The 58,485-nt window shown below is 40.1% G+C and overlaps 3 protein-coding genes across 3 annotated transcripts; 1 reads left to right on the plus strand and 2 right to left on the minus strand.

Annotated features, from left to right (window-relative positions):
* The first annotated feature begins 6,482 nt into the window (after positions 1-6,482).
* On the plus strand, positions 6,483-19,169 carry cops7a (COP9 constitutive photomorphogenic homolog subunit 7A). The gene is made up of 8 exons (XM_083894873.1): positions 6,483-6,553; positions 11,737-11,859; positions 13,714-13,789; positions 14,397-14,485; positions 15,258-15,460; positions 15,574-15,679; positions 17,066-17,235; positions 18,646-19,169. The coding sequence occupies exons 2-8, from the start codon at positions 11,737-11,739 to the stop codon at positions 18,683-18,685; spliced, it is 807 nt and encodes a 268-aa protein (XP_083750999.1). The 5' UTR covers positions 6,483-6,553; the 3' UTR covers positions 18,686-19,169.
* A 4,447-nt stretch (positions 19,170-23,616) lies between these two features.
* Positions 23,617-39,845, minus strand: pianp (PILR alpha associated neural protein; the record flags this gene model as incomplete). The annotated part of the gene is made up of 5 exons (XM_083894289.1): positions 23,617-23,638; positions 29,757-29,903; positions 38,756-38,834; positions 39,201-39,619; positions 39,835-39,845. 5 exons carry the CDS (start codon positions 39,843-39,845, stop codon positions 23,617-23,619), a joined length of 678 nt encoding a protein of 225 aa, XP_083750415.1.
* A 1,421-nt stretch (positions 39,846-41,266) lies between these two features.
* Positions 41,267-55,186, minus strand: LOC310932979 (uncharacterized protein). The gene is made up of 13 exons (XM_083896398.1): positions 55,004-55,186; positions 52,106-52,224; positions 51,411-51,640; positions 50,943-51,066; positions 50,573-50,694; positions 48,202-48,288; positions 47,949-48,038; positions 46,587-46,675; positions 45,764-45,986; positions 44,123-44,245; positions 43,772-43,937; positions 43,588-43,676; positions 41,267-41,479 (listed from the first exon to the last, which is right to left on the minus strand). The coding sequence occupies exons 1-13, from the start codon at positions 55,091-55,093 to the stop codon at positions 41,379-41,381; spliced, it is 1,653 nt and encodes a 550-aa protein (XP_083752524.1). The 5' UTR covers positions 55,094-55,186; the 3' UTR covers positions 41,267-41,378.
* Between the last annotated feature and the right edge of the window lie 3,299 nt (positions 55,187-58,485).

Consider the following 58,485-nt stretch of genomic DNA (forward strand, 5'->3'; position numbering starts at 1 on the left):
TTATTAAAAAATATTTTATCTGCCTAGCATAGATCAGAGGCAGATGAAATCCACCGCAGTAGCCAAGGCAAAGTAGCCAGCTAAAAGGCAGACAAGCAGGAAGAGACATTTTCCCCATCCATTAAAGGGACACTGTGTAGTATTTATGGGTTTATATAACCCAAAATCCACTTTTTTATACATATTATGTGCTCCTGCATTGTCTAGTCGCTGTATAATAGTTTGTGTTTCATTTTCGTAGTGTTTCAAAAAGTCATGTAAAATAACATGGTCGCGGGCCGCGGTTGCATAACCACTGTTAGCAGAGAGATTTTTTTCTGCCTAGCGTAGATCAGAGGCAGATGAAATCCACCGCGGTAGCCAAGGCAACGCAGCTAAAAGGGTTGCTGATGTTTTTTCATCCATTAAGTTTCCTGAGAGCCGTGGGAACCAAAACAATACTTCATCAGTGGGCATGTGAAAGTAGGTTGTACAAGAGCGAAAAGAGGGAAGGATAAGGTGAAGAAAGGAAGAACATGCAGCGTTTTTGAAGAGACAACGTGTTTGGTGGTGATCTGGGCATCCCCCTACATTCCAGCTCATAGAATCTCAGTGCAAACCACCATGTTGCCACTGTCATATTATATATCATATACATATCATTGAGCAGCACTCACTGTTAATGAAGTAGCGCTGTTGAACTTTGCTTCTGCTTAACTCATTGGCTGCCAGCCAGATCATTGACTCCAATGCAGTTGTTCCTGGTAAACAGTGAACTCACAGCAGACAATAATCTGCTGAAAGACTCCTGTGATCTTAGTGTTTTGTGTCATTGTGTCTCTCAGCTCGCTGCTTACAGACCTCAGGAGACAGTCATGGCAGCTGATGTTTTTTCACCAGTCTTCTTCACTCAGTGGAAGAGCCTGCAGGGGCTAATTCTCTAAAACATCACATCTGCATGGCGTTCAGGGCTTGATCATGATGCCAGCAGTAGTGTCATTCATCCACTGCTCCCAAAACAGCTGCTGAGGTTGTGCTCCAGAGTTATTCTCTTTAGGCACAAAGGCCGACCTCATAACTAATAAAATCTTTCTCTAGCAGAACGAGCTGGATGTTTTATTGCCAACCTGGAGAATAAGAATGTGTCTGATGGATTCAGGCTTTCAATAGTTTTACATATGAAGCCGGGTTGCTCCAGTCTTGTCTTGGCTCTGTGCTGCTGCACTGCCATTATCCTGCTGGCTTGCTCTTGCTTGGCTGATACTAACACCTCATGCTCCATCACTGCTATTTTGCTTGTTGTGACAAGATGTGTAGAGCACTTAATATGGTTTAATGGTACATTTCAAGTCATTCCGAGATACTTTTCAGGTCAAAGTGCAAATGGATAATTTCCTGATTTTCAAAAAATCATTAAAATTATTCCTTAAGAGCTTCGCAAATATTTTCAACAGATCCTTGTTCAGGGCGATGCCGACTATTATGATGGTGAATTTCAAGTCATTCCGAGATACTTTTTGTTTTTCAGCCTAAAGTCAGCTCACTGTCAAAGTGCATCAGGGCAAATGGATCATTTCCTGAATTTCAAAAAGTCATTTAAATTATTCCTTAAGAGCTTCGCAAATATTGTCAACAGATCCGTGTTCGGGGCGATGACGGCTATTATGATGGTAAATTTCAAGTCATTCCGAGATACTTTTTGTTTTTGAGACTAAAGTCAGCTCATACTCAACAACTCTACAAAACGACTGCTTTCTTGCAGGAATGGCAACCCAAATGCAGGTTTGGGGCATTATTACACTGTTTTAATTGAGAATTGATTAAAAAATTGTTGTAATATAAATGAAGAATAATAAATTACCTGGTCAGAGGACAGCTTTCTGTGCCCACCAGCACCTCGTGACTTAGCTGCAACACAACAAATTCGATGTCCTCTGCTGTCCGTCACTTCCCCTTTTGTGGTCCCATGCACTGGAACCGTGAATTATTTGTTCAGGCTGCTGAAGGAGAGCTTCAGCTTGTTATTCTTTCTTTAAAGGGCAATGAATGATGATGTGCATATGACTCTGCTGACCCTCTTCTCAAAACCTCAGGACCTCATAGAGCAGAAGAAGCCTGTGAATCCAATGGGTGAGGAGGATATCATGTGTTGTACACTTGAGCACTGCAGATAGCCAGGTTTCAAGCTTTTGGTTGATGGATGTTGCGTCTTACAGGCTACAGTCAAACCTTTGGTGTCATGTTTTTTTTTTTTTTTTTTTACTTTTCTCTCAGTGATGGATGGTATCTGGACAATGATCAGGCTCATGAGGATCCGTCTACTCTCCGGCACAAACGTTGTTATCGTGGATGAAACTTTATGTATTTCCCGTTTTTTAATAACTCTGTTACTGACTGTATATATATATATGTTATTGTGTGCATGTATGAGTGACACTGTAGCACACACAAAGTGAGTAAACATTTGACTTTCAGTAACAGTAAATGTTTATGATGCTTCATTGTGGTCAAATGATTCTGCTCTGCAGACTCTGCTGTTACTCAACTCCACAGCAGAGTATTAAAGTAGTGAGCTGACAGCTACCATGCTGTGGACTGTTTTGTGTCTAATCAGGCTCCAGGGGACCGTGTGTTTGTAGAGTCAGACTGCTTTCTTGATACTTGTTGGCTTTTTTGGCCTGCGTCTGCGGCAACACCGTCTCACAACCACAGGGTCTGAGTGCGTAAGTGCCCGTCTGCCTCTCTGTCTTACTCTATCCCTGTGTCTGGATGATTATTCTCTTTTTACTCCAAGCTCAGTGTGCTTTTGGACACCTATAATTGGCAATAAAAAAGATAAAGCACTCTCTCCAGTCCAGTGAGGGTCACGTAATAGAAAAAGCACAAAAGTCCATAATTGTGAAATATATTTCCTGCCGGGCCAACAGTCTTTGGCAGCTCTGCCTCTGTGTGTTTGTGTGTGTGTGTGTGTATAAGGATGACTCTCATTTAAAACAACCACCTCCGGGAATGTGCATATACCTGATCTATCACCACACACACTTGACAAAGAAAATATAGATTTTTTTGTGAGCAGTGAACATTTTATACAACTTACAGTAAGTTATGATTAACTGTCCAATGTGTTTATGCCCTATTTATACATATATATGTATTACTATACAGGGGGCTCAGTGGTAGAGCGAGTCGTCTTTCAACTCGAAGGTTGTGGGTTGGATTCCCGGCTCCAGTGTCCTTGCACACAGGCACACTTGTATGAAAGTGGGTGTGAATGGGTGTGAATGGCAAAAGTGCAGTGTAAACCAGCTTTGAGTGGTCATCAAGACTAGAAAAGCGCTATATTAATACAAACCATTTACTATACAACCCATAAAATACACATATATAAGTTTGCAGTACTAACATAACAGAAAGCTTCTACAGGTTAAAGTGCCAAATAGTTATTGTGACCTCTCTACTTGAACAACAACAACAAGGACACTGTCACTTTTTAACCCTAGAACACTATTGCCGGAGCAAATGAATTTATGTGATTTTCATGAAAAGTTTTCATCTTCATTTTTTTTTTTTTTAGAAATGGTTTATTCCCAAATTCTTAGTTTTCCAGTAATTTTGGAGCATTTTTATCTGGTCCCCTCATGATGTTTTTCTTTCATTTTGTTAGACATGACACAGTTTAAAATAAAATAACACTACTCAAATGTGTCATGTATTGTCATGTTTTGATATATTTTGATGACAAGTACTTTTTATTGGGTGTATTTATTATCTTGGGTAAAAAAATCACCGGCGTTAGTGATGGTGTTTTGAATTTGAGCGAGGGTTAATAGAAGCCAAAACACAAAACCATTATCTGTATTTTTTTATCACCTCTTTTACAAAAAAAAAAATCTGTAATAAGTGGAGCATTTTAATATTGTAGGAGACAAAGGGGATACATATTGGAAACTGTGAAAATGTGGACAAAGAAAAGTTTCAGAAAATTAAGTTAGAAGATTGAGTTTTTGAGCTGAAGAAGATTGAGTTTTATTTTTTAGAGGAGAAAAAGTGGATCACTAAAACGTACAGAGGGGGACAGAGAGATGTCAGTGGTGAATGAGGAAATGCAGCAATTTGAACCATGTGCATTGTTCTTTTCACTTTTCTGCTCTGGTCCAGACTGAAATATTGCATCTCCCACTGAGGACATTGCTATAGCATTTTTCAAAGAGGCATTTATGGTCCCCACAGTATGATTCCTACTCATATTGGTGACATCATGGTTTTTTTTTCACTTTAGCACAACAATGAGGTTGGTTAATGTGCAAATTAACCAGATTTTGTACAGACATTCATGTTCCCCCTCGAGATCAACACCTACAATTATGGCGACTGCTGAACTGATTAAATCATGTGCAATCATCAGTTCAAGAATTTAACGTATGCTGAAACAATATTTTCTTTATGAACAAATCTGTTCCCTGGTGACACTCACTGATATTATACTGTAGTATAGTAGAAACAGCATGGTCAGGTTGTGAACTGAGCTGGTGAACTACAGTACACCACCCAAAAACACAGGTCAATCGTGTACTTGACCTTCTGCCTTCGGGTCATCGAGTTTCCCCTCATCCTTTTGTCTTGCTTTGTCTTTCTCATTAACAGTCCAGAGAGTAGAAGCAGCTGTGCAGAACTCAAACATTGCCTCACCCCATACTGCACATACAGTAAAGTGTGTGTGCGTGTAAATATTTTTGCTCAAGCTTATGTAAACGTCTATAACACACGTGTCAAACTCAAGGCCCGGGGGCCAGATGTGGTCCGCCACGTCATTTATTGTGGCCCGCGAGTGATTAATTGGTCTTAGAAATCTGTGTTAAAATAGGTCTATGCTGCTTTAAGGCGTGCGTTGACCATAAACTACATTTCCCACAATGCATAGCGATTGCGTTACCCGACAGCATCACCACTAGATCGCAGTGTATCATTGTATATGCATCGTGCGACGAGTGAAATTGAATAAGTAATAAATACAGAAAGTTATTTAGCAACATGTTATGGGATAGTTACTTTTATTTTACATTATATTTGGTTACATTTAGTTACATTTATTCTGTATGACAGTTACATCTGACCCTTTGAGGGTAACCATGATGCTGATGTAGGGCCCCCCCCCCCCCGTCTATAACATGATATAGATTTATTTCACACATCATGGGATTATTTGGCTTAAAGTTGAAGTATGTAACTTTTCAGTATTAAAAAGGAAAAAAAAGTCTACTACAGGGGTGTCAAACTCATTTTCACTGAGGGCCACATCAGCATCATGGTTACCCTCAAAGGGTCAGATGTAACTGTCATACAGAATAAATGTAGCTAAATGTAACCAAATATAATGTAAAATAAAGTAACATTGCTAAATAACCTTTCGCATTACTTATTCAAGTTACAAATATGATGCATTATAGATGTAACCCGGTCCGCAATGGTGATGCTGTCACTTTGCGGGTAACGCAATCGCCGTGCATTGTGGGAAATGTAGTTTATGGTCAAAGCACGCCTTAAAGCAGCATAGACCTATTTTGACACAGATTTTTAAGACCAATTAATCACTCGCGGGCCACATAAAATGACGTGGCGGGTCCACATCTGGCCCCCGGGCCTTGAGTTTGACACGTGTGGTCTACTACATTGAAACCATTGTCAGATGAGTTCACACGGTGGTGATTAAGCCTATCAGACTCACACAACGCTCTGATGGAGGGAAGGCAGGAGCATAACATGACAAGGCTGCAAACTTCTGGTGAAGGAGTCATCCCTGGTTCTATTAAACACGAGTGAGGGAGTGAGAAAGTGAATAGAATGTTAAAAGAGAACAGAATATGGACATACTGTAGAGTTGTCCTTTCAAAAAGCTCTGTAGACTCACCCGAGGTGTTGTGTATAATGTGTGCAGCAGTGTTTTTGCCTTGACCAGGACTCTCTGGAATAAGAGATCTCAATGGGACCTTCTACATAAACTACATAGACTACATAAAGGATAAATAAAAGCATGAGTAGTAACATCAGCAAGTCAAACATTAATGTTAATGAATTATTAATAAATGGTTCTAAAATTAAACACGTTAAATCAGTTTAGATATTTTTAACAAGTCTCGATTATTGTAGAAAAGCGACATAGTGTGGACCACATTAATTAAAGAGTTAAACGCGTTTGTCTGATAGACAGGAAATCCAAAATGTTAGAAAGTGAAAGAGATAACACTGGAAAAAGCTTTGGTGGGTTATGATGAATTCAGGAATGTAAGAAAGCCGACGAGGAAAAGATTAAAGTCAAAAGTCGTTTCTTTAATCGTATAATGAACCCTCACGTACAACTCATATCATCATCTTTGGAGCTGTCCACGTGTAGTATAGCAGTTCACCGCCAGATGCCGCTGTACTCTCCGAGCCGAGCGCAGGCGTGTTGATTGACAGTTACAATTGTCCCGCCCCTCTTTCTTTTACTGTCCAATCAGAGTTTGCGCCGCTTTGTTGTCGTACGTGATACTGACAATCGAGAGAGTGGCTATCTGCTAGAAACCAACAAAACAAGGTAAATTTGAACGCACAGCCGTATTTTAACACGTTTGTGATAACATCTATGTGCGCGTCGTTTTTCCAGCGTATTTACGCAGTGTGTTGATATGATTAAAACCACCAAGAAGGCCTTAAATGAACTGAGGCCTAGCGTCGGTGCTAACGTGAAGCCGTGCGGTTAGATAGCCGTTAGCAACAGAGCTAGCATGACACATAGAGCTCTGTTATAGATCGGCCAACACTTCAATGAAAGGTGTGAGTATAACTGCACCCTCTCATCTGAAAGTATATATGTTATGTGTACTTTTAATAATAAATCTGCCATTTGGAGCAGTTCTCTGTGTAATAGGTATTAAGCTTTGAAATTAGCCTGGATATAATAGCGCACCGGCAGGGGCTAATTTTTAGCTTCACTTTACCTTATTACACGATCTTCACCTTACTGAATCACTATTATGAATTGGGAAACATTCAAAAAGTGTCAATCTTATGGTGTCATTTCCTACCCACATTTGTTGTGTCACTATCACACTATCTAACTGTATGTCGCTATGCTTTGTGTTGAGAACAAATGATACTAATCATTTTATTTTAATACTTGTTCAAATACACAATATGTATACTTTGCTCATTTTGTGCATTGAGTTTGCTCAAGTCGTATTAAATGTATTCTCCACTAGATTTTTCAGTCGAGATTGTACATAATGTTGTCAATTCCCCACTGTGGGTATCTCAGATCCAACAATATCAATAGTGGCTTCACTTTGTGAATCTTGTGCTGCATCTGCATCTGCTATAATGAAATGGATTTTGGTGAATTAATTGTTCATTTTAAACAGTTGTTCTTGATTTACATTTTTAATTATCCATACATTGGAATCATTGTCTTGAGTGATCCCTGCTCTTCTATATGCTTCCTGTCATCTTGAATTTGATTAATTTGAGTTTAGCACCGTATATTGGACTCACTTTACTTTGTGCTACTGCAGTGCTCTCACCACTGCTTGCCTTATGTTATTAAAAGCCTTCAAGATTCAGTTTTCCAACTCTGTTCCTCTAAGTGACTTTTAATTTATTTCCATATTGTTTGACAGATTCATTATACACTCGCACCACATCTTGCACATGTTAGCCTCTCTGTCATTGAAGACCAGTTTTGTCATTCTCCTCTGATCTCTGATAATTCAAAGTCATTTCACAAATGTTTTGATCTTCAGCAAGTCTTTGTGAGCATATCTTCATGCCCAAATGCATTAAGTTGCTGACATTTGCTGACTAGATGTTTGTATTAATAGTACTTGACCAGGTGTACCTTTTTAAAAAGTGGGCATAAAGTCAGCAGCACCGAGATCCTCCCAGTGGCATTGGCAGGTAGTGGCACCTCACTGGCATTTCCTGGCACCCGTTCGGTGTTCAGAAACGCCTCCCTTGACTCACTGCCAATAAGGGCGGGGCCACATTTGTTGTTACGACTGTCACTTCCGCCATGTATCATGATAAATACAAAATAAAAGTATAAGGGTAAAATCAACTACTTGTTTACTTACTACTTACTTAGTGTACAATGTTTTGTACTTCTTAATATTATCTAAATATACATTCATATCTGTTCCATAGTGTAAATGTGAATGTAAGATAGTGTACATAATTGTACTATTCTTATATTTAATATTTCCCTGCGTTTGTGTTATTCTATCCTTCGTTACCTTAAGCAGCGACAGAATGACAATGGACACTGACAGTGATGGAAATATAACTAATATGAAATACAATTATGAAAATATTTTATCATAACAGTTGCTATGCAGTGCCAAAGCCTGCCACAGAATGCCACAACGTGCCACAGAATACCAGAGCCTCCCAATGCCACTGGGAGGATCTCGCTGTCTCTCCATAAAGTGCTATATCATATGCGTATACATCATTCTTAACTTATTTTCCGAAAGTCTAGCTTTCACAACGTTGGTTACATACAGTTATTTATGTGCATACCTGTGGAAACACTGCATAACATTAAAAGTGTTCAGCATGCTGTACTTCATTTTAGTTTAAATCTAAAATCTTAGAAGTGGTGTGCAGAGATTTTCACAGCCAATTTAAGTCCCCTTTGGTTGAAAAGGATTATGTAAAAATGGACGACTTACTTCTTAATGGAGCTGTGTGTGTCTATTGAAGTGAGTGCTGCTGTTATGTTAAAGTATAATATACAATAGTGGAAGCTCACAGCTGCCAACTCCAATTTTAAATAGTGTTCCTCCTTGTAGCTTTGTACCTTTTAAAAGTTATATCATCTCCAACTGTCCATTGTTATTAGGTTCTTTGTGACTAGTACAAGTATGTAACATTAAAGTAATGATAATTGCAAAACCAAAATGCTAAATGATTTAATCGTGTTTGTGGTTGCTTTTATTCCCGGACAGAGAACAGAAGATGCAGTATGTTGATTTACCTCAATCAATCACACTGATGTGTTAGACAGCGATCACTACTGTCATCAAAACACTAAATTGAGGGTGTTCCTTTCAGAAGAATGATGTCCATCCCTTCAGAGGGCTTACTCAGACTTGTAGAATCAATGTCAAGATGCATTAAAGCTGCTCTGGCAGCACGTGGTGACCTAACACCTTACTAAGACACTTTGTAATTGGTTTGTGGTCATTACTGCCTGACAAAACAATTTATCACAGTGACTGACTCGGCATCCTTGCCCTTTGAGAACTGAATTAGTATTAGCAATTTTCACTTTTCAGTATGTCTTAAATTGATGTTTCTTTTGCGTCTCAGTGGTCACTGAGGTGCTTTGGACCTGCATATTATTGAGTCGTACCTAATTTAATTAAGTGTAACCTAACCTAATATTTTTTCCACCCCTCTCCAATGATATAGCCATTTGCCAGTGTCTCTATCTAATTCAGTTGATGGACACAGATGGACCCAGTCTCACTATTCAGAGCATTATTTGACTTGAAATACCTGAAAATTAATGAGGCACTGTCTCTGAATCATAGTGTAGGTTAATTTGTTTGGCTGAAATATATGTTTGCTCAGCTGTTCAGCTTGCCAGGAACTATACCTGTATGGCAGTCCAGCCTTGATGATTTTCTAGTGGAACACAGTATGGAAGATGTGTATGTGTGCATCTAAATTCCCTTGTTTTCAATTGGAAGGATATATAAGCGTAGACTGAGATGGGTAAGGGCCAGGCTGCCCTTTTATTGAGCAGTGGGTGTCCAGACTCTGTGTCGCAATAATTTTTGGAAATGGCCTGAGGTAATGAAACTGTTCTGATGTTTCTGCATTAATTTTTTATCATGCATCGGTAAATCTAAACTTCTTTTGTCTCCCAGAACGTTCCCACTGGGATACAATACTTAAAATATCAGCCAATATCAATAAGTCCACAGGACATCGCCTCACATTGTGAACATTTTCATTGGTGCTTTTTTAAATTCACTGAACGCTGTCACCCAGCTTTTTTACTTTAAAGTTTGTGAGTGGCAGAGCAGAATTGTGGACATGTGAAACACTGTCGGAGGTTTGACATCAGAGGATGGTCTGGAATTAACTTTGTGTGTAGTCAATATATCAACTCAAGGCACATAAAGATTCCTGCCGCCTCTTACTTTGGTAATTATTCAGGTTATTCTGCCCTCAGCCCAAAGTGCATTTGCTTCTTATTTTTATTAAGTTTTTTTTTTTTTTGCTTTTTATTTATGAGCATATTCACAATTTACAAGGGCATTAAACAGTCTTCTTCTTACGGCTTCTTTCTTTAAGGGTCAGCACAGCGGATCATCTGCCTCCATCTTGTCCTATCCCTTGTGTCCTAATACACAGTGAATATGAACAATATAAAAGCACACTGATCTATCTTTAGGTTTTTAATTTGTAATATTACACATAGCATATACTATAATTATGGATGTTTTGATCCATTCATTCATAATGGAGTATAAAATGTAAATAATTAACAATAAGGTCAGCAACAGGCCAGGTTTTCTGGAGCAAGTGTTTTGATAAGGTTTTTTGTCTTGCTGCCAACATAATTTGTTTGTCTGTCAGGACTGGGTTATGTCCAAAGTAAAGGGATGTGAACTATTAGGGCTTTGCTATATCATATTCACTATCATATAGTATTGTATTTTTATGTGATAAGAAAACGGCATATCGCAATACAAACAACATTAACAACTTGATGAAGCATTCTTTTCTACATTAATTCATATACTCGTGATCTAAAGCTACTATCAGCGCACAGCAGCTGTCCTTTATTGGGCGTTCTCTCTTCCTCCTTCCTTTCCTCACCCTCACATGTGGGCATGATTAATAATCATACAAACACAAGAGAGAAGCAGAGGCAGGTGAGGTGAAACCCGTCTGTGAGAAAAGGTTAACTTCAGTGTGCTACCAGAAATAAATGCTTCTCACAACTAAAGATGGACAGATGTTCACCTCTAAGTCAAAACCGTGCCAAAATATCAAGCATTTTTAAACACATTAGGTAACAAAGCAGCTGCATCTCTGAACAAGCACAGCAAGAGATGGGCTTTGACCTGTGTGGGCTGTGTCAGCGGGAATACTCCTCCTGACTCCACCACACAGATATTATAGATGAGGTTTGGTGAAAAAGAAAAGAAAAAAATGTAAACCTACAATAACTTAATACACCCTGTAGTACTCTGATTACAGTTTATACTCAAAGCAAGGATACATCATGTGCCCAGGATGATGAAGAACTAGAATAGCGATGGAGTGTTTGTTACCAATAAGCAGAAAGTGTTTTTGAATAATGCACATAAGCTGCTCCATATGCATTTCTCGTGTTGCCTGCATTTTTGAAACCCAGCTATTCTTCCGCTTTTTAAGTGGCTTTCTAGGTAAATGGAAACTTAAGTGCTTTGGTTAAGTGTACTTGGCTGTTAGGCGTTACATGAGGACTGAGTGTTTTTTAGTCCCGATGCACTTTGGACCGTCCACAAGTGACTGGGCTGTGTTTCAAAGGGCATGGAATTATCTGAAGATGCTGTGGATATCTTTGTCCATTAATAGGTTTTTGTCATTATTATTTATGAAAAACTGACATGTTGTACAGAGCCACGGCAGTTACTGATTTGTTATGTTTTTTTTATGAAACTGTGCTGCTCGTACATGTATTTTAATCTGCTAACTGTGTCTATTACCTTTGTCCACTGGCATCAGATGGAGGTGGAGCAGCTCTTGTCTCTGTCAGGCCCAGCACTGGCCCAGGCTGTCAGCTCTCTGCTGGAGACCCCAGGACTCTACGTCTTCTCTGACATCCTGGAGCTGCCTAATGTTCGAGAGGTAAACACACACTCACACATCTCACACTTCATCTTCCTCACTCTCTCTTTGTCTTCCAAGATCTTTTCACACTTCACCTTCAAGTATGTCTTAATCTTTCAAGTGTTAATGTATCCAAAGCTAAAAATATCAGGTATACCTGGGATTTTTAAACCCAGATGAAGCTGCTAGAATGTGATTAACACCATTCCCAGTGTTGTCCTGTATTGTTTTCTTTTCTGCGTCATCCATGTGTGAATTGTGATGTCAGTGTTGTTCAGGGAACTAAAGAAAAAGTTGTCATGCTTGCATTGCCACTAGAGCTGCAATAATGTGATTTTCTTTCATAATGGATTAATCTGTTGATTATTTTTCTCCATTAATCATTTGGTACAGATAATATTAAAATGTTGATGAATCTTTTGCAAAGCTCAAAATGATGATGTACTCGTAGGTTCTTTTTAATTAATGAATTTAATATTAGATTAATAATTACTTAATCCATTAATAGTTTCAGCCTTTTTTTCTGTCAAATGGGTATTTGTACAAAGTACAAAACACATGAATAATGGACTGTTAGCTACTTAATGCGACCACATTGTTTAAATAACATCAACTGTATATTCTAGCATTATAGAGTGGTAATTAAGATCTCCTCATGCAGAAAGTGTTTACATTCATCTCCAGTCCAGTTATACATGTCCAGAATGTAGTGCTGTTATAAGCTTTAAGTAGGTCTGTTATTTTTATTTGTTAAGGACATTAAAGTTCACAGCCTTTTAAGATCACATTTACATTTTTTTCCCTCACAGGATGAATAAATATTGTAATATGCAAAGTGTGTTTTAGGATATTATTTCAGAGAATATGATTCTAGACATTTATCATTGCATACACAGGAATCAGATGAACTGCTGCTCATTTATTTATTTAGTTTCATTAATTACCTTGTTAAAAATGTGAAGCTACATTACATCATAAAGTCTTTTTGTATGATATCAACTTCAGCTGATGGCACTATGTCAGCGATACTGAAACACTCTTTTTCTTGAAGTTGTTAAAGAGTAAATGGTTCAGTTTAGTGCAGAAACAATTACTCCCACATCACAATTCATCTGCAACTATTTTGATAATCAGTTTCAAGCCTTTTTTCTTTATTTCTGATCGGTTGATCATGATTGGACAGTACATGACACATGCAGTGATAAACATCTTGCAGTTGCCCTTAGTTAAAATAGAATAAACATTTTGTGATTTGCATGTTTTTGCGTTAATTGTTGCAGACTGTACCTTCAGACTGTTCTTGTTCTTTAGTCCTTGATAGTCATGATGATACAAGGTTGTATCATTGTTTGGGTTTTGCTTTTAGAATTTTAGCTGCAGCTAATGATCAATTTTCCCAAACCTCAAAATTACTTTTTCAAATATCTAATGTTTTTCCCTTGAACCAAAACTTTCTTTTTACTGTCATATACACACACACACATAAGCATACAGCCCAGAAACCAGGGAATAGTCAAATTTGAGAGTGAACGTGACACTCAAACTGATTAAACTGATTATCTAAAAAAAAGTTTGACAAATTTAGTAGTTGATTTCTAGTCAATTAATGTGTGAGAGCCCTGCTGTGGATATATTCTGCAGCCAGCTGTGTGAATTTCCTCCTGAAATTTATTCAAAAATGTCTAAATTTATGTAGTCGGGTCTTCATGTGGTCTCTCTTTTTCTCACAGCAAGACTCTCTTCAGATCTACTCAGTGTGCACAGATAAAATGCAGGTGCACAGGTTTTTTTGGGGTTTTTTTTCCGGTGTGGTCTCATTACTTCTCAGTTCTGTTCCCTCATTTTCTCCTTCCCATCATCTGTCCTCTACAGCTGGAGAACGGCCCTCATGCACCGGTGTACCAGCTCCTGAACCTCTTTGCCTATGGAACCTACTGCGACTACAAAGGTACTGCAGTGGCAGCACAGTGTAAATAAGTAATATGGCAGCCGGTGACTCTTTTATTACGAGCTATATATCTTTGCTGCAAGGCAGGCACCTTGACACCAAGGCTTTAAACACCGTCACCTGACACACTGCAGTCAGGTTATGCACAGAAAGGTTAGGGCAAATTCTTTTAAACAGATGGACATTAAACTAATCTTTTCTGACTTTGCTCTCTGTGTAGTGCATTAAGACGCTTCAACAAGAAGTGGAACTATAATTATATCTAGTTCCATGCTGAATATCGACCAATAGCCTGGAAAAATAATGTAGCCTACTTTATTGTACCCTTCTTTTTGAGTCCTGCCATCAGACAGCATATTTACTTTCACAGTGAGTGTAGAGAAGCTGTCAGAGCTGCAGTCTGGGGGGTGTGAGTCCTGTCACCACGGGAGCAAGGCAGCAGGAGTCTCTGGGGAGCAACTTCCTTTCAGCTTAGTTCTCTGACTGCTCAAACAGCCCCACACTCACCTGCATGTCTGTGTATAAAGCATTAAGTAGTTGCTCCTTTATGTGAAACTGTTGACCCTGAGCTCTTTGTTTTATTTGACTGTCATGTCTGTGTCTGTAGAGAGAGCAGCCTCTCTTCCAGAGTTGACCCCCGCACAGAGAAATAAACTCCGTCATCTGTCCATCATCAGCTTGGCTTCCAACCTCAAGGTTCGTTCGTTTCTCTTTTAGTTTGTACAGAAAAGTGCAGGTGAACTCGAATGTGTTTGTCTCCAAAATAGAAAATATCTTAATTTCTGCTACGTTGAAATTGCTGTAGGCATCATACAGCAAGATATTAATGATTGATTCAGAAGTCTGTTTTTACACTCAACATCTCTGTTTTATTTAGACGCCTAATCAATTAAAAACTAAGTTTTTGTGACTTTGGCTGTAATTATCAGTAGTTATTTCAGCTAAATTAGAAGTACGACTTCAGAGGAGCCTTAGGGTTCTAGAGAGGAAATTACCGATGCAACCACTCATGACATTTTAGATATCTCACTCCGTTCCATCTGCATGATAAAGTATTAAATGTTCTTCTCTCATTTGCGCCCTCCGACCATGCTGCACCTCCTCTTATGATGCCCTTTCCTTTCTCTGCCCATAATAAATAATTGATTCATTATTCTGGCCCATACTGTCCCTTTTTCCCCTTAACTTAATGTCACCCTCCATTAACATGACTCCTTTCATTCTTGCCCCTTGTTTTCCTCTGTGATAAGCCACTACTTTCCCTGCACATAGGCTTGAACTCTCTAATTGTCCAGTGAAGGATTGTCAAATTCCAACTCTCCTGTCACCTTCATTTTGTCGTGACATTTAGACAAATGAGCAGTGTCACACTCTGTCATTTCCCATGAAACTGTTAATTTCTTTGTCCATTTACCTTGGTTCAGAAGATAATAATATGAGGATTAAAGTGTATTCTTTTCCCCCTCAGTGCCTGCCGTACTCGCTCCTCCTGCAGCAGCTGGAGCTGAAGAATGTGCGGGAGCTGGAGGACCTGCTGATCGAGGCCGTCTATTGCGACATCATCCAGGGTAAACTGGACCAGAGGAACCAGCAGGTGGAGGTCGACTGCAGCGTGGGTCGTGACCTCGGCCCCAACGAGCTCCCAAACATAGTCAACACTTTGCAAGAGTGGTCAGTAATGGGCCTGTTGTGGGTCTGTGCGCACGCTTTGAGATTTACGTCTCAATTATCCCTTTTCCTAACTCACAGTCCCTTCGTGCCCGTCTTGTTTTTCTCTCCCTCAGGTGCACAGGCTGTGAGGCAGTGTTGTGTGGCATCGAGGAGCAGGTCTCACGAGCCAATCAGTACAGAGAGAGCCAGCTGAAGGTCAAAGTCCAAGTGGAAACAGAGGTCAGTCCCCCATCCTTTCAGCTCTTCCACCCCACTCCCTCTCTCTCTCTCTCATCTCCAGATAATCCAGTCATTATAGGTCTGTGGGTTATCTGCTTGGAGCTACTGTTGGTATTTTAGTTGCCTCCTGAATTTATGTTTCCTTTTCTGCATCTTGTTTAAGACTGAACCCATACAACAGCAGCAGCAGTATGGGTTCAGTCTTAAATGATGCTCACATCCCTAAATTCACTGTTTATTTTCTCAAAGGTTTGGCCCCCAAAGCAACTTTGAAAACAGTTTTCTACCTTTTTAATGATTTCTCCTGTTTATACAGGATTTAAATAAATATATAAATGAAGTTGTGTTGTCCAGGTCACAGTCGCCTCACTACAACACTCCTTGTTTCATTGTCCTTCGACAGCAGCTCAGAAAGTCATGAAGGGGTTTTTTTTCTGAACTTTGATGTTTTAAGTCTCTGTATCCATACGAGACACTCACTGTATTTGAATAAGTCAGAGTGCTGGAGCCTCACATTAGCATTAAACACATTTTACACACCTGGTTTTTACATTTTTGGCCGGTACGGTTGCAGCATTATTGCATTACTGTGTTAGGCTGGTGTTGTGCGTTATGTGTGCATGAATCCGCTAGGGTCTGCATGGCATAGAATAGAATAGAATGCCTTTATTGTCATTGCATTAGATGCAACTAAATTGGAGCGCTGCTCCAGTAAAGTGCTTAAGCCATACATTCATAGATAAAAACAACTGCGGTAAAAAACATAAACATGTCACTCACTCAATTAAATACACATGATATAAATAAATAGTGGCAATGGTAAGAAGATAAATAACCTATAATAAAATAATAAAAGTGCAGTGCCTTTGATTAGCGTGTTTTCTCATTATTTTTATGACTGTTTATGACAGTCACTGCTTCTGGAAAACCTCACTAGAGAGCCAAGAGCCGCTGCACACACGCGCGCCGCCATCTTAAACGATGTCATCTACCCTTTTTCGTGGGGTGGTCCGTATGCGCCAACCGTGCATGCTTCCTGTAGCACAACAAAAGATAACAAAGAAGACAGTAACCACGGAGACTTGCTTGACGTTATACGAGGAAGTCCACTGGTACACCACAGATGTACAACTCCCCGGTGAAAGAATACAAGGACGTACAAAAGAAGAAGGTGAACACCTGGTGAGCCGTGAAAGTGGAATGTGACATCGAGTATACGTGTATGGAATGCTAGGCTGACGCGGACTCTTCCTTTAGTACGACCAAAACTGTGGCATGTATGCGCGGATGGAAATGTAACCTGGCTCTGGACAAATGCAGATTGTGGTGAGTATGACTTTCCCTTCAACTTGTTTAATCTTTACATTTTAATCTCTTTGTATTTAGGTTTCAAATCTGCAGAAAACATTAAAGGCCAGCGCCGCCTCTCCTTCATCAGGCCCCGCCCCCGCTGGAGCCGCCTCCAATCAGGATGCAGACCAGCCTGCTGAGCCTCGAGACCCCGCCTCCTCTCAGGAACCTCGACAGCCCGGCAAGAAGAGTTCAAAGGTGAAAGGGTGAGTGCTGTGATGCTACCTTTTGTATTTGTTGTGGTTATGTGAGAGTGTGAAAGCTACACTCTCGTGAATCAGCCAGAGTTTATCTGCTTGACTGATCATAACGATGTTAGAGCCACCAAGCGTTTGCGTAGAAATTGCGTTCAGACACAACGTTTCACAAATTAAAGACATTAAATATGTTTGGCCATCTAGAACAATATTGTCTGGAATGATGTTTTATTCAGACTTGTTTTTGCAAGCGAGAATCCTATTTCTTCCCACCAGACGTGAAAATAAAACAAATGGCTGAATGTGAAGGTTCTTTGTGTTTGAGTTTTTCATCGCCGCCGCTTCATTTATTCTGCGAGGCACTTTGTAACTGTGCTTTTTGAAAGGTGCTTTATAAATACAAATTTACCTTGTTATAACTGCAGCGCTGTAAAGACTCAAACACTTCAAACACTAAATTAAAGCCATTATTTCAGTGTTCTTGTAGAGTGTGAAGTTAATTTAACAGAGAGCCTGTGTTTCCATTTTTTTCCATAAACATAAAAAAACAGCTGCCAGTGTAAGTGGTTTGTCTGTGTGTGTGTGTGTGTGTGTGTGTGTGTGTGTGTGTGTGTGTGTGTGTGTGTGTGTCGTCGTGTGTGTCTCTGCATGAGGTGTCTTTATTATCAGATGCACATCAGTGTTTTGCAGCACCACTCTAACTCTGCTATCAGTCTCTCTCTCTCTCTCTCTGTGTGTCTCTCTGTGTTCTGCTTCCATCCGGCCCAATTACTGTTGGCTAATTTCACATCTGTCCTGGATTGTAAAATGTCACTGATATACAAATGCCCCGTGTGTTCTCCTCCTGAAAGAGACATTTCCTCCCTCCAGCGATCACACGAGATGCTTTTGCTCGTCTGCTGTTTATGTTTTGCCGCTGAACAGAAAGCAGTGATTATTCTCTGGCTGCCTGTCACATTTTGATGAAACGCAGAGGCCACTGTTATTTCCATCACTCAGCTCTGCACTTCATTCGAATAGAGATTCACTTAATGTTTCTGAAATCCAAATTAATGATAGCTTAACCTCAATCCTCAAATTAAAAATGAGTTCTGACACCATTTCTTTACAAAGCCATTTAAAGGATGGGGCTGATAGCACAGCGGTTATTATTAGATATTTGTTCTTTTTAATTTGAAGAAATCTCAAATCCTCTGAGAATCGTTTTTAATGCAGAAAAAGTCATTAGATGTTGTAGTACAAAGATGTTTGTTACCCGAGTGCTGCAGTAATGTGCTGGTTCAGTAGAGCAAGTGGGAAGTCAAAATGAACCATAACATTTCAAACATTTTGATAAAAAACACACAACTTCTGTTGTATTTATTTTACTAATGTATTCACTCGTTCATATGTGTATTGTTTTGCTTGTTTCCCTCTCAGGCTGCGTGGCAGTGGGAAGATCTGGTCCAAGTCCAACTGAAGACGAGGGAGAGACGGCGGCACTGATGGACACTCACTGAAGGACTGTTGATATGTGGACATGTTTTTGGACAAATGGCTTCATCTAATGTGACCAACGTTCACAGGAAGATCCAGGAGGCTTCATGGGGACTTTTCTTGTCGCCTGAACTCACCTTCATGGATTCAGAATCTCAGTGACTGGTGAATATGACGGGTGTGACATTCACTTTTTCAGTTGTTCATAGCCTGACAGGCGGACTATATATATATATATATATACGCACACACACACACACACACACATTCAGCAGTTAGAACACATGAAGGCAGAACAGGCTGTCAAAGTCACCACTGTGTGTGTACGTGTGTCTCGTTATTGGTTTGAAAATGTTCTTTTAGATTCATTCTATGTTGCTTTGTATTTTCTTCTCTCTGCTGAGACGTGTATAAAATCAGAATATAACTTGTTGGGAAATAAAACAAAGTCCTGTACTGATCGGGACTGTCTCATTAATATCACTGTGACGACTTCTTTTGTTTTATTCAACCGACTTCAAACTGCATCTCTGGAGGGTGCATTGCTAAATGTTAAAGCGCAGAAAGGGGGCTACCCATTAGGAGGTCAAGCCATTAATTAGGGCACGTCCCCAAAGAGACTAATTTATTATAGAGCTGAGGCTTCCCCTGTGCACAACCAGCATGGCTACACACACATTCATATTTTATATGCACACGTTCTGCCCTGAGCCTCTGTTTCAATGTCAATATTGCCTGCCACCCTTCAACATGCAGTCAAAATCGTACCTGCTCTGTCCCTCTCTCACTCTTATTCTCTTTCCTCTTGGGCTGGATATCGAACCCCAGTACCGAGGTGGTATCGACCGAATTTTCGGGCTGAATATCGAACTTCAAACAAACTTCGGGCTGGGTATCAAACTGCAGTACTTTTGTGGTATCACACCAAACTGACACTGTATCACCTGGTAATGAAAATGTGCTGTCTTTCGATGTCTAATTTCAGTACCTGAGGAATTAATCTCATCTGCCACTAAGCGTGCAGCATGCTGTATGACTTGGATCAGACGGTGCTTATAATTGTCAGATCATTCCTAAAAGGCAAAAGGAGGAAAACGGGGCCTAATATGTGAATGTGTGTTGTGGCAATTAATGTCAAGAGTATGAAGAGTATGTGTGGGAAAGAGAAAATTTTATTTTTCCAGGACAGTGTGTCTGTGATGTTTTGAGAGGCTGGTACTTGTTTAACCTCTTCTTCCCTGACCCTCTTTGTGGAGTCCCCTGCTCAAAAATGACATGCCCAAACTAAATTAATGTAGTTACAAGCTCTATGTGGATTAAGTTGGTATCAAAATAAAGATACCACTTGTGAGATTCCACCAGAGATGTGAGTTTCCCTGTAGATGCCACTGTGTCAGAGTAAATGTACATGAAACACAGCATAACTGAAGGATTGTTTTCTCTCGCCTAAAGAAATATTGCTTTTTAAAGCAAATATCACCTTTAAAATATGCAGTAGGAGCTTAAAAACACATGTAGGTCATGTAACAACATGTGGACATGAGTTGTGCAAAGTCTGATGATGCTGAAGTGAAGCAGAGTGAAATTACAGAGGTTTTAGTAAAGAGATGTCTAGGCGTTCTTTTGTTTGGCACAGTTTGGCACCATCTGTGCCATTTGAGATTTCTTAGGTACCAAATTATTAAAACCCATTTAATTTTATTTACATGTCACGATTGATCTAAAAAGAACTTGCTTTGAAAAAACAGAATGAAAACTCCATCTGTGTTTTAACTGTTTCATGAACATAAGAATGGTTTATGTTCGCTTTTAGCTGAGTTTCTGACCTTTCTGTGAGTATATGCAGAATAAGGGCTTAATGAGATGATGTTTGGCTTTTGGATTTCATTTCGAATGCACATGTCCAATTGTTCAATGTTTTCAGTACTTATTGAATAACGTGCTGATTAACTGCAAAAATCACAACTATCTGATGTAGTGGTTCAATTGTTATTGAATATTTAATTGATCAAGTTATTGAGACATTGAGACTTTTTCTTGAGGTATTGCCACCACTGTTGTCAGATAAAATATGACCATTGCATCCTTCTACTTAAATGTCCTCCTTTCATGGTAGAATATCACTGTAGCATGAACCTTTCAGAGGGAACTTTTTGCGAGTAGTCGAGAAGATCTAACTTGACACGGCAAATTTTTATAAAACCTGTTGATGATGGGGCACAAAATAAGTCCGAGAACAGAACGTTGCTTCATGTTTGACTGTGAGAACACACAACCAAGCCAACAAGTAAAGATGTTTACTATAATGTAAAATGTAATGGATTTCATAAAATTGGTATTTTAAAAAGAATCTGTAAAAGTCCAGATATCCATACCATATAGAACGTTTTGAATCGATGCCCAGCCCTAGTTTTCTTCAGATGTTCTGCATCAAGGCATCAATAAAGTGACTCAGTGAGAGGGAAATAGTGGGAGAAATAATTCCCCCCTTTTTAAAGTCCACATCTTTCTCCATTTCCCCGGCTCCTCCGACGTCTTTCCCCACCTCTATAAACGGGGTGTTAATTTCAGTCAGTGTGATTGAGCTTCATTGGTTCACAGTTTTTTTCTCTCTTTTTTTTTTATTTGCCAGACTGGAGCTGTGAGTTCTAACAGCTGTACACTTTTTCACAGAGAACGTGTAATTGGGGGAAGAGAAAGGTGGCAGGTGAGCGGCCGCCGCCGCGTGAGAGTAAATGAGCGACGATGTTGGCGTGTGTTCGTTCACACCCGGTCCTCTTGTGTTGGTGTTTGTTGTTTGTCCTCCGTAGTTACAGATTGCCGCACCGTCTGTCGGTGTGGGCCTCATAACTAGGCGGTCATTAAAACTTCCAAGTGGAACGAAGCCAATCAATTAGTTTGATTGATCAGTAAAATGCCCAGATGAGATGGAAACGGTGGCGGCTGCTGCAGCAGCAGACTGCCCGGAGAATCTCAGCACACCCGAGTGGCATTTCTCCTTCTCGCCTGCGCTGATTTTATTGACATTTGTTTGAAAAACTACACAGGAAATTCTTGCTTAGCATGCTGTTAATCTTTGTGCAGCGAAAGAATCCATATGAGGTTAAGAGATAAGGGGAAAAGGCTTCAGACCCTTTTTTTAGCTGCTGCTCCTCACATGATTGGCACATGCAGTACTTTTTAATGCCAAACCCATGGTTCAAAATCAATGCAGGCGCTTGGACTGAATGTTTAATTCATGCAGAGAAAGATTAGGATATAGAGGTAGCTATTAAAATGCACAATGTAAGCCTTATCCTCTCATAAGTCCCCGCAGATCGCACGGCTCCCCCTGGGGGGGGGATTCATTCAGCACGCACAGAAATAAACAGATACACAAAATGACAAAGCTCAAACACCAGTATTGAGTCTTTATTGACCTTCCATGGTACAGACCACATTTCTACAGGAATGCTACTAAAAAAATCACAAGACTTGGATATCTGGAGCACTGCACGAGTCACACATGATGCCACCAGTACTATGTCTGTAGTGGAAATGTGTGTAAGTGGAGGTTTCATGTCTCAACGCTGCTTTAGAAAAGTCGCCAAACACATACTGACATTTGGCTTTGAAAAGGTCCTATAAGACGTCTCTGACTGATAAAATAGACATTTATAAATAATAGATTTGACGTAGCTCTCACAAATGTTCATACAGTATACATGCAGATTCATTGGAGACACAAACGATGCTCCTTTATGTACTACTTTCCTTTGGTGCAACCCAAGACAGCTGATTTACTGCGACTCCGTGGTGATGTGAAGGGAAATGATGATAGTCTTGTTCTTCTGCACATTTTTGATACTTGGCTGTCAAGTGAAAAGAAAGTCATTGTTGTGGTTACATCAGTCCTTTTCATCACTTGTAGCGATCTCCATTTCCATGAAGACATAAATCCGTCTTTGTTGTTCGCCATCCGAAAAAACCTTTTGGGAATCGTTGATTCTCAACAGGGATGCCTCTTCTCTATCTCATCCGTTCCAACTTTGAATATTTTATCTCTCTCCGCCTGTGGAAGTGCTTTTTTACGCTTAACAACACACCTCTACATGGTCCAGCGGGAACAAAGGGTGCTCGCAGAGGCTCGACAAAGAGGTGAACGGCAGCCAGATAATTAAGAGAACAAATCAGGAGGAAAAAAAAACGGAGACAAAACACTCTTTTATACATCGCAGAGAGAAAAAAAGCCACAATATTTGCATTTCAGGCACCCAAAGCAGGGAATAAACAGCAGTTTTCAGAGCGTGACATGTTAAGCACATTGCCGATTGGCTACATCTGTGCCAAACAGCTTTGTGAAATACCCCGTTCTGTGTTTGGAGATGCTGAGACGGGCTTTTAGAAAAAAAACTGCTCTGATTCTGTGCTGAATTTGGGTGTTGTTTCATGGAGATCTGCTGGAACAGTCTGTTGGATGGTAGTTAAAGTTGACCAGCGTTACTTGTGCTGCTGAAACACTATAGGGACTGTTGTGGAAGCACAGGTACGGCGTTTAAGGGCTAATGAGATGCTGCGTGGCAGTTTAACTTTGTGAATTAGTCACGGCAGGTCCAAGCACAGAGCAGTGGGGTAGCTTAGGAGAGCTCGAGGCCAAGGAGAGGATGAAAAACATGGAGCCGCTGATTGTGATGCAGAGACACAATAAAGAAATTTACACCCAAATAAGGAAGCAAGGAAATGAGTTTGGTGGGGTTTTTTCAGACCTCAGGGAAGCCAAGGAGATTTGTGACGACTGGATACCTGGGATCCCTGAATTCACTTCACAGTTTGAAAGAAAATAAAACATCAGTGCAGGCAACGCCCCCTCTGGTCATGTCGACGCTCCGCCACAGGCCACCGAAGAAACGTTTACCATATGGAAAAACAGTCACCTCAGAGGTTCACAACTGGGATCCTGACACAGCAAGAGACACAGACGGAGAGGAGTGAGAGAGTGAGTGAGAGTGAGAGAAAAAAGAGGGAGAAAGGGAGGGCTGAGGGGATTTTGGGAGCCCAGATGATGGAGGAAAGAAGGGGAAGAAGTGGAGCAGAGAGGCCTGGAGCTGGAAATGTGGTGCACACGCAAATGGAAAGCTGCATCACGAGGGGGGAACTGAGAGAGTTGCAAGGGGAAGAGGTGGAAGAGGAAGAGGAGGAAAGTGGTGGAGGAAGAGATAATGGGTGGAGGGGTGGACACTAGAGAACAGCTCTATAATTAGGGCTGGGTATCAGTTGACTTCGACCAATTCCTGTTCCAATTCCAGTTCTGCATCTCTAGTCTTATCAAAAACAATTTTCAATTTCAGTATGTTTTTTTTTTAAAAGAAAAAGAAAAGGCATCAATAAAGGATATATACGATATTTAAAGTGCATGTTGGTGCAAACACAACGCAGCTCACTTAACGCTCCAGTGAGGAACCTCTATCGCCCCCTGTGGACTTCTGAGTAATTACCTAAACACTGGTCTCTTTCTGAATAATTAACCAAAACATTTCAGTCTCTATGACGCAGCTTTTCAACCCTATTCTTCACACACACACACAGTGTGTATGTGTAACATGGAGCTGGTGCAGGGACACAGTCACGCAGTTGTTTTTCGTGTAGCTTACATTTTCAGTATCAAAGTGAACATCTAGGTTTATTTTTAGTTTCTTCTGAAATGTGTCATGGCTGCTTCTTGATGTTTTCAGCTGCTTTATGAAGCTGTAACACTTTACTCGCTCTGTGTGCTTCTTCTGCTCAGTGGTGACGTAAAAGGTTTGAGGAACGACGACAGACTCAAACACCAAAAACTGACAAACGCACAGAGAATAACGTGGAGCTGAGTGGCTAAATCATCCGAATACGCGTTTGAACAGAGCATTTGTTTGTCTTTAAATGTTTTCTTCTCGCTCTTCTATTTAAGAATCCAAAAAATCAGTGTATCAGTATTATTGTGCCTGCTTTTGCCTCCTTGCGTACAAACCTGGCAACCAAGCGACACTACCACTACGTGAAATTTAAAGTCGTTCAGTCTGTTTTATTTTTATAGACATTTAAAGGTGCATTATGTAATAAATCATAAAATCCTCCTAATATGTCACAGAGACTCAGGAATAATGTTCATATAACAAACTGAACTCACCAACAACAACAGTACAGACAAAATATTTGCATTACAAAAAAATATATTTTGCAGACTGCAAATCATGTTTATGTTTTGAAATCATGTTTTGGCATGTGGCGCCACCTACCGCCTACCGACGTCAGAAAACGCAACCTAAAAGACCCTTTTTGGCCACATTCTTACATATGGCGCCTTTAATTCACTGCAAATCCCGCAAAGGAAGGCAAGACACGAAGTCAGCTGGTTGCTATTTTAAGCCAACGCTGGTTAGATCTTGGTGGATCACACACTGGTTATGATTAGTTTGCTGTTTTTTTAGCCTAATATCTGAAATGCATTTCCATGGTCTAACAGTTGTATGGGACCATGAAGCAGTCATGTGTAATACAGTGTTTCTGTTACAGATAATAAAACTCAAGCAGTTCAAAATGACTTTTTAGCACTTTTAAACATGAAATATCAGGTAAGCCTTGAGACTTGAGACTTGCCTGTGACTTGCATACGTATGTGGGACTTACTCCCATCTCTGATAGTTTCTAACCAACACAGTTGTCATTCTCACGCCCTGTGCCCACGCTGAGTATGCAGCAATTGTGTTGGTCCTGTTAGAGTGGTCCTGTTGCACATATATGTTAGTTATGGAGGTCTACTTACATACATTAACTTGTTTTTATGGTCAAAAACCTCCTAGTTGCTGTAAACAAGCCGATGGAAATCTCTCATTACTGACGCTCTCCTCAGCCGCGATATTTCAGACATAAATCTCACACCCAGAAGACAGACTGTGTTGTGATTGGCCAGCCAGCGTAGAGCCTTCCCAACTGTCTTGTGATTGGCCAATACCCTGAAGTGACATAATCAGCACACCAGCTCTCAGAAGCACAGCTCCCCCCTCTGGAGCGGTGGATGCACTGCTCCTCATTATCAAAACATTGTTTTAACAGTGTTTAAAAATAGCTTCTTCACGACTCCCCGCCTCAGTCCCTTTGACGACCTTTGACCCAGAGTCAGACCCAGAGTCAGAAGACACTGTCGCTCGTGAAACACCTCCACAACGGACGTTATTCTTCTTCTGTGGTTCAATGTACGCAACCGGATGTGCCCGGACTAGTGTCCGGAGCAGGAGGATCTGCTGTTCAGGAGAAATGCTGTTTACGTAACCGGACCGGGTTTTTTCAGAGATCTCGTTGAGCCCGAGATTACAATAAAACACAGTGTTCTCAGCAGTGGCTGAACTGTTTGTTCTGAACCTTCAGGGCTTCTTAAACAAGGTAATGACACAGATACACACTAAAAAACAGCGTCAATTGGCCTTAAATGAGTTGAGGTCGGGGCACATAGTTGCTATCTTTAGGCAGCAAAAAGCCTGCCCTCATCAGTTATACGCAGGTTGAATATCGATGCAATTCACTCCTTAACCTGTGCACTCTGATGGAGTTGTTGGCAGAGGGTCCACCAGCCTAAGTCCATGTACCTGTCCCTCAGAGAGAGAGGGAGTTGCTGCTGCAACCATCGACCATGTACTCGCACCTTCACCTCACACACAAGCTGATCCATCTCCTCAGCAGAGAATCACTCACTTATCTCATTTCAAATAGCAATGTGCCAGGCAGCAGGTGCACCTGGCTTGGAAAGGGAATGACAATGATTCGGTTTATTGATGTCAGGCTCAAACCCCAACTATGAATAATTCAGACATTAAATACAACTCCTCTGTAACGTGCACCTTACTTTGCATGCCGATGTTGCACAGTGCGACTAGCTGAGGAGGAGGTGGACACGCCCTGAGGCACGTGCATCACAACACATGTATGTGCTACAGATCGTTTGAATCAGGCCCTTCATCTTGTTACATGTCAAGTCTGTCCTTTGAAGGAGCCTTGGGGTAGTTTGAGGGTTGTTTGTTGTTGTTGTTGTTAGTTGCAGCCATAAAAGTGTTCATCCATGTTCACAGTTATTCACAGAGCAGATGGGATGTGTACGCACTCCATCGTTCACAAGAAAGTGAACTGTTCTTTGAGCAGGAGTCACCTTGACTTGTTGTTGTAACCATTAAGCAGAATCCAAATTCAACACTTTCTTGGTTCTACCTCAGCGATTGCTCAAATGTGGGCTGTAAAAAAGTCATTAAATACTAATAAATATGTATATAATTGTTTTGTAATTAAGTTTTATATTGCTGTGAAACATGTATGCTAGGTTCTCAGAAATACTTGATCGATGGATGCGCAATATAACTATTAGCTGATATTGGCTGATGTGAATTTTGGTGAATGATGTGACATGAGTATGCATAATATGTTGAGTCTAAATGAAGAAGGAGAAACCTTTTAGGACTCCTCACATTGTCCTAAATCAGGAGTGTCAAACTCATTTTCACTGAGGGCCACATCAGCATCATGGTTACCCTCAAAGGACCAGATGTAACTGTCATACAGAATAAATGTAACTAAATGTAACCAAATATAATGTAAAATAAAGGTAACTACTCTGTAACATGTTGCTAAATAACTTTCTGTATTTATTACTTATTCAAGTTACAAATATGATGCATTATAGATGTAATGGTGATGCTGTCACTTTGTGGGTAATGCAGTCGCAATGCATTGTGGGAAATGGAGTTTATGGTCAATGCACGCCTTGATGTAGCATAGACCTATTTTAACAGCGGAACTAGACCGGAAGTTCCAATTAACGCTGTTTTTTTGGTGTGTATCTGCGTCATTACCTTGTTTATGAAGCCCTGACGGTTCTAAACAAACAGTTCAGTCACTGCTGAGAACACTGTGTTTTATTGTAATCTCGGGGCTCAACGAGATCTCTGAAAATCCCGTAATAGTTACATAAAGAGCATTTCTCCTGAACAGCAGATCCTCCTGCTCTTAGCACTAGTCCGGGCACATCCGGTTGCGTACATTGAACCGCAGAAGAAGAATAACGTCCGTTGTGGAGGTGTTTCACGAGCGACAGTGTCTTCTGACTCTGGGTCTGACTCTGGGTCAAAGGTCGTCAAAGGGACTGAGGCGGGGAGTCGTGAAGAAGCTATTTTTAAACACTGTTAAAACAATGTTTTGATAATGAGGAGCAGTGCATCCACCGTTCCAGAGGGGGGCGCTGCGCTTCTGAGAACGGATGTGCTGGATAGTACTGGCCAATCACAAGCCTCTGTCTTCTGGGGGTGAAAGTTCACTCTGAAATCTCGCAGCAGAAAAACAGCGTCAGAAAAGAGGATTTCTATCGGCTCGTTTACAGCAACTAGGAGGTTTTTGACCATAAAAACAAGTTAATGTTTGTAAGTAGACCTCCATAACTAACATATATGTGCAACAGGACCACTCTATGTGACCTTTAAGACCAATTAATCACTCGCGGGCCACATAAAATGATGTGGGCGGGCCACATCTGGCCCCCGGGCCTTGAGTTTGACATAATGTGTCCTAAACAGTGAAGTCCAACTTCCCCTCCCCTCAAACAGACGATTCAGAATCCCCATATTTAAACACATCCACTAATCTGTGCTGCTGCTGAACCGGAATCAATGAACTGTTAAATAACATCAAGGGCTACGGACCATTATTATGCAAGGTCTGTCTGTCCTGACTGCTGTGTGTGTGCGTGTGTGTGTGTGCGTGTGTGCGTGCGTGCGTGCGTGCGTGTGTGTGTGTGTGTGTGTTCTTGTACTTGTGGCATACTGAGGACCAGTGAGGGTTTTTAACCAACAAAGTGAGGTCATTTTTACGGAGTGAGGACATTTTGGCCGGTCCTCACTTTGTTTTTATTCAAATCACTTCCTTAGGTTGCTATAACATGCTATACTCAATTTGTCAAAAAAAAAATAAAAAAATCAAATTTTGCATTTTTTTGTCAAATTTTGGACCAAACTTTTTTTTCCAAATTTTTTTTCAACTTTTGGACGACAGTATAGTATGACGTTTTTGTCAAATTTTGGACCAAAATTTTTTAGTCAAAGATTTTTTCAAATTTTGGACTACAGTTTAGTACGACGTTTTTGTCAAATTTTGGACCAAACATTTTTTTTTCTACATTTTTTTTTTTACTTTTGGACGACAGTAAAGTATGATGTTTTTGTCAAATTTTGGACCAAAAAAAAAAAAAAAAAAAAACGAAAAAGTTTTCCAGCCCTTTTTGCTCTGGGGCTCCACCTGCAGACATTTTGTGGTACTGCACCCAGTAGTTCTTTGTAGATGTCATTCATGAAGTAGATATTTGTAATTGTGTTGATTTATAAAGTCGAAATGCTGGTCCTCACTTTGTCAGCAACCAAGTCCTCAGTGTGCAGCAAGTACAAGAATGTGTGTGTGTGTGTGTGTGTGATTGTGTGTGTGTGTACTTTATGTCTAACCTTTATTTGTGTTTGTATTTCATAACGTAGCCTCCTATGAACTGCAAAATGAACTTCAGTGAAACCTGAAGTTTTTAAAATATTGTGTCGTATAAGTGTATTAGCATTAGCTCAAGCACTCCCGAGCTGTCGGCATATCAGTTATCAGCACAGGTGTGAACTCTGAGCACTGTTTGTATTTAAAAGTTAAGCACTACAGTTCCTTAAATACCCCTCAAAAAGAAGAAAAGAACAAAAAAAGGATGGGGGACAGCTGCCTTTTCACAAGCCCACAGTGACTCATCTGGAGAGTGAGTTTAAAACACTGATACATCTTGTGGCCGCACCAACACTTCAGGCCTGACTTCTCCACAGAGAACGGCACCACTGTCCAATTATTGTGCAGGTTTATCTGCTTACAGTGCACACAAAAGGCCTGAGAAGTCTGCCTCACACACACACACACACACAATGATGTCAACTTAAATCCAGAGGTAACGCAAACGCACAAACAGACTCATACAGCAGACACACACACACACACACACACACAGTGTGTGCAGAGCTGGCGAGGCGACTCATTACCTCTCCCTGTCTGTGAAGGAGGAGGAGGTGCTGTGCAGCGTCTGCCGGCTGTCCTCTGAAGCGAGGGAGCGAGGGAGCGCGAGGGTGAGGGGGGGAGCCACGCCACGAGAGAGTGGGGGTGGGTGCTGGGAACAACTGCGATCGTAACTGGGAGAGAGGATGAGGATGAGGAGGAGGAGGGGATGGAGGAGAGGAAGAAAGACATTTGAAATATAGAAGTCAGTGATAAGAAGGGTGGAAAGAGGTGAGAATTAGAGAAAGAGACGGGAAAATAAATAGGGATCCATCAAAAGACAAACAATAAAGTTGGAGTCGGAGATTACAGTAAAAGAAGGTCAGAGAGCGGCGGATGATAGAGAAGAGAGGATGAAGAGAAACAGATGTGAAACAAACAGCAGAGGGAAGACAAAAGACAGAGAGAGAGGAGAGAGAGAGAGTCAGAGAGCATCAAGAACAGCAGAGCCATTTAGCATCAGCGAACACATTATGCTGCCACTGTGAGAGAGAATTAGTGCACTCATCGGACTCATTAAAAAGGCTGTCAGAGGGGAGAGGGATGGGGAAGGAGGGAGTCGGGAGGAGGAGAGGAGGAGAGGAGGAGAGGAGGAGAGGAGGGGGAGGGTGCAAAGGATGCACACAAGGCAAGGAGAACGGACAGAGTGGTGACACATCATCATCATCACTGAGGTGTTGCACCGTCGCTTCAGTCAGTGAGTTACGGCGACGACGCGGCAGAGAGTCAGAGGTTTCAGGCTCTTAAGAATACTTAGGATGCACAACAAAGCTGTTCTCAGCGCCATAAAAACCACAGTGCACTCGCATCGTCCCTCAGTAACACCTGTCCTCTTTTGGCTCACTTCCACCCCATAGGAACACACACACACACGGACTCGCACATGCACAGTTCACACTTGACAACATTAACCACACTGACGATTTTAGGCCTGTGAAAATCACTGAGCACATATGCTGCACTTTTATACTCATCACAAACTGGACAGTGGCCAATTTCCACTATGGACTATCATTTCAGTCCATCTGTACCATCCCTCCCTCCACCCCTTCCTTCCCTTCCTCCCTTCTACTATTCATTCTGTGGCACACTGTCGAACACATGGTGTTATTTACACATTTATGATACTGAAGCACGTGTCATGCTATATGCTTTATGCTATACTATACTTCCAAATACAAAACCAGTATAAACCAATACGTCCAAAATTTGACTAAAAAGTCATACTATAGTATGTCGTCCAAATTTTGACAAAAAAGTCATAATTTACTATGTCGTCCAAAATTTGACAAAAAAGTAATACGATAGCATGTCGTCCAAATTTTGTCAAAAAAGTCATACTATAGTATGTCGTCCAAATTTTGACTAAAAAGTCATACTTTACTATGTTGTCCAAAATTTGACTAAAAAGTCATACTATAGTATGTCGTCCAAAATTTGACCAAAAAGTCATACTATAGTATGTCGTCCAAAATTTGACAAAAAAGTCATATTATAGTATGTCGTCCAAAATTTGACTAAAAAGTCATACTATAGTATGTCGTCCAAAATTTGACCAAAAAGTCATATAATAGTATGTCGTCCAAATTTTGACAAAAAACTCATACTATAGTATGTCGTCCAAATTTTGACTAAAAAGTCATACTATAGCATGTCGTCCAAAATTTGACCAAAAAGTCATATAATAGTATGTCGTCCAAATTTTGACAAAAAACTCATACTATAGTATGTCGTCCAAATTTTGACTAAAAAGTCATACTATAGCATGTCGTCCAAAATTTGACCAAAAAGTCATATAATAGTATGTCGTCCAAATTTTGACAAAAAAGTCATATTATAGTATGTCGTCCAAATTTTGACAAAAAAGTCATATTATAGCATGTCGTCCAAAATTTGACCAAAAAGTCATATAATAGTATGTCGTCCAAATTTTGACCAAAAAGTCATACTATAGTATGTCGTCCAAAATTAGACAAAAAAGTCATACTATAGGATGTCGTCCAAAATTTGACCAAAAAGTCATACTATAGTATGTCGTCCAAAATTTGACCAAAAAGTCATACTATAGTATGTCGTCCAAAATTAGACAAAAAAGTCATACTATAGTATGTCGTCCAAAATTTGACCAAAAAGTCATACTATAGTATGTCGTCCAAATTTTGACAAAAAAGTCATAATTTACTGTCGTCCAAAATTTGACAAAAAAGTCATACTATAGCATGTCGTCCAAATTTTGTCAAAAAAGTCATACTATAGTATGTCGTCCAAATTTTGTCAAAAAAGTCATACTATAGTATGTCGTCCAAATTTTGACTAAAAAGTCATACTATAGTATGTCGTCCAAAATTTGACAAAAAAGTCATACTATAGTATGTCGTCCAAAATTAGACAAAAAAGTCATACTATAGTATGTCGTCCAAAATTTGACCAAAAAGTCATAATTTACTGTCGTCCAAAATTTGACAAAAAAGTCATACTATAGCATGTCGTCCAAATTTTGTCAAAAAAGTCATACTATAGTATGTCGTCCAAATTTTGTCAAAAAAGTCATACTATAGTATGTCGTCCAAATTTTGACTAAAAAGTCATACTATAGTATGTCGTCCAAAATTTGACTAAAAAGTCATACTATAGCATGTCGTCCAAAATTTGACCAAAAAGTCATATAATAGTATGTCGTCCAAATTTTGACAAAAAACTCATACTATAGTATGTCGTCCAAATTTTGACTAAAAAGTCATACTATAGCATGTCGTCCAAAATTTGACCAAAAAGTCATATAATAGTATGTCGTCCAAATTTTGACAAAAAAGTCATATTATAGTATGTCGTCCAAATTTTGACAAAAAAGTCATATTATAGCATGTCGTCCAAAATTTGACCAAAAAGTCATATAATAGTATGTCGTCCAAATTTTGACCAAAAAGTCATACTATAGTATGTCGTCCAAAATTAGACAAAAAAGTCATACTATAGGATGTCGTCCAAAATTTGACCAAAAAGTCATACTATAGTATGTCGTCCAAAATTTGACCAAAAAGTCATACTATAGTATGTCGTCCAAAATTAGACAAAAAAGTCATACTATAGTATGTCGTCCAAAATTTGACCAAAAAGTCATACTATAGTATGTCGTCCAAATTTTGACAAAAAAGTCATAATTTACTGTCGTCCAAAATTTGACAAAAAAGTCATACTATAGCATGTCGTCCAAATTTTGTCAAAAAAGTCATACTATAGTATGTCGTCCAAATTTTGTCAAAAAAGTCATACTATAGTATGTCGTCCAAATTTTGACTAAAAAGTCATACTATAGTATGTCGTCCAAAATTTGACAAAAAAGTCATACTATAGTATGTCGTCCAAAATTAGACAAAAAAGTCATACTATAGTATGTCGTCCAAAATTTGACCAAAAAGTCATAATTTACTGTCGTCCAAAATTTGACAAAAAAGTCATACTATAGCATGTCGTCCAAATTTTGTCAAAAAAGTCATACTATAGTATGTCGTCCAAATTTTGTCAAAAAAGTCATACTATAGTATGTCGTCCAAATTTTGACTAAAAAGTCATACTATAGTATGTCGTCCAAAATTTGACTAAAAAGTCATACTATAGTATGTCGTCCAAATTTTGACAAAAAAGTCATAATTTACTATGTCGTCCAAATTTTGTCAAAAAAGTCATACTATAGTATGTCGTCCAAATTTTGTCAAAAAAGTCATACTATAGTATGTCGTCCAAAATTAGACAAAAAAGTCATACTATAGTATGTCGTCCAAAATTAGACAAAAAAGTCATACTATAGGATGTCGTCCAAAATTTGACCAAAAAGTCATACTATAGTATGTCGTCCAAAATTAGACAAAAAAGTCATACTATAGTATGTCGTCCAAAATTAGACAAAAAAGTCATACTATAGTATGTCGTCCAAAATTTGACCAAAAAGTCATACTATAGTATGTCGTCCAAATTTTGACAAAAAAGTCATAATTTACTGTCGTCCAAAATTTGACAAAAAAGTCATACTATAGCATGTCGTCCAAATTTTGTCAAAAAAGTCATACTATAGTATGTCGTCCAAATTTTGTCAAAAAAGTCATACTATAGTATGTCGTCCAAATTTTGACTAAAAAGTCATACTATAGTATGTCGTCCAAAATTTGACAAAAAAGTCATACTATAGTATGTCGTCCAAAATTAGACAAAAAAGTCATACTATAGTATGTCGTCCAAAATTTGACCAAAAAGTCATAATTTACTGTCGTCCAAAATTTGACAAAAAAGTCATACTATAGCATGTCGTCCAAATTTTGTCAAAAAAGTCATACTATAGTATGTCGTCCAAATTTTGTCAAAAAAGTCATACTATAGTATGTCGTCCAAATTTTGACTAAAAAGTCATACTATAGTATGTCGTCCAAAATTTGACTAAAAAGTCATACTATAGTATGTCGTCCAAATTTTGACAAAAAAGTCATAATTTACTATGTCGTCCAAATTTTGTCAAAAAAGTCATACTATAGTATGTCGTCCAAATTTTGTCAAAAAAGTCATACTATAGTATGTCGTCCAAATTTTGACTAAAAAGTCATACTATAGTATGTCGTCCAAAATTAGACAAAAAAGTCATACTATAGTATGTCGTCCAAATTTTGACAAAAAAGTCATAATTTACTATGTCGTCCAAATTTTGTCAAAAAAGTCATACTATAGTATGTCGTCCAAATTTTGTCAAAAAAGTCATACTATAGTATGTCGTCCAAATTTTGACTAAAAAGTCATACTATAGTATGTCGTCCAAAATTTGACAAAAAAGTCATACTATAGTATGTCGTCCAAAATTCGACTAAAAAGTCATACTATAGTATGTCGTCCAAAATTTGACAAAAAAGTCATACTATAGTATGTCGTCCAAAATTTGACAAAAAAGTCATACTATAGTATGTCGTCCAAATTTTGACTAAAAAGTCATACTATAGTATGTCGTCCAAAATTTGTCAAAAAAGTCATACTATAGTATGTCGTCCAAAATTCGACTAAAAAGTCATACTATAGTATGTCGTCCAAAATTTGACAAAAAAGTCATACTATAGTATGTCGTCCAAAATTTGACAAAAAAGTCATACTATAGTATGTCGTCCAAATTTTGACCAAAAAGTCATATTTAACTATGTCGTCCAAAATTTGACAAAAAAGTCATACTATAGTATGTCGTCCAAATTTTGTCAAAAAAGTCATACTATAGTATGTCGTCCAAATTTTGACTAAAAAGTCATACTATAGTATGTCGTCCAAAATTTGACAAAAAAGTCATACTATAGTATGTCGTCCAAAATTTGACAAAAAAGTCATACTATAGTATGTCGTCCAAATTTTGACTAAAAAGTCATACTATAGTATGTCGTCCAAAATTTGTCAAAAAAGTCATACTATAGTATGTCGTCCAAAATTCGACTAAAAAGTCATACTATAGTATGTCGTCCAAAATTTGACAAAAAAGTCATACTATAGTATGTCGTCCAAAATTTGACAAAAAAGTCATACTATAGTATGTCGTCCAAATTTTGACCAAAAAGTCATATTTAACTATGTCGTCCAAAATTTGACAAAAAAGTCATACTATAGTATGTCGTCCAAATTTTGTCAAAAAAGTCATACTATAGTATGTCGTCCAAATTTTGACTAAAAAGTCATACTATAGTATGTCGTCCAAAATTTGACTAAAAAGTCATACTATAGCATGTCGTCCAAAATTTGACAAAAAAGTCATACTATAGTATATCGTCCAAAATTTGACTAAAAAGTCATACTATAGTATGTCGTCCAAATTTTGTCAAAAAAGTCATACTATAGTATGTCGTCCAAATTTTGACTAAAAAGTCATACTATAGTATGTCGTCCAAAATTTGACAAAAAAGTCATACTATAGTATGTCGTCCAAAATTTGACAAAAAAGTCATACTATAGTATGTCGTCCAAATTTTGACTAAAAAGTCATACTATAGTATGTCGTCCAAAATTTGTCAAAAAAGTCATACTATAGTATGTCGTCCAAAATTCGACTAAAAAGTCATACTATAGTATGTCGTCCAAAATTTGACAAAAAAGTCATACTATAGTATGTCGTCCAAAATTTGACAAAAAAGTCATACTATAGTATGTCGTCCAAATTTTGACCAAAAAGTCATATTTAACTATGTCGTCCAAAATTTGACAAAAAAGTCATACTATAGTATGTCGTCCAAATTTTGTCAAAAAAGTCATACTATAGTATGTCGTCCAAATTTTGACTAAAAAGTCATACTATAGTATGTCGTCCAAAATTTGACTAAAAAGTCATACTATAGCATGTCGTCCAAAATTTGACAAAAAAGTCATACTATAGTATATCGTCCAAAATTTGACTAAAAAGTCATACTATAGTATGTCATCCAAAATTTGACAAAAAAGTCATACTATAGCATGTCATCCAAAATTTGACAAAAAAGTCATACTATAGTATGTCGTCCAAAATTTGACAAAAAAGTCATACTATAGCATGTCGTCCAAAATTTGACAAAAAAGTCATACTATAGCATGTCGTCCAAAATTTGACTAAAAAGTCATACTATAGCATGTCGTCCAAATTTTGACCAAAAAGTCATACTATAGCGTAGAAAGAGAGCCTGCTGCTGCTGCCATGTCTCCCGCCTTGAATCCCTGCAGTTCTTGCAGTACTTTTGCGAGGCCAGTTTGGAGCCAGCAGCAGCAGCGTGGCATCATTGGCTTTCCCTTCACAACATGGGCCGGTGAAATAAGTTATAGAAACAACAGTGTCAGGCCAGTTTCAGAGAGAGAGAAGTGCAGCCGGGGTTGCTCATCGCGTATCAGCTCGAGGCAAGCTGATGGATTATCTGTGCATCTGCAGCCAGACTGGCAGCACTGGGAGAGATAGTAGACTGGTGCGGGAGATAAGAGGAGGCTGTGCAAAGACGGGAGAGAGGAACCTCGGGGAAGAGGGGGAAACACAGGAAGTCAAAAAGCTGTGAGGCAAAGGGGACGGGAGAGGAGATGATGGAGGAGGGTGCCAAACTGAGATTGCAAGAGAGTGTGGAGGAAAAAAAAATAAAAAATGATGTGGAGTAGAACAAATTATTGCGATTCAGGCAATGAAAAGAAAAATTAATAACGGGTGAGGCGAACTGATAAGTGCAAGACTGTGGGGAGGAAACACTTTACAGTTCACTACAGTAACATTATGGTGACATAGCAATGCCATTATGTTCTCTGAATAATCGCCCAGTAATAACTTGGCAATAGCAATGAAAAATGTGCACGAGACATCGGGGGAGGATCCATTTCAGCTTAATAATGCGTTATATAATTAAATAATTGTCAATTTTGAGTCGTAAAAATGTTCGTGTGAAGATATTACACTGATGGAAGCCTGTGGTAATTCTCATTACCGAGCTATCACCTTTTAATATATACCATCTATTATTTGGAAATGACATCACTGTAACATGATCTCCTTATTACCACACCATTACTTTTGCTATTACCGAGCTGGAAACGACAATAATATAAACCTCCCCATTACAAATGTATGTACCGTAATATCACCATGTTATTACTGTACTGTGATGTTAAGAACGTGACCCAATAGAGGCGGAGCCTGACACGCCGAGAGTGTGTGAGGTGCAGGAAGAGAGTCGTCCCAGAGGTTAGATAAACCGCTGGTGTGATCGGCAAAGCGTGGAAGTGACTCACTACAGCGCATCACCATTGTCTGCCGTTCCCCACGCTAATGGCCATGTGTGCAACAAGCACTTCCCAGCAGGCCTGGAAATGCAACACATACAAGAGTCCCACCCTCAGCCACATGTTTGCATGCTCTCAGTCTGAGAGGCTTTAATAGCCGACGGGCTGTTAAAGCACATCGATACCAGCGAAGCCGTGTTATTGCCCTGTGAGAGACAACAGATCTGTGTTGTTGCTTCTCCCTCCATCCTAACGGTTGGAGACAATGTTTAATCATTGCCACTCTAATGGCTCTAAATGACACATCTGTGCCAACTGTGACTTTCAGGAACACACACAAGTCATTAGCAAGCGATTATCGTGGCATGCATTGTGGATATGCACCGAACACAGACACAACGGACACACAAAACATGCTCGTGCAAATGTGCAAGTTGAGCGTTAATCAGTCATTTTCAGTCTCCTCTTTCTAGTGCAGAAATAGCAGCTTCCCTTCAAATACAGTTTTTCAAGACTCACTAGTCTCGAATCACTTAAGACTAATGGAAAAGCCCCGATTGGATTCTGTCTTTGATTTATAATGTCTGCCCTTCACTCCTCTTCATCATCGGCATCTGCCTATAACCAGGTCAAATGACAATTAGCCTTCCTTTTTGTTTCAAATATAGTTCAAATACATAAAACTAAAGTCTGGGGAGTAGTGTCGTTTTTCCTCCCCCTGCTTTCCTCTCTTATTTATTATCTTGTGATCTCTCAGGCCCAGAAAACCTTCTTCATAATCCCCGTACAGTTGGCGAAACATAAATCTGCCGTAGTTAGAACGCCCCAGAATAACCTGCTTTTATGAAACACTTTCAGATTTATCACCTAATTTGACTCTGTTAGTGTTAAAGTACTCACATTAAAAATGTAGAATGACACATTCAGGAAAGTATCTCCTCCTCCTCCTCCTCCTCCTCCTCCTCCTCCTCCTCCTCCTCCTCCTCCTCTCTGCACATTATTCCATGTGCATTCTCCAATTTAGAAATTGTCCTAAAAAAAACCCTGAGGTGTATTATTAATAAAGTGGGTCAGCGTTGTCCTCCTGCTGTGGGGCAGGTGTCCAGCAGTCAACCCTTCCTTCACTCTGTCACTCAGTTACACACACTTTGTATAGTTATGTTGCCACACACACACACACACACACACACACACACACAAGAGATACACACAAGATTTTTGGAGAAGAGATTTTGGTTCCTACCAGAGTTTGGCTACAATGATGACAGCTGTCAGGATGAGCAGCGAGGAGATGGTCACGGTGACGTAGAACTGAGGGTCCACTGTAACACACACACACACACACACACACACACACACATGCTAATTTCAGACCGTGACCATTTATTATTGTATCCAGGACACAAGAAAAAATCAGTGTAGCCGGATGAAATTTGTATGTGCAAAGACTCTGGCCTCCAACCCTAACACCACTCTGATGACATCTTCCCTCCATTTTGCCCGTGTTTTGACGACCAGTTCCTCTGTGTGAGCGATGAAAACTTTATTCCCAGCCACACTCAGCGATGTGTCTGGCTTTACCCTGGTGACCACTCACTCCCTGGAGGCGTTTGTGTGTGTTCACATGAAACTGCAGCTCGTGGTCACCTTCATTTAAAACTCCTTCATGTGCATCTCCTGTGCATCACCTTCCTCAGGCTCCGTCTCCTCTGCTTCCGTCCCTCGACCCCCAGCTCCCTCCTTCTCCTTGGCCTCCGGTGGTTTCTCCTCTCGGGGCTGCACGCTCGAGCCCGGGCGAAGCCGGTCCTTGGACGTGACGGCGGTGTTGGCCTCCTGCTGATTCCCATGATGCTGCTGCAGAGGGTCGGTTTCCTGGCTGGAGAGGAAGTGGTAGGTCTCGTCCTCCAGCGGCTGCGTGGGACCCCACACCACCGCCCACAGAGGGGTGGGCGTAACCTGGGCCGTGACGGACAGCTGGACCGACAGGGCGTCCACCTGCTCCTCGCCTCCGCGGCCGTCGTCACGGTTACAGGTGGAGGGCTGTATCGCCGCGGCAATCAGGAGGAGGGAGGCGAGGGCAGTCAGTCGTGCGACAGGAGAGATGGAGCTGGAGGAGAGAGAGAGAGAGAGGGGGGGAAAATGAGAAGTGATGAAGTGGCACAGAAGTTGGGTGAGAAAATTTACCGTCCACGCACACACACACTGCATGACCTCAACTACTCAAGACATCGATTCTCACGCCGGCCATCAATCTGAATGACATGTTATACATCTGCAGCCCATACATCCCTCCTCCTTCACCTCAGAAACTATCCGTCTTACCATCTCTCCATCGCTTCGCTGTGTTCACTGAGACTCCGCTGCTGCGATCATCGCTCTCTGTGAGATAAGACACAGGAGCAAGTGAGGGATAGATAGACCGAGAGAGAGAGAGAGAGAGAGAGAGAGAGAGAGAAGAGAGAGAGAGGGAGAGAGAGAGAGAGAGAGAGAGAGAGAGAGAGGGGAGGGTCCAGCTTTTTTATTGCCAGTCTTTTTTGTCTCAGATAAAAAAGCCTTTAATCAAACACAGCAGCAATAGTGTTGTCAACAAAAAAACCTGCCACCTTTTTTTATTTAAAAACAAATCATCCAGACAGACTAAGAGAGACTTTTAAATTTAGCACTTAATTGTGATCTTTGAAGAGATCAACATCTGCACGCAAAGACACCCACAAGTACACGGTCACTGCTCTTTCACACACACACACACACACAGTGCACACACACACCTGAGCACAGCACATTAATCATCATTAGAGGTGTCGAGCGCGGAGCCAATACTCCGTATGACACTTTGAGCAAAGAGAGGCAACTTCCCAATCTACAACTACTGTCTAAATGCCACAGAAATGTCACTTATGACACGCGCGCGACGCCGAGAGACAGACAATACACACACACACAAACACACACACACAAACACACAAACACACACACACCGACCAGCACATATCAGTTATCATGCCTACCTCTGGCAGTGGAGAAAGGGAATGAGAGAGGGAGACAGAGAGAGAAAGGGGGAGATACAGAGAGCAAGTGAGGGGGAAAAAAAGCATCGGTTGCCTTAGCGACTGAGACATGTAGAGTCTGCCAGAGTACAAGAGGAGAGAGAGAGAGAGAGAGAGAGAGAGAGGGGGGGGGTGTAGGAAAGAGATTTAAATGCTAATTATGCGTGTGTGTGTTTTAAAAAAAAAAAAAATAGGTTCAATTAAACAGACGCAGTGGAAAAGAAATGAATTTGACGAGGCTTACAGGAATGATACAGAGAAAGACATTAATAAGCTCATTTTGTAGGCGGTAGGTAAAAAAAAATAAAAAACTTCAATTCTGTTGACAAAAACATCAAGGACACCCGAGAGAGAGAGAGAAAGAGACACATGCAGTCAGTATAGAGGTGGAGAAGGATGGGATATAATTGAATTTACATTCGTTTACCCAGGATGCACAGGCAGAGCGGGGGGGGGGGGGGGGGGGGGCGGTGAACTGTTCTGTCACAAGAGGAACGTCGTCAACATTGGGATAGAAAAAAAAAAAAAGACAAGAGGTGCAAATTTGGAGGTCAGAGTCTTAGTTTGACTTTATTATGAGTGGATGTCATATTTACATAGAAAACAATCTGCCTATCACTCACTCACTCACACACACACACACACACTCACACACTCACACTTTCTCCATCCATATGCTCCCCCTCCACATTCAGTCCGTCACACTTCTCTCCTCTGCTCCCTCCTTTCGCTGTCACTTGGCTCACTCCCTCCCTCCCTCTCGCTTCCTCTTCACGGCTGCAGGCCGCGGCGTCGTCCTCGGCCGCGAGAAACCAGCGCTCACTGGAGAACGCAGCGCAGCCACGACGTGGAGCCCTCGTCCTCCGCGCCGTCAGACCGGCTGCGTGTGCCGTCGCCATCGTCATCATCGTCTTCGAAACCTAAACATGACGAGGGGGTCAGATAAATGCGTCTCAACATGCCTCAGGGAGCTGTTATGTAACACATGTATTACACTATGATCTCATCAGAGATTAAGGAAACATTGATCGCTGATAACAAGGTTTTTTTTGTGTTGTGGTCTATTGCGCTACCCACATAAAAAGCCTCAAAACCCATCTGAAAAATGTCTAGACCAGAGGAGAAGCCAACTTTAGGATGTGTTAAAGCTCCCATAGAGTGGTCCTGTTGCACATATATGTTAGTTATGGAGGTCTACTTACATACATTAACTTGATTTTATGCTCAAAAACCTCCTAGTTGCTGTAAACGAGACGAGAAATCTCTCCTTACTGATGCTGTCCTCAGCCGCAATATATCAGACATAAATTTCACACCCAGAAGACAGCCTGTGTTGTGATTGGCCAGCCAGCGTAGAGCCTTCCCAACTGTCTTGTGATTGGCCAATACCCGGAAGTGACATAATCAGCACACCAGCTCTCAGAAGCGCAGCTCCCCCCTCTGGAACGGTGGATGCACTGCTACTCATTATCAAAACATTGTTTTAACAGTGTTTAAAAATAGCTTCTTCACGACTCCCCGCCTCAGTCCCTTTGACGACCTTTGACCCAGAGTCAGACCCAGAGTCAGAAGACACTGTCGCTCGTGAAACACCTCCACGATGGACGTTATTCTTCTTCTGTGGTTCAATGTACGCAACCGGATGTGCCCGGACTAGTGCCCGGAGCAGGAGGATCTGCTGTTCAGGAGAAATGCTGTTTACGTAACCGGACCGGGTTTTTTCAGAGATTCAGAGTCCGAGATTACAATAAAACACAGCGTTCTCAGCAGTGGCTGAACTGTTTGTTTTGAAACTTCAGAGCTTCGTAAACAAGGTAATGACGCAGATACACACTTAAAAAAACAGTGTTAATTGGAACTTCCGGTCTAGTTCTGCTTTAAAATAGATGAGTGAAAGCAGATAAGTTTAAGACAGATATGCCAATGTGGATATTTTTTTCCTGGACAGGGAAGCAAAACAGAAATGATGATTGTCGTATTCCCGTATTCTCTCATATTTTCAGCATTAACGCCACTTGAAGCTCAGTTTCAACTGTTTCTGTGTGAGATGGCACACAATATGTTTTTTTTTTAACTGAGGTGAGCTCAGTGGCGATTGGACAAACACGGCACAAAAAGTCACTTCCACAGAAGCTCGGCTTCTCTCAGAGTCAATGAGCAGTGGGTGCGGGCTTCTGCATGATGATTGGAGGAACTGTCCGAAAGGCGGAACCAGTTTTTTGATTGGCAGCGTTGCAGAAACATACGACAGCAGAGTCTTTTCTGTGAGGTCTGAAGTCTGTAGACAAACAGCTGGTCGTCGTGTGTTATTTGCTCGGTGATATTAGACCATTTTGGGGCCACGCGGTTGGCGTAATGGTTAGCGCTCTTGCCTTTGCAGCAAGAAGACCCGGGTTCGAGCCCCAGTTGGAATAAGGGCCTTTGTGCATGGAGTTTGCATGTTCTCCCTGTGTGTACGTGGGTTTTCTCCAGTGATATGAGGATTAGGTGAATTGGTCACTCTAAATTGACCCCGCCTATCGCCCTATGTATGTGGAGGATTAAGCGGTAGATAATGGATGGATGGATATGGACCATTTGTAGATATACACTGTGAATAAAAACATCATTATATAATTTCAGTTTTACATAATTATCGTGTTTCTCCATTTGCAGAATTTATGTAAGAGTTTATGTATAAATAACTGGGCCTGAAATGAGCGTCCCCTGTTTCAAAGACCACTGGTGTGTGTGTGTGTGTGTGTGTGTGTGTGTGTGTGTGTGTGTGTGCATGATCACAGAGTAACACTGGGTATAAATGCAGCTTCATGTCTCTGTGTTTCACGACCATGCTGTACATTGCTTTAATTGGGATGACGACAACCATTTGAAATGCTCAGGAATAGGATTGCTGTTGGACATATTTGACGTGCATCCCCTTTAATTAACATGGCAGCTTAATATGTAATTCCACAGTTTGTTATTAAGTGTGTGACTCAAGGCAAATACAGATGAAGTGTGAAATTACAGTGTGTGTGTGTGTCTATACCATCAGTTTCCTCATCATCTTCTGTTTCCGCCTCTGATTCCAGGAAGCAGAAATCCAACCGGCTGTCTCTCTTCACCGAGACGTCGCCCCTGTAACATTCGTACCCACAATTCATTCAAAAGCTATGATCAACACGTGTGAATGAATATTTAAAAAACACAGAAACACAACTTGTTGTACCCACCTCTGCTTCCCCGAGCTGGGGAGCTGCTCCCATACAATGAGAGTGCGGCCTCCCGTGACCCACCGGTGGTCTCCGCTCCCCGTCGCCCATGTGGCAAAGCAGAGGATTCTGGGAGCATCCGGCCAGGTCAGAGAAGTCAGGTAGCGACAGTGAGGCAGCGAGAATACTGCAGGCACCAAATAAAAGGGAATGGAAGTCATCAGAAGAAAACAAAGTGGTTTCGATTTTTTTTTTTTCTTACGACCTTATTGTGCTGTCACACACAAACACACACACACACACACACACACACACACACATCAGAGTGCAGTGGATAACTTGTGGTTGCACATGGTTTGCTCGGGAACTCACAGTTTAATGTGCTCTCTCCATTTACCAGATCATAGCAGGAGCCAATTAGGAGGCCTCCTGTCTGGTGGACACAATCTGTTACCGCGGCGATGCTGCTGTGATTGGTCAGCCTGGATGTTGATCCTGTGATAATTAAACAGATGTTAGGTGGAAGGATTATGCAAATATTCCAACATCTACATTTCCCACTCTTTTTTGCTCTACATCTAACAGAGACATTTTTTTTATATTATTATTATTATTATTTATAATTTTGCAATTTAAAGGTACAGTGTGTAAAATTTAAAGCTCACATAGTTAGTTAGTTATGGAGGTCTACTTACATACAATATCTTGTTTTTATGATCAAAAATCTCCTAGTTGCTGTAAACGAGCCAATAGAAATCTCTCTTTACTGGAGCTGTGATGAGCTGCGATATTTCAGACATAAATCTCAACCCCAGAAGACAGACTGTGTTGTGATTGGCCAGCCAGCGTAGAGCCTTCCCAACTGTCTTGTGATTGGCCAATACCCGGAAGTGACATATTCAGCACACCAGCTCTCAGAAGCGCAGCTCCCCCCTCTGGAACGATGGATGCACTGCTACTCATTATCAAAACATTGTTTTAACAGTGTTTAAAAATAGCTTCTTCACGACTCCCCGCCTCAGTCCCTTTGACGACCTTTGACCCTGAGTCAGACCCAGAGTCAGAAGACACTGTCGCTCGTGAAACACCTCCACAACGGACGTTATTCTTCTTCTGCGGTTCAATGTACGCAACCGGATGTGCCCGGACTAGTGCCCGGAGCAGGACGATCTGCTGTTCAGGAGAAATGCTGTTTACGTAACTGGACCGGGTTTTTTCAGAGATCTCGCTGAGCCTGAGATTACAATAAAACACAACATTCTCAGCAGTGACTGAACTGTTTGTTTTGAAACTTCAGGGCTTCGTAAACAAGGTAATGACGCAGATAAACACTATAAAAACAGCGTTAATTGGAACTTCCGGTCTAGGTCCGCTTTAACAGGTTCCGGGTTCTCCGGTTTCCTCCCACACCTTAAAAACATGCAGGTTTTGGAATATTATGAAGTATATCTTGTTTTTACATATTATTTTATCTTCAAAATCTGCAAAATGAAAATAATGAGATGGACCGTTTAAAAAACACTGACACATGAAAATGACGGGAGGGTGGGGGTAATGTGGTGATCTAGTCCTAACACCCCTGTCACACAACTAATTTCACTGGTATAATCAGGAGAAGTATGGCTCCACACCAGCGTATATCGCATGCACACAAACTGTCACCTTCTCAAAAACAAACACATTTATTAACATTTATGGAGGAGCACTAACATAAATGCTCTGTTTAACAGCCTCATAACAATGTCCCAGTGAGCAGCTATGTCTCTTTTTTTACAAAGAAACTCTTTCCATTTAACAAGTATCAGCCATTTGACTGAGCGAACAGCTAAAACCCATAGGCGTGCAGTAAAGGAGCAGGTCAAAGAGTCCAAAGAAGCAACGGCAGGAGACAAAGGGAGATCAGTGGCCAAGATCTCTGTCATCGAGGCATGCAACCCTGACCACAAATGGATTAATGTGCCACAATTATCTAACACACACACACACACAAGTTCAAGTAATTCCAGAGCTCACCGGTCCTCCAGTGCAGGATCTTGACCCAGGCTTGACCATAAGCCAGGAACACTCTGTCTCCCCTCGGGCTAAGGGTGAGTCGCCCGCCCGAGCCACTGCCACAACCGGTCACCTGAGCGCTCCAGTGTTGGAGCAGCCTCAGGGGGTCTCGGTCTGTACACCGGTTCTCCCACACAGACACCCCTCCCTCAGCCGAGCCGCTGAACACCAGCGGACCTTGAGTCTACGGAGGGCACAGGAGACACGGTTGTCATGGCGACGTTGAGTCTTTATCCAGTTTTGTGTGTAAGTGCGTGTTAAAGAGAGAAAGAGTATATATATATATAGGTATAGATAGATATATATGTTTGTGTAAAGGAAAGCGTGTGAACAGTTTCAAATTTTCTGTGCCGCTGTGGGATACAAATGGATTATGTGCTTTGCATGATAAAGAAAACAACAACGAGGATAACAATGATGCGCTGTGCTTTAATGCTTCAGGCATATTTTCATGACTGAAAATTGAAAAAAAAAAGCGCACATGCAGCTGTGGATTTCAGTATTCATAAAAAAAAAACCTTTTTGCTCAAAAATAAAAACATGCTCTCTCTAAAACTGGCTTACAACTAAATATCTTTGATTTCTATTTGAAAGGAATGAACAAGGATAGCTTGTGTGAGGGGAAAATCTAGAAAATTTGATTTCCTGAGAAAAGGCTCTTTTCTTTCTTTCTTTAACAAATCAATAATCAGGACTTCAGAATCTTTGTGCTGAAAATGAAAGCAGCGTGAGCATCCTCAGGGTGGACGCTGTGTCGCGGTCAGCAGGTCAGTGACCCACACACCTGGATGGAGGTGACGGCTTCCTGGTGAGCATTGATTGACTGGCAGTTCTCGAAAGTGTGCCAGCTCCAGGCTTGAACTTTCCCCCCGTCTGCAGGGTGACAGAGTGTGAGGTTAACATGCGCTGACAGGCGGCTGGCAGTCATTATAGTTGGTCACGGTCAAACCCACCTGAGCCTGACTGCCTAAACTCTGTGTGCATCTATCTCTCTGATACACCCTCTGTTGCACTGACTAACTCACTGGCAGATGATGCCACTCTGCGCAGCATATTAGTGGACATGTAGGGAAGATATATGTAGCACATAACTATTACTATAGAGGTGTTTGTATCACGTTGTCGCCCAGCAACATTCTTGTGCTGCACACGCAAATTATCTGTTTTATGTCAAGACAGACAAACAGTAAAAGTGTGCTAGTTAACCCAACCCCATGAGTTTGACAGTACTAAAGGCGCCGTATGTAAGAATGTGGCCAAAAACTGTTACTACATTCAAATTCAAAATACCGAGGTCTTTTAGGTTTTGTTTTCTGACGTAACTGGCAACCCGTGGTTGCTCGGCAGCTGAGACTCTAATGCACACGTGTCAAACTCAAGGCCAGATGTGGCCCGCCACGTTATTTTATGTGGCCCGCGAGTGATTAATTGGTCTTAAAAATCTGTGTTAAAATAGGTCTATGCTGCTTTAAGGCGTGCGTTGACCATAAACTACATTTCCCACAATGCACGGCGATTGTGTTACCCGCAAAGTGACTGTGATATCATTGTATATGCGTCATGCGACGAGTGAAATTGAATAAGTAATAAATACAGAAAGTTATTTAGCAATATGTTACGGAGTAGTTACCTTTATTTTACATTATATTTGGTTACATTTAGTTACATTTATTCTGTATGACAGTTACATCTGACCCTTGAACCATGATGCTGATGTTTGACACCCCTGCACTAATGACAGCAATGATTGGTAGATGGCGGTAGGTGGCGCCACATGCCAAAACATGATTTCAAAACATAAACATGATTTGCAGTCTGCAAAAATATTTATTTTAATGCAAATATTTTGTCTGTACTGTTGTTGTTGGTGAGTTCAGTTTGTTATATGAACATTATTCCTGAGTCTCTGTGACATATTAGGAGGGTTTTATGATTTATTACATAATGCACCTTTAACACTGATAATAAGAAATTAACATAACAATTTAATTATTAAACAATAATCAGCTGTTGCCGATTATTTAAGAACAGACTCCCCCTTTAAGTAGTAACCAGTTATGGTGTAAATCTGACTCTGATTATAATCCACTATGTAACTAGCTTCTAATTCTCCCCACATATACTGACTGACCGCACATAATCGTACCTGATCCGGTGATAATGTAGCCGTCTCCCTCTGGCACAAAACACAGAGCAGTCACAGCATTGAACGTGTAGATTGACTTTACACACTGTCCTGGAGGGAACAGGAAAATACTAATTTAATGGACAAGACACACACCAACCAGGGATACAATGATTACAATGCAATGCACACACATTATCCACACAAAGCCCTTAGGTGTGCTGTAACTTAATAACATATAGATGCATGTTTATGTTTGTGTGCTTAAGCGTACCGATGCTCAGGGCCCAGATCTTCACATAGCAGTCTGCTGAGCCGCTCAGAATAAACCTCTCCTTGTCGGACAAAGACAGAGACCGGGCTGTAGGGAGGGTAAACACAGACGAAAGAGCGGGAGGGGATGGAGGAAGAGGAGGAGGAGGAGGAGGAGGAGGAGGAGGAGGCAACGGGGATCAGGAAGAGAGAAACAGATGAGGACAGATAGATTAAGCTGAGAAGGTGTAAATAAATGATGATGTTCAAAAAAGAGACAGCTTGTGAGAAAGATTCAGCAAGAGAACAGACTTTCTTTAAGACTTTATTTATATTAAAGAAAAGCAAATAATTAGTCGATGAGTGCGGTGTTTACACAGGTCAAGTGGGCTACATAATTTATGCGCTGCACTTCCAGGCTTGATGTTTTCAGTTGGGGTGTTGGGTTTGAAGGGGAGTGTTGGTGGAGAGTGAGAGTTGACATGACGGAAGGTTGTCTGAATGTTTCAGACAGACAGTGTCTGCTGAGGTTATCTCTCACTGGGGTTGATCTGATGAACTGCTCCTTTAATTACCAGACTCTCCTGGCGTTACTCAGCTGTTGTCAGTGCACGTGTAACGGTGTGTGTGTGTGTGTGTGTGTGTGTGTGTGTGTGTGTGTGTGTGTGTGTGTGTGTGTGTGTGTGTGTGTGTGTGTGTGTGTGTGTGTGTGTGTGTGTGTTTTTGTACTTGTGGCATACTGAGGACCAGTGAGGGTTTTTAAGCAACAAAGTGAGGTAATTTTTTGGATGACATAGTATAGTATGACTTTTTTGTCAAATTTTGGATCAAAAAAAATTTTCAAAATTGTTTCCAAAATTTTTTCAACTTTTTGGACCAAACATTTTGGGTCAAAAAATGTTTTTCCAAATTTTGGTCAACATAGTATAGTATGACGTTTTTGTCAAATGTTGGACCAAAATTTTTTGGTGAAATTTTTTTTTAATTTTGGTCAACATTGTATAGTATGACGTTTTTGTAAAATTTTGGAGCAAAATTTTTTGGTCAAATTTTTTTTTAATTTTGGTCAACATAGTATAGTATGACGTTTTTGTCAAATGTTGGACCAAAATTTTTTGGTGAAATTTTTTTTTAATTTTGGTCAACATTGTATAGTATGACGTTTTTGTAAAATTTTGGAGCAAAATTTTTTGGTCAAATTTTTTTTTAATTTTGGTCAACATAGTATAGTATGACGTTTTTGTCAAATGTTGGACCAAACATTTTTGGTCAAAATTTTTTTTTAATTTTGGTCAACATACTATAGTATGACGTTTTTGTCAAATGTTGGACCAAACATTTTGGGTAAAAACATTTTTTTTCTAATTTTGGATGACACAGTATAGTATGACGTTTTTGTCAAATGTTGGACCAAAAATTTTTGGTCAAAATTTTTTTTAAATTTTGGTCAACATACTATAGTATGACGTTTTTGTCAAATGTTGGACCAAACATTTTGGATCAAAAAAAAAATTCAAAATTGTTTCCAAAATTTTTTCAACTTTTTGGACCAAACATTTTGGGTCAAAAAATGTTTTTCCAAATTTTGGTCAACATAGTATAGTATGACGTTTTTGTCAAATGTTGGACCAAAAATTTTTGGTCAAATTTTTTTTACATTTTGGTCAACATAGTATAGTATGACGTTTTTGTCAAATGTTGGACCAAACATTTTTGGTCACATTTTTTTTTAATTTTGGTCAACAGTATAGTATGACGTTTTTGTCAAATGTTGGACCAAAAATTTTTGGTCAAATTTTTTTTTAAATTTTGGTCAACATACTATAGTATGACGTTTTTGTCAAATGTTGGACCAAACATTTTGGGTAAAAAATGTTTTTTTCAAATTTTGGATGACAGTATAGTATGACGTTTTTGTCAAATGTTGGACCAAAACTTTTTGGTCAAATTTTTTTTTAATTTTGGTCAACATTGTATAGTATGACGTTTTTGTAAAATTTTGGAGCAAAATTTTTTGGTCAAATTTTTTTTAAATTTTGGTCAACATAGTATAGTATGACGTTTTTGTCAAATGTTGGACCAAAAATCTTTGGTCAAAATTTTTTTTAAATTTTGGTCAACATACTATAGTATGACGTTTTTGTCAAATGTTGGACCAAACATTTTGGGTAAAAAATGTTTGGTTTTTTCATTTTGGTCAACATAGTATAGTATGACGTTTTTGTCAAAAGTTGGACCAAAAATTTTTGGTCAAATTTTTTTTTTCATTTTGGTCAACATAGAATAGTATGACGTTTTTGTCAAATGTTGGACCAAAAATTTTTGGTCAACATTTTTTTAAAATTTTGGTCAACATAGAATAGTATGACGTTTTTGTGTGTGTGTATACTCACACAGCCTCTTGCAGTACTCAGGCGGAGGGGCGGATAGACAGGTAACCCCACCCATGTGCCCCCCCAGGTTCTTGTGCTCTGTTGCCGTGGGAACGTGCCACACCTTCACCGTCGTATCTCGGCTGAGAGGAGAATCAGACAGACAGACAGAGATAAAATGGAAGAGGAGTCAGAGTCAGTGAGAGCAGGCAGGATAAACAAGCAAAGTTAAAAAGCGTTTGACATAAACCACAGGAGAATTGAGCCGAGCGGAAGAAAAACAATTACGTGTCAGACAGCGAGGGGAAAGAGTGGAAGCATATACAGTAATAAATTGGGTGAAATGTTCACTTTGCACACATGTAATACTGTGCAAATACGGGGGTTTTACCTTCCAGAAATCACCAGATTGTCGACGGCAACCACACACGTGACGATGTCGTTGTGACCCTCCAACGGCCTCAAGCGGAACTTTGCCTTCTCCCAAGATCCTTTGAGTGATGAGAATTCAGCTTCTGTGGGGGAAAAAAAACAAAAAACGATTTGTTCAATTAGAAATGTTGACTCATCAGCACTCTGGCTTGTTAATCTACACACTTCTTCAATATGGATTAGTCTGCCACTGCAATGTGCGGCGCTAATTTAGCTCCAAGGGTGCAAACATACGTCTGTCTTCAGGGAACGCAAATACAGCTTTTACAGAGTTTTTCCATAACACGTGATGTAAGCTTGTCAAGACTCCTCAGGCGGCAAAGAGGTTCAATAGGATTTTAGATAATCACTAATTAAAGCATTGCATTCTGTTTTTGAAATGCCTGCGATTAAACAGTCATTGCGTCACGTTTGCGGATGATTCCACCTTCTTGTCGCAGTTGCTGTTCCTTATCAGACTCCGGACACTCTGCAGACGCGTCTTCCTCGTGACCCGACACCTTGGCCGGCTCTGTCTTTTCCCGTTGCCTGTCCGGTGCCGTCTCCCTCTGCCTGGCAGCCGGTGACGCCGTTGCTTGAGCTTTGAACTCCTCTCCTCCTTTAAGGACCTTAGAGGCTGGAGGCTTTTGCGACGGAAGTGCTTCAGGAGCGTCGTCCCTGTGCCGGTTCAGAGAGGAAGAACCAGGTGAGGGATCAGGATGCAAACTGCACACGACATCAACACCTGTGGAGGTTTCTCCGAGCTCCATATAAAACAATAACAGCAGTTTTTAATGAGCTCCTGGTGTGTATAAGAGGGAGAATGTGTGTCTTTCGCTGAGTTTGATGTTAATACCAGGATGCTGGTTTCACTAATCTGCACAAAGGCCATGAGCATCTTTAACAGACAGGATGACATCCCAGAGTGATGTTTACATGGTACATTACAAACAGTAGAAAGTTCCCGATTTTGTAAAGCGTGACAGGATTTGACCTCCAGTCTGTTTTGATAGACATACAAAAATGATGAAAGACTTCAAAATGAATGTTGCTGCTTTTGAAGAATTATCCCCACAAACACACACACACAAACACACACACACACACACACACACCCACGATACATCTCCCTCACTTCCTTACACTTGTCTTTTCATCTTCTCCTTTTTTCTGTCTCCCACAATCCCCAGAGTTTGCTGCGGGCCAGAAAGCTGCAGCTGAAGCTCAGCCAATCTGGAACGCAGCTCCGCCTTCCTGGAGATCTAAGAGAGGAGAGGGAGGGCACGTGATTGGTTGTAAACCAAGCTAGTAAATCCACAAGTTGTTTGTGAGCACATTACAACCAACATACTTGGCTCGTCTTGATTTATTAGCCTGGCAACTGGCAACATACGCCGCGCTCCTGATTGTGACTGATGAAATATGCATGAATGATTGAATTAGGCCTTTCTGCTCGATATGAAATGACTGTTGTACTGATTGTCCACAGTTTTTACTCAGCTTATTCAGTCATGTGCATCATGTCTTTTGCATTTTCGGAGAAAATTAGCCCGCGTGTGTCATCATCTTACTTATCTCAGCTTGGGGCTCAGAAACACATGCATTACTAATAATTACCAGAAAGTGGGGTTGCAGCATGTGACACAATTTGGAAAAATGTGTGTTCATACTCTCTCCCTGACATGCACACAAACAGAGGGTGCAGATTGCCACAAACAGGACTCTCAGGAAACTCAAGCATGTCAGAACTACGTTGTCTGTCACTTCTTCTCTTGCACAGTAAGCCTCTGCTTCAAAAACACAAATGGCTTCACGGTGCGGTTCCGTTTTTCGGTATAGTTTGGAATGGTCCTGCGATAACACTGCGAACAGTGCCGACAACGAACGATTACATTGAATGCAACACAACAGACAACAGCACAACAATAGAGGACATCCAGCAGCTCATTATTATCTGCTTGGTTTGAGGCCGTCAAGCCTTGTATGAGATAGAGCGCGGGTGTTGAAGAAACACCGGTCGCAAGGGAGTCGTGGGTCTCTGGACCATTACTCAGGTACACCAAGGGAAGGGTACTGAGCAATGGAACGTTTGCGGACAGTTATTTTTGGTATTTATTTTACGTACTGTACCGAACCAAACCAAACTGCTCCACTCCTGTAGAAACATAACAAGCACAAGATGGCGGCCTCTGTAAAGCAAAAGACTAAAACTACAAATAAACTGCTTATTCTAAGGCATTGGTTCTCAAAGTGCGGCCCGGGGGCCAATGGTGGCCCGCAGAAACATTTCTGGCGGCCCCGCAGTGAATTACAGTTGATAGTTTTAATCCAGGAGCTACTAAGCTTGTTAAATGTTTATTGGACATTACTGGATACAGACCAATAAGTTTAAACAAAAATACTGGGTATTAGCCCCCACTTACTAGCTATTTACCCAGTAAATATATGGTAACAGAAATGTGTTACTTGGTATTAACCTGTAATTAGAAGGTAAGAACAATGGCCAAAATACTGGGTAATTACCCAGTAAATTATAAAGCGTTATTATATTAATGCTTAAATTAAATGATTATATTACTGTTTTTTTTTCCTTTGGCGGCCCTCAGTCCAATGTTGGGTTCCTAAATTGGCCCTCAGGTATCAAAACTTTGAGAACCTCTGTTCTAAGGCAACAAAAAACCAGCTATTCTCCACTTGCTTTTGGGTAGAATAGTAAGTTTCTACCAATAAAAGTTACACACTGGACCTTTAAGTGGCTTCATACTTAAAGTATTCCTGGATTTCTAGTTACTCAGTAAATCAATTCAAGTTACCACAGCATCACACCTGACCCTGACCACCACTCCCAAATGACCCTCAGCTGTAGCTACAACTTTAGCACCATCTCTAATATAAACACTAAACTCATGGAGACCAAACCTGGTCCTAATGAGGCAGAACCTCATTTCTGACTAATTAGTTTAGGGATAAAGTTTGAATTGTGGTTAGGTTAGGGTTTGGAATTAATTGGTTATGGTTAAGTTAGGGATAACGCATTATTAAGGCTGTCAATGCAGTGTCCTAAGAAGAATAGCTTTGTTTCGTTTTGCTGTTTTAAATGAACAATGACTGTAACTTACAACACTCTTTCCCGGAGTTTCTTATTCTTTTCTGATCTGATGCACTTATGAGCTTCTGACTGCTGAAGGGGAAACTGTCAAATGTTTCACTTTCAGTCGTTGATGGAGCATCTGTTTCATGAGATAAACAGTGTTACAGCTATTTTAATTCATAATAAATACAAAATATCAGCATCATTAAAACAACAGGAGCCTCTGGGGCAGCCTGCCAGAGGAGAACTGCAGTTAATACAGATTGTTTTAGCAAAGCAAGAGCAATCAGTCCATTATACTTATAATGTAACTTCACACCACTTTATATCTTATATATAAATATAGTGTACAGTCTGGTACAGTCTTTAACCTCAGTTACATCAACGCAGTAGTTCCGTGTTTATCTTAACTATCCATCTGTGCTTAGTGAAGCATGTTGTTTTAATGGATCATAATGAATTTACATTTTCCCTTTTCCAGTATCCATTTCTGTTGATTTTTACTAGTATCGGGTTTATTCCAGCAACTTGTTTTATTCACATGTAACATTCATGTTATTGCTCTGTTTTCCGTTTTGTTGCATGACTTCATTTGAGACTGTTTGTTAAGCACTTTGAAATTGCACATTTGCAAGGAAGCGGTTGATCAATCTAACGTTGTTTACCACCTATAACACTGTAAACTTGCCAGCTGTGTACACAATAGTCTTTGCTGCAATAGAGTGTGAACACTTTTGTGCAGCACTATGAAATCATACTCTACAAACTGCTCTTCATAAACCTGGAAATGTTCATTTCTTCTTGTTTTTTATTTTTTATTAAAAACATTGGCTTTAAACTGTGTCTGTGCTGTGATGAAGTCTGTTGTTGCACTTGAGGGAAATCTATTCCGGATTTGATGAACTCGCATAGATCGTATTAAAAAAAAGGCAGATGAAGTGTTTCTGTACCTTGAATCTCTCCTCTGGGCTCAGACTGATTTTTATTTCCAGATTCTCAATCTGTCTCAACTTCTTCTGGAGCTTCCTCACCTCCCCCATTTGCAGCAGAGCAGCGAACCTTTAAATGACCCTTTTTTTACACCAAACTGACCGAATCTCGGGTCGAAAAGTCAAACACGCAACAATTAAAGATATAAATAAAAAAGTGTGGAGAGGTTTGAGTGACTGAATCACACGGTTCGACTGTGTGAAGAAGAAGAAGAAGAAGAAGAAGACGCCGGACGTGTCGCCGGATGTTGACGATGTGGCAGACGAGGTGTATTCCTGTTTTTACAGCGCCATCTTGTGAATAACGACGGTATTAGCTTAAACACTGGTAATAACAAGTGTAACAGTCACCTAAGGACATGGCACTTTTATGTTTACACACTGGATATTAAAAGTGCTTTTGACCTCTGGTGGACAAAAGCTGAGTTACTGTGATTTAAGAGGAAACAAACTACAAAACAACACTAGTGACGGTTTTATTTTGGTGAATTATGGCCTCATGTTTCATATAGAATAGCAACGACGTCATGAGGAGGAAATGTGTCCCTGTGGTAATGCATGGTTCTTCAACTTACACCACACCTGTTTATTATTATTGATTAGTAAAACTGAATTTTACTACATATATGTAAGGCAAATACATACTTTGTCATACTATGACATGTTTCTGTAATGTTAATGCAGCAGTATGTAGAATGTATTGAAACAAAAATATTATATTTTAATGCCAAAATATAAGTAGTATTGTTATTGAATTCACTTGAATTCAAGAAGCTAATTATTTCTTGATTATTAATATAGTAATTTACTTGCATCCCTGCTTGATTCATTTCTGACTTCTCAGAGAAGACGTTCATTGGGCCAGTTTGTTCTTTGCCAAATAAATAATAATTATAATAATTATAATAATTATAATAACTTAAGTTTCAAACAAGAAATATTTATGTTTTCTTGTTTTTATGACAGCTGGTCTAATAGATTTGTTAAGCACAGTGTGTATCAAATGTACATGGATACATATTTCATATACTGTAATATTTAGAAATGTATGTTTATATATATATATATGACATTCCACTTATTTGCCTTGAAAACTCTTTGGTTGTTTTTGCATTATGCTTTTAATTGTGTCGATGTCCCAATATTTATGGACCTGCCTGTATGCGATAATAGGACATAGTGAATTAGTGACATAAAAGTGACATATAATATGGTAATATGACTCTCAGTGTGGGGATATATTGCAATATGTTTTTTTATTTATGCCATTTCCTTGTGGGGTGAAAAGATCCCCTTTATTATATCTCAAAAGCCAATTCCACATCAGGTATATATATTACAGGTGCATTAGACTGCATGCTTTGCTGCGCAGGTTTGTGGGAACAAAATTGTTGGCGTTAAATATAAAAGTTAAGTTCTGCTGTTTTAAATTAAATGTTTTTGGCAACGTAATATTTCTATACTGCAGGGCAAAGTGTTAAGATAAACATTTTAATATTTAGTATATAGTATAGGTCAGGGCTATTCAACTAACATTTCCGGAGGGCCAGTTTTTCTGAAGGCTGTCCAGCCAGTGGGCCGGTCAACCCCTGTACTACTATTTTGTGTTGCATGTACAGTAAACAGATACAAATGGATACAAAATGTTTTCAATTATTTAGCACTTATTTATTGAAAAGGCTGATAGTTTTGCGCTAAAAAGGTAAGTAACAAAACCACCAACATTCAGGTACAATGCAATTTGCGTATAGTGCAAAAAGGTTACAGTTACAGTACCAACAACATCGTTATAACAGTCACAATTGGCTCTTACAAAATTAGAGGGAACACAATGGCCACAAAGGGCTATTTTTGCAGAAATATAAGTAACAGTACCAATAATATTTTTTAAAAATCAGGATTTTGTATTTTACTTGAGTACGTATTGACTCAAGTATTGTACTTAGGTACTTTATAAATCCTATCCGTTACTGAGTAAAATTTAATTTCAGCACAATGAAGACCTACAGGGGGAAGATATACACCAGAACCAGACCAATGATGATGTTATTATCACCAGCACTGGCGCGTGAACATAGAGGGCGCTACGCCAAAAGTGACGTAATATCCTGTGTGAGCTCCAAATTTTTTGGGATTTCTGACCCCTTGTCATATTTCTTCTACCCTCACACCCCACGCAAAGTAACTAAGTAACTTTTACTTAAAGTACATTTCAAATGAACCACTTTTTACTTCTACTTGAGTACATTTTCAGATGACTACTTTTAATTCTACTTGAGTAATATTTCATCAAAGTATGGGTACTTTTACTTGAGTACAACATTTTAGTACTTTTTCCACCTGGTAAACAGATAGAAATAGATACAAAGATAACAAAACCTGGCTCTAACAAAATTAACAATAACAATATAAACAACATTAAGGTGCAATGGCCACAACAGGTTATTTTTGCAAGAAATATAAGTTACAGTACCAATAATATTCAGGTACAACTGCTACAGGCGGCTCATTGTGCAAAATATTCTGGTACATACATAGACTGCCTACAATTATAGCTGTACTAGTATTTGCCAAAAAGGGATGCAACGTGTCGCTAAGTGCCAGAAATAGGCGAAGCTACGGTTTTATTGGCTTTTTAATAATACATTCATTAGTTATGGGGTAATGGGCCGCGGGCCGGTCCAAATTGCTTGAAGGGCCTGATCTGGCCCCCGGGCCTTAAGTTGAATAGCCCTATATAGGTGAAAACTCACATGATCGAAACAGATGCGATACAGTTTCTGAGAGAAAGAGCATGAACGTCACTATTTCATTGGTGTGGAAAAAATCACTTTGTTAGTGAGAAGGAACTTTGTGTTGAAGACCAACACGTTTCCCAATCACTATTAGGAACAAACTGTGTCTAATACAGGGGTCTGCAACCTGCGGCTCTAGAGCCACATGTGGCTCTTCATGCTCTGCAGTGGCTCCTTGTAGCTTTAGAGATCAAGGCGACAAATAAAAGTGTTTTAATATCTTGTGCAACATCCAATGTCGACGTAAAATGCAATATTCAGTACATGTTTGGATGTGTCCTGTCCATCTTTGGATCCACATACCGTTTTTCTTGAGCACGGACAACATACAATCCAAATATTTGCTTCATTTATTTCAAAGTGGGTTCATTCTAATTTCTTTAATTTGCCACAAACAATGAAACAATGGAAGGGGGTCGTACCTATGTTCCCCGGGTCCTATGTTCCCCGTTTTCCCCCAAAAAAAGGTCCTATGTTCCCCACTTTGTATGTGACAGGGGAACATGGGACCCTTTTTTTGAAAAAGGGTAGGGTTAGGGTTAGAGAAAGGGTCCTATGTTCCCCAGTCACATACAAAGCGGGGAACATAGGACCCGGGGAACATAGATACGGTCCCAATGGAAGAACCAGGTCTACGGGGTCTAGAGG

The sequence above is a fragment of the Microchirus variegatus genome (assembly GCF_963457635.1).
Source record: "Microchirus variegatus genome assembly, chromosome: 1".
Taxonomy (NCBI): domain Eukaryota; kingdom Metazoa; phylum Chordata; class Actinopteri; order Pleuronectiformes; family Soleidae; genus Microchirus; species Microchirus variegatus.

Bases quoted from the DNA above. Each gene is read 5' to 3' on its own strand.
- LOC310932979 (XM_083896398.1), bottom strand. From the start codon at position 55,093: ATGGGGGAGGTGAGGAAGCTCCAGAAGAAGTTGAGACAGATTGAGAAT. The intron at 48,289-50,572 runs GTGAGTATACAC...CCCTCCCTACAG, and splicing joins TGAGTACTGCAAGAGGCTGT to CCCGGTCTCTGTCTTTGTCC. The intron at 44,246-45,763 runs GTGAGCTCTGGA...TAATTATCACAG, and splicing joins GATCCTGCACTGGAGGACCG to GATCAACATCCAGGCTGACC.
- cops7a (XM_083894873.1), top strand. From the start codon at position 11,737: ATGGAGGTGGAGCAGCTCTTGTCTCTGTCAGGCCCAGCACTGGCCCAG. The intron at 11,860-13,713 runs GTAAACACACAC...TGTCCTCTACAG, and splicing joins AGCTGCCTAATGTTCGAGAG to CTGGAGAACGGCCCTCATGC. The intron at 14,486-15,257 runs GTTCGTTCGTTT...TTTCCCCCTCAG, and splicing joins GCTTGGCTTCCAACCTCAAG to TGCCTGCCGTACTCGCTCCT.